Source organism: Coffea eugenioides, chromosome 2 (genome assembly GCF_003713205.1).
Source record: "Coffea eugenioides isolate CCC68of chromosome 2, Ceug_1.0, whole genome shotgun sequence".
NCBI lineage: Eukaryota > Viridiplantae > Streptophyta > Magnoliopsida > Gentianales > Rubiaceae > Coffea > Coffea eugenioides.
Genome location: NC_040036.1, coordinates 72,689,629 through 72,757,465, shown reverse-complemented (window position 1 = coordinate 72,757,465; position 67,837 = coordinate 72,689,629). Strand labels below are relative to the sequence as shown.

The window sequence follows — 67,837 nt, the reverse complement described above, 5'->3', positions numbered from 1 at the left end:
TCCAAAGCTGTGTATGGAATTGTTGCACTAATTATTGTTCCTAGAAAAACCCTGGATCCTGAAATTGAAGCTGATTTGAGCAGAACTGGCTTTAAAAAAAAAAAATCTTGATCAATCTAACCAGGATAATGTATTTGCCCTCCTGAAAACCAATTGTTAAAGGCGGATAGCCCATTCATCGCGAAATATCAATTCCAGGGCGCATAATATAAGGGCCTTGTCCTATGAAAATGACTCCATTGCTCTTGGAGGAAGAGGACAGGCACAAGGCAAATATAGGTGAAGTATGGCCAAATCCAGCTACTCCTTGAACATTTTCCGGCAATGGTCTTTAAAGTAAAGATGAAGGTGCACAGGCTATTTACCCAAAAAAAGAATGTGCACAGGCAAAAAGCAAATAAGGAACTCTCACGCATGGACCTGATTTTGGACCTTGAGATCTGTAAATGGAAAGAACATCTTGTGCAAGCTCTCCAATGGCGTTTCGACGAGTCAGTGGGTTGTTGGTTAAGAGAAAGCATGCACTGTTATGACACCTAGGCCTAGAAGAATTGGAGGGACATTTGTGGCAGTAGTGAACTCCGGCCCTTGAACATTGAGTGGAGTGGCAAGAGGGAGCTATATAGGTTGATGATGAGTAGTTTTGCTCACAATTCACCCATAAAAATCTTGAATTGAGATCAAGAAGAAATGGAATAGATATCTGAGGAGCCCTCTTGACTATGTGGGCAACATGAAGGAAACTAGTAGAATCTTTGCACATTGGCAAAACGAGTGCGCTAGTCTTGAAAAGGGTTCGAGTTGCTTGAGTTTTGGACATGAATATTAGAGAAGTGAACCAAGAAGGAGTTGAGAGATTTAAAGTCGTAATTGAAGCTAGTAGAGGAATGAGAAATTGAAACTTATATCCAATAGGTGTTAGAATCATTATACAATAGCTAGTGAAAGCTGTATATTTTAGAGTACAAGCACTTAGATCAACGATGATAATAATGACTTTTTCAAGAAGAATACGTGAGTTGGGATCACTAACAATAATCACTTTTTTTAATGCTGATGTTTGATTTCGACTTGGTATCTACTTTTTACCTCGTTCCTCAATTTCATCAAAAAGAAAGGAAAAAAATGCAGTACATGCATGCAATATTTGTAGAGTGTCTGTGGCAATTTTTCAAGTGCTGGAGGTTTTTCATTTATTCTGGCTACTGCTCATGTGATCAAAGGCAATAGGCATTTAAGGGAGTTGCCATTTTTCATGTGAAGGTTTCAGAATGCTGTTTGCAGATGCACCTAAGCCAGTCCCATGTTTTGGACTTTAGACCATGTCTTGAAGCTTCTAATTTAGCAAATAATGGTAGCGGATAATGGTGTTGACCATCATTCCCTTAAATTGAAGCCTAATTTTGTCTGTAGAATTTTTTTTTTATTTAAATTGCAATTTACACATCAAAGATCAAGAATCAATTTGTGAAGGGAAAAAAAAGGACCGACAATCATCTATTAGACAAAAATTTTAAAATGGCCCCTTTTTTTTTAATAATTGCTATGACATTAAAAATTTGCTACAGGCTTTGTTGGCTTTGTTGGGCCAAATAATTTTCTACCCCTAACAGTTTTATGAACCTTGATTGGACTAATGGAAACAATTCCGATCCCAACGCATGCGAGGCACAATGGTTTGCAAAGGTGGTGACCCAAGCCAGAATGTGAGAGTGGGACACGGCCTGAACAGTTGTCAGGAAAATCGTTCAGGCCAATTTTGTGCAAAATACACAAAAAGTAACTTTATATGCACACGGTGTAACTCACTTTCAACAATGTGTAATTATAGAACAAAATTTTGTGAGCTCCATACATGATGTGAAAAACGATGTACAAGATACAATTTAAACCTTACTTTTTTTTTTTGGTTAAATCGTGGCCATGGACCTCAGGAACAACTGCTTCCAGCAACCAACCGTTCCTGCCTCTCCTCCGTGAGATTGATACTAATACTATATGCAAGGTGTAAAGTCAAGGCAAATGGATGAAAATCGAAATTGAACCCAATGAATCCCACCCAACAGTTTGGGCTGGAATAGAAGGAGACAGAGCCAACATTTATGACTTTGACTTGAAGGACTTTGGGCTTTATTTTACGTGAGTTTGGGTGAAACTCGCTAATCTCCTCCGTATTGTCGAAACTCAAATTTTAATGTCATAGCAATTTTTTGTTTGTAAAATATCGAAAATATTCAAATCAAATGAGATATCATCGCCAAATTGACTTAAGAGGTGTAGTCTTGTTATTTTTGCTCTAGCAATCCCTATTTTTCCTCCCCATTGTACTAACAAAAGCAAGTGGGAGTGGATTAATCTTCTTCCTTCAAATCCACCCCTTTACTCATGAAAGGTAATTTTTCTGCATGTGGCGCCTTGAAAAATTTTGAGTCAAATTTTCGTCCTCAAGTAAGAGCCGAACTCTGCGGACGCTCCCCGAATAGGATCCAAATTAGCCTTTTACTGGAGGTGGAGATATCGAGTGCTAAAAGCCAAAAACAAAAAGTAAGGGATTTGCCCGTATAGGTAGATCCAATAAGTTTTGAATTTGAACAGCCAATGTATTTAAAAAAAAAAAATTTTGTTCCGTCAAATCTTGGTATAGGCAGCTAGAGTTGAAAGCCTGGAACCATAATGAAGACAATGTGATGAACAGATTCATTGTAGCTGAGGGAATAGATATTTTTAACTCATGAAGGCGGTTTCATAGAAGCCTCATTGATATTACAGAGAAATCCTTCTGTCTGAAGTAACAGAAGCAATGATACATTTCCATCATAAAACCAAAAAACAGAATAGAAAAGCTGGCACATGGAGCTGTGAGGAATTAATCTTGTCTCCCAAGTGATTCTCTCCACCGCCTTTCATGGGGTCTGTGTCCCTTTTTACCTTGAGCATTTAGAAAATAGCAATCCAACAGGAGCATACAAACAAGATTTGAATTCTGCCCTAATGAAGAATTATGAGGATGAAATTTTTCTTCAATAAATATCCTCTAAGAAGTAACAGTCAAAAATCTTGAAAGGCTGATAAGAACGGACAATGTGCAGTAAAAAGAACCCCCCTCATACCCCACACAACCGGAAAGAATTGAGTAAAGGGCAGACCTGGGGCTAGACCGCTAGAGGTTAGAAATTAGAATGGCTCCCCTACCTTTTCCCGTTTCTAGCTTTTGAATTTAGCTCTTTGAAAAAAAATCTGTCATCCCTCTAGGCTTCAGTACTCAAATCCTTCCACAATTTTTCACAAAAGAATGAAAGAATGCTACAATAATGTTTATCTTGATTACGTACTGATCTAATTGTATTCTGAGCATGTCACTGAAACCTACCATTCACAGTAGACGAAGTATAGACAGACAACTCAAGCGAAAAGGCAGAACAACAACAGAGAAGAAAGAAATGATAAACTAACCACTTCTGAGTAGCATTGGATTGTTGCAACTTGCGACTCTCAACTTACAAACCAAAACATAGCACAAACTCATATCCTATGCTAAGTAGTAAACCAGAACAAAACAGAAGCAATTCCAATTTACATGATACTACAACTGTCAGTATTTTCATCACTGAAGATGTGAGTATAATGATCTGTGGCCTGAGGCGCCATCATCGGCGGTCCATAGTGCATGGGGGCCGGGGGGCGGGCATACATCATAGGGTGGTACATGCCATGACCACCATTAGCTTGCTGTTGATTCATCATCATTTGAGCCATGTATTGCTGGTTCATATAAGGGTTCCCCTGTCCCATACCTTGATAATACCCACCGTTCATCCCTGCACCGGCCGGTAGTCCCTGCACCGCCGGCATATTTCCGGCAGGACCCATTGGATAGCCGCCCATTTGGGGCATTTGACCCATAGTCCTGGGAACTGGTCCTCTGTGGTTCATATCCATGTCATGAAATCCCTGGGGTAAATTGTTCATCATCATGCCCCCACTCATCTTCCCTACCCCATTCTTACCCCAGCTCTCATTAATCTTTCCTCCACCATTGCTATTATTCTGACCTTTACCATTTACCGCACCGTTCTTACCCTCCCCTGGCATGCCTCCACCATTTTTACCGCCATTTTTACCACCTTGACCGCCCTGATTTTGATTGCCTCCCTTACCATTCTTACCTCCATTGCCATTCTTACCGTCATTATTACCTCCCATACCTTTAATTTGCATAGATATATCAGCCCCACCACCTTTCTTGGCGTTCCCACCATTGAAAACACCTTTCAAAAAACCATTCATTATACCATTAGACCCCTTGTTAGGTCCATGACCACCGCCTCCACCAGGTCCACCACCGCCACCGCCACCCATAATAGGTATAGTTTTTGCAGATGGATGCTTATGATGAGCACCATCAAAACCATCATCAAATTCATCATCTAACTCATCATCATAATCATCATCAAACTCGTCAAAATCATCATCGTCGAATTCATCATCTTCATCAGGCAATCTAAACTTGACAGATTTCTGATCCTTGGGAGGAAATTTCAGATGATCCTTTGGCCCTTTAAGATTCTGCAGCTGATGAGCTTGTTGGCCACCCTTCTGCTGATCCTTTCCACCCTTTTGAGATTTGTTATCTTTCCCACCTTTAAAGTTATCAATTTGCATATTCTTGAACTGGTTGATCAAGTTGAATGCACCACCCCCGCCTTTCTGTGCTCCCCACAATTCTGCGTGCTTTCCAGCCTTGTCAAGCTTCTTTATCAGTGTAGCTGGATCAACATTTCCCGTCACAGTAACTTTTTGTTGGTCTACATCTATTTTAACAGTATAAACTCCTGCAAAATCATATTTACCAAAGGGTCAGCAGTGAGTCCACAGGGGTCATACGCACTTGAACAGAGTTGCCCAAGATTTACCTATTCTGAGCAACTATTTAAAGATTCTAGTGCCAATTACTAACTAAAGAGTGACTTACCATCAATTTTCAGCAATTTCCTTTTGACCTTGTCCTTGCAACCATCACAATCGATGTTCACTCTGAGAACACAACTCTGCACGAAATTTGTGGAAAGGAAATTGAAGATGAGAAAGAAGTGCAAAATCTTTGTACATTCCGAGAGAAAATATCCTCATCAGGTCTCAAACTACAGATTTATTGGCTCTTTTTTTCTAAAAATTATCACTTCGAGGGAAAAAATAGTCTTGATTAGCTTTTACAACTCCAGAATCCTTCCAAGTTGAAATCTTTGCAGTAAATTTCTCATTTTTCCCGTCAAACACTCAAAAAAGTTGAAAGAAACAACAAATATTGCTCCAGATAACTTCATGTAACAAGAATAGCCAATTACCATATCTTAAAATGGAAGAGTAGTACTACAAACTTAATCATGCACAATAAAGCAAAAACAAGAACCTAAATCTAATATAAGAGAAAGCCCATGGGAAGAAGTAACACAATACCTGAGTCCTCAAGAAGTCCTGTTTACTCATTCTGCTATTTTGTTACAGAACGAGATGCAAGGAGCCCTTAAATATAGACTAATTGCTGACACGAAAATGAGAACTTCCAACCAGAAAACAAGTCCTTTTGGACAAAAGAAGCTAAATGCGATGAACCACTCTTGGGGAAACTTCGCAGGGAACAAGAAAATGCAATGCTCAAATTCAGGAAAGGAAAAGAGAGAAAGAAGGGTCCGTTGGGAGCAAATAATTTTTGCAAGAATAAAACTATTTAAGCTCTTTTCTGTATTTCTGGCTTTGCTACCTAGTTATATGGGGTTTCGTGCTGTTTTATACTTCTCCGTCCCATTTGATAGTCCCATTTCTTTTTTCACGCAGTTTAAGAAAAAGTAGTTAACTTTGTTGGAAAAGTAAATTTAGATTGTTATTTTTCTAAAATACCCTCACATTAAATAGAGTACAACTTTATGGGAACTTGAATTGATGGTAAAAAAAGAATCAATTTTCATTAAATGAGGTAGGTTTATAGTAACAACAACTTATATTGAATAAGGGCATTTTAGAAAAATTAAAATATAACTACATTTTTCAATTGAAAAGTGGACTATAATTTGGGACAGACAAAAAAGGAAAATGGAACTATCAAAGTGGGACGGAGGGAGTAATATGGAATTAGCATAGGAAAGCAAAGTGAAGCGAGTGTAGTCACAGTGCAAACCATGAGCTGTCTCAAACAATAAAGGGAGCACAATATGGCGGATTCGATATCAATAGCAGCTCCAGAAGAGAGCTTTCTTATGGTACAACCGGTACCAGTACTGCTTGTGGGAACCCAAAACCAGATTTGACCATGTGACAGCTTGAATCATTTGAATCATTTGCCAGTAGATTTTAAAGTTATTGTTTACCAGGAAAGTTCTGCCATCTATAATATGGTCGGAGGACAAGCTAAAAAGCACCACACTAAGCAATTTCTTACTTAGGTTTGTTTTAATTTGTTGGAGGGTTTGATGTTGATGCTATAGTTAAAATGTTCTTTCACAAAAGCAAAAAAAAAAAAAAAGAAGAAAGATGCTATAGTTAAAATGTTAATGTCACAAAAATTTTTGAGTAAATTATAAATTTGGGCATCGCAAGATTGCACCTAGACTTGAAGGTTTAATCTTGTCATTTCGACAAATTTTTTGTTAATCCTCTAATCTTTTTCCATATTGTTCCTATTCTTAATGATGAGGTTCAGATTTGAACTTTGAACCTCCGACTATTATTTGAAAAACAAAATTTGCTTACCAAATAATAGATGATATTGGCACTTTTGGTTTTGTAAATGTCATATGTTTTTCCGTTTATAGATTGTTTAAAAGACAAAATTGCCCGTATTTTCCACTCAAGTTATGGCCTAAAGGAAGATGGAATGGTTATGATTGTAATGAAAATGAAGGGTATTCTTGTCTTTTACATATGATTAAGAAAGTACAAAGAAATGCAATTAACAGACAGGGGAATGACAAATATCAATCCCCCACCAAAAATATAATCTTCTTCCAATGGAAATCCTTTTTTCTTCTTTTTTTCAGAATAGTAAATTTTGTTTGAGTTGCATGACTTGCCCGCCATGTCCTAAAGGGTTTGCAGATGATGACTTGAATTGTACTAAAAGCCATATTGATGTTTACTGGATTTATCTTGCGTGCACATTTTGTGCATTATTCTGACTTTTTTTTTTTTTTTGGTAAGAATTACATTATTGGGATAAGTTATGTGGTATATGCAAAAAGATAGTGAAATACATTTTTGTTTTTTGTTTTTTGTTTTATCAAATAAGAAAATGCGGACATTAACAGAAACCGAATTGAACTGAATAAGTTTATGCTCGTTTCATTGGGTCTTTACCGTCTAGGATTTCATTCTATTTGAGAAATTTTGGTTTATTAATCAGTATTCCTATAAGGTTTAAGTATTACAATGGTTCATTGTTTTTTTTCATTAATTACCAAATTATTGATGCTATTCTACTGCAAAAGTGAAACTCTACTTAGGCGTCTATCGTTACTATAATAATGTGAAATGAATGCCCAGATAATGTGTTTGGATAATAGATTATTCGGAATAAGCTTTTGAAAAAAATACTGTAGCACATTTTTTATATGATGTACGTACGATAAAAAAAATGGTTAAAAATGAATTAATGGTGTAAACAAATAAATTTTGATAATAATGCACTGTGGCTCATGGTTGCCAAACAGATAATAAGTAAATTGATTCATAAATGAAGTAAATGAAACAAAAAATTGCTTATTTGGTTGGATATGAATTTTTTTTTTTTAAGTTCAGCATTTGCTCTATTAAATATTTCTCAAGCATACAAAGATAGCTCAAATAATTGTCAATTTTCTTGATTCATAATTTTCTTCAGTAAAAGTCAATAAATATTTTTTAAAAATTCATGTTCCTTAAATGTTTGTTTGGATTGCTTCATATTTCCCCAATTTTATTTGCTTACATCATCTTTACAATTTTCAATACACCTTTTTATCTTCCCAATATCTTTTTATCTCACATACATCACATCACAAAAAGTGCTACAGTAAAAATATCCCAAATAATCCCAAATAACTTACAATCCAAACAGGTATTCAAATAATTGTCAATTTTCTTGATTCATAATTTTCTTCTTTTAAGAAAATAAATATTTAAGTAATTCGTGTTCCTTAATACTACTATGAAACATTAATAAGTATGTTTGACTCAAAAAATATCTCATGAAAGAATTAGAACACAAGGCCCTGCTCTCTGCATAAACAAAACAGTCAACAAGAATTAAAGGTCGACAGCATATGATATTGTCAGTAGGAAAGCTGGTCTACGTCGATTTGCTAAACACTGCAAGAGATTTACCCCCATTTTGAGGTACTTAGTTTAACATTAATTTAGTTTAACATTAATTTTTCAGGTTCTATAGTTTAATGTAACCTAAACGTGCAAGAATCTTGCCAGCTCCAAACCCCAGGAAAAATTTAACCCTTCAAACATTTTTTTTTTTTTTTTAACTACCACCATTTTGCAGATTTTTGTAATTGAATTAGTAGTCACAGTAATCAATATACCGAGTAAAAAAAGTTGGGACACAGAGAATTGCCTCTTCCCAAACATCATCGTTCTTGGGGTAGTCTTTGACATTTTGGAAGCGTTTAAAATTAAAATTTTCAATCTCAATTGTTTATAATCAACCAATTAAGAAAATGATTAACTTTTTATACATTGGCAGTATAATAGTGTACTGATTTTTTTACACCAGTAACTTTAAATGTATGTCACAACTGTGTGATTTGGATTTCGAATTTAAATTCATGTTACGTGGTATGATCTAAACTTACTAGTGTAAAAAAAAAATTTATACACTAACAGTGCATAAAATAATTTAGTATTAAGAAAATATATGTCAAACTTCTCACATCTCATACGAAGTTGGTCAACTCGATTTTCTTGTAAAATGTGATTATGCAAATATTTAAACTCAAACCGTCCCATAAACATATTTAGATTGGTATAAACACACAAATCAAGATGCATTTGCAAGACAAGAGATTGATGAAAGCAATGACTTGCAAGCATAAATAAGGTTGTCATTGCTTGTTAAAACAGCCCCTTCTCGCCTTAACCAAAATGTCATCTGTTAATCAATTGTTTAAAGTTAAAGAATTGACACCAATGGATCCATTTGCATTTGTATCATACCTTGATCCAATAAGCTCATCTTTGCATTTCCAAAACTTCACCATTTGAAGAACTAGTCTCTCAAATTGCACGGGACAAGGTGAATATTCTTTACTTGGTCCAAGTCCCAATCACAAGTATGTCAATTAGGGCATCAAGAAAAATAGTTTTTAAATTGAAAGATTGATGAAAATTTGTAAATAATTAATTGCAAACTTGAATCTAATCTTGAATCAACACTTTTTAAAGTGTTAGGCTACAAATAGGTGGTGGTGTAGGTCCAAAACTCTTCAATAAAATATCTTCTCAACAGGAAGGTTCCACTTTTGATGCTTTAATTACATCATGTGCATGTATAATTTCTATGCTTTAAAATTCGCTTGGACTTCTTGCTTAATTTTGTGATAGATTTGAAAGTTAACCTAATTTTGTATGCTGGATTCATGATATCTCTATTAATTAATAATGAAAACAGTGAGGGTAAGGAACAAATGAGTTTTCCGACCCCTCATGCATTCTTTTTTATTATTTTTTTTTTTTGGATTTTTGTAAGCTAATTCCAATTTGCTGAACAATTTAACGGATGACATCGCTCATTGTTACCTTAAATGGAATAGACAGCCCATAGCCACACCAGTAGAGCTGTAAGGTAAGGTTCAGTGTACCCATCGGTCCAATCAAAGATTTTTAGTGCCATTGTACAATTTTACCCTTCTCTTTATGCCAAGAGCTTAATGACATCAATCTACCTTTTTTTTTTTGGAATCTTGAATCTGATAACCGAGAAAATTCTAAAAGCCTTTCCCTAACCATTAGGTGATATCAATCTACATTCTTAGTACAAATGTACAATAAAATTAACTTCTTTTAGCATCTCTTACTTTCTTTTTAACTTAAAATAGCGAACTGGGATGTGATTTATTTACAATTTTACACCTGCTTCATTTTGGGGGAGCAATGAATGCTTGGTGCAAATTGTGAGTCAAAAAAATAGGAAAAAAGGGGAACTTAAGAACTTGTTAGAATTATAAAAAATCTGCAATCAAGTTGTGCATTATATAAATTTTCTTTAAAATTATATTTGTCCCTAATTAAGTGTAGTAGAGGAGCAAATAATCGAAGATAAAATGGTGTAACAATACCTAAGAAAACTTATACTTACTTCTCAAGTTTTAGAACAATGAATGACTGTTGTACTTTTACAAAATAAACTAGTTTTTCAACTCTCAAAAAGAGTTTCTATCATTATGTTTTTCCCTTTTTGAGTTTTGAAAAACCCTTTTAACATTAACTCCATATGACTTTTTTCTGTCTTCAAAGAATTTCATTACTAAGAAAGATATTTATTTTTAGTGTGGCGTGAGATATCTTTTAAAGTAAATTTTATAAATATTGATAGTGTATATATTATCACTATTAAATTTATAATATATAAATTAAATTTTACATAATCTTCGTTCATTCCAACGCAGCTGATAGTTAGTGTAGGCCAACATCATTGGTGCTTCTTGAATGCATAGGTAGGTATTGGGGCAAATGCTACGACGGTACATACACGTGAATGCGCCTTTTGGCGTTAAAAGAAGCTTCCAAAATAAGGCCAAGCTTGGTTTGGTTATTATTACGTTACGACTTAATGTAGTGGAGAGTACGCGTGAACATTAGGTAACATTTAAGTGACTGAAAATGAATTCGCATTCGGGATTTCGTCTAATAGTTGGGTTCCACGAATTAAACGTTTTGAATCGATTTAAGTGTTCAGTATATATGAGTTTGTTTAAACCACATAGTGTTAAACAAATTAAACAATTTCACGTCTGTCAATCAAAATACTCTAAAATAATTAATAAGATTTTGAACCACTCGAAGCACGGCTTACTAGTTTTGAAATCAAAACCAAGGTGCTTTAATGTGGTATCAGAACTAATAAAATTTTATCGGGTTAATTGATGATAGGGTCATTTTATCAAATTGTTTTGATTATAGATTGGTTTTGGATTAATATAATAGATTTTAGGGCACTAATTAGTCTGCTTTGCTTAACCAAAACGTAGGAGCGTTCGTTAAACAGACCGTTAAATTAGAGTTAAGCAAAACGTTGCAGTGCTTGCTAAACAGATCGTGAAATTAGAGTCTTATGAGATGATACTCTTGCTACTAATCTAGTTAATCCAATTGTATAGGAGAGTATATGAAAATTTTATTATTTGAAATAATTACTATAATACTTTTTGTGATGTGATGTATCTGAGATAAAAAGGTGGGTTGAGAAACGTATTTATGACGCAAGCGAAATATAAATTATTATTTGAGATAATGTGCTATCCAAACACTCCCAAATAAAGGACCAAAATTTCTTAAGCTAGTTTCACGGGAATTATTGGGAATGGCTTCAAAATGGTTATCAGTGGCAATCATTTACCGACTTTATTTATCTTTTTTGAGTACATAATTAACCTTGAGACATACGCAAATTCTAAAGAACGTAACGTTGTTAATTTTCATATCTGATTACATCTATTTCATGTTTGATGTATGTTTTGTCATCAATGCAAATTTGTTGAAATAAAATCATGTTGTCAAGCTAAGATCAATCAAGGCTTCTTATGATAGCACCCTGCAATTTGTTAATATCAAATAATGTAAACCTGTTCAAAATTGTAATGCTAAGGAGCCCATCCTTAGACAAGGATGCGATAGCTAACCTTCCATGTCTGTGATATGTTTTCTTAGATGAGTTTTTTTGTTTGGTTTTAAGAGATTTAGGGCTGTGGAAAAACTAAGAGATTCATTTTTTTTACCCTCTTTTGTTGTGACAAAATCACTGGTTTAAACAAAATATTTTGTTTTTGTTTTCTTCAGAGCAGGGCATCCCTTATCTTTCTTTCTTTGGTGATCTGCCTCCGTATAGCTTAAACAAATGGCACCAAGTATTTCAAAACTTTTTTTTTTTTGGTTGAATTTTAAAGCACAACGAAAGCTCTTTTCTATTTTCTGTTGGGCTTTTCCGAGTTATCATGTCAAAAGTATTTTGTTCCATTCGAGAACCAGGCTGATCATCTGGAAAGCAACAGAGGGACTTTTATGAAACGATCCCTTTCTTTTATTAATTCCTTTCCTTTTTTTATTTAATAAAATAACGATCTGATATATATGAAATAAAAAGATGATTGAAAAATATATTCATGGAAAACGTTGAAATTCTTTTGGTGGAAAATGGCTTTCCAAACAAGATCGATTAAGAAACTTACCTCCCAAAAAAATGATTAGTTAGGAATATCCTATCTCTTTAACCTTTTTTGTTTTCTTTCTATGGGCAGGTGAATTACTTGTGCATGATGTAATTTTTTTCTATCATGTAACTACATGTTCCATATTCAAGATTCTGGGATGAAAATCCTAAGCATTAATCTACTCAAAGAAAAAAAAAATCCTAAGCACTAATCCAAAAAGTGAACAAATTAACAAATGAATGGAAAAAATGAACAAATTAATCATGTTCACCGGTCAAGATTTGGTGAAAAACAAAGTGATTTTGGAACTTGCTCAATAATGTCATTCCCAAAAAGCATTTTAATAATGATTCTTGATGGGGCTTGAACATACTAGTGGGGGATGTGTTCTATATTTTAAAAGAAAAAAAAAATTATGTCCCCATTCAGATCTCTTTTACAGATAAAGGGGTGTTTTCAAAGGGCAAAAGGAAATTGGACACGATTTTCTTCACGGGTTAGGCTTTTAAGACCAAATAATGATTTGGTTGCAAAAGAGGGGTCCGATCTTAGAGGCAAAGAAAAAATGAAAATCATTGTTCAACAACTTTTTTTTATTTTAACTTCTTGTGCCTTGGCTGTTAGTGCTTGTCTGCATCAACAGGGAATGTAACAAATCCTGCAATTACCTTTTGTTCCCTATTTTATACAAGCACATAGATATTTGCTGATTATTATATTTCCTTTCCTCAAAATTCTGAAAAACAAGAGATAGTATAAGATTTATATACACAAAAAAAAAATAAAATCGAATTCCCTATCATTCCTATATAAAAAGTACAATGAGTCTTGGCAATAAAGAGTGTAAGTGTAAGCATATTTTGATCTTAATTTTTGTTATGCTTAAATTACCCTCATATCTTTTAATTAGAGCTATTGCATATGACACTAATAAGAAAAATGAAAAGTTTCAATAAATTACATCTCAACAATGTCGGTAATTAAAATTAAAAACTATCAACTTACAACTATATTCACCAATTATTTTCTTCATCTCCAATTATTGTCTGTGTCAAAATTATCTCCAATTATTATATTCTTATGCGTGATGAATAAAGTTAACTATATTTTATCTACATATTGGTTTAGAAGAAAATCACAATTAATAAAAAGAGAAAAGATCATAAATAGTTAATGAGAAAACAAAAGGTTAAATTGATAATTAAATTCACTATATTATGTCATATTGACTAAGAAAATTTCAAAAAAATTGTAGATAGTTATAAAAAATATAACAGGAAAGGTTTAAAACTACAAAAATTGATAAATATTTATTATATCCAAATCCTAATGTTTTTATATGTATTTTGATGAGATTTTGTTGTATACATTGGATTGACAAAACATATAAAATTTCCTCTTCTTACTGTCACAATCCAAGTAAAATATGCAATAACTTAGTTTAAATATGATAATCTTTGATCTTCAAAATTCAATAAACTTTTAATTAATTTGTCTATAATAAATGTTTTCTACAATTAGCAATTGTTTAATTTTGTTTATCATATGGTTTCTTAGTTAATATTATAGCAACAACTTAGTTTAAATATGATAATATTCCATCTTCAGAGTTTTTATAACTATAGAATGCACAATAAACTTTTAATTGCTTTGTACACAATAAACATTTTGTAGAATTACCAATTGCTTAATTTTGTTCATTATATAGTTTCTAAGTTTATATTATGCCAATAATAAAAGTTTTGCACAAAATTTAACATATTAAAGGTTTTATATTTTAAAAAATATATTCACGTGCAAAGCACATGAGTTATTACTAGTGAAAATAAAGATGTAGTAATCAACCGTAATTTTACATTTTGTCCATTCTTTAAACATCCCACCAATTACCCCCCACACTTCACAATGAATTGATAGCAGTGATAAAATTTAAGGGGTAAAAATAACGTTAGGGGGTAAATTGACAGCAGTGATATAATTTAAGGAGATAAAGTTATAATAACTCTAAAACGGACTTTTTATTTTCTTTTTTTCAAATGTGGGCACTTTACATTTTTAAAGATTTAACCGACCATACTACTAAAAAAGCCTTAATTCCAATATATAATTGTTCTATGGGTGCTGTTTTTTTTAGTTATTTTAGTGTGAAATGAAAAACGACAGTTCACAGCTACATATGATGAATTGATTTGTAGTGTGATGAAAGAAAGATTTGTCCCCTGCCGACTTGAACTTGTACAGTTCAAATTGAATATGTGTGATGATTTCCACATATGGGTTGTGTTGAATGTTGGATGGGAAATTTTAAATTGCTGATCTAGTTGATATGAATCATATGTTATATCATAAGTACTATTTAAGAACCTAATTTACGAGATGAAGGGCTTATTCTTCTCACGTAAAGCTTTTTGAAGGATAAATTAAGTTGAATTGAAGCCAAAAAATAATAATAACAAAGCACTTCGAATCAACTGACTATTTTTTGTTTAGCTTAGATTTACAAATCCTCTAATAATTTTGCATAAGGTGCTGGACATACAAAAACATGTACAAGGTGAAAAGATGATAAGGACTAAATACAATTGTACGTTGTGTGACTTTGTCCCGTCGTTATACATGTTTAGATTTTTGGTGTATAAATACATCATAATGTTATATTGAATGTTTGTCAAATATTTTATTCATGTACACAACTTTTACTCCGAATACAGTAATGTAATATAATTATATATCAAGTAATATAAAAGGTACGATAATAGGATCACTCGCAGAAAGATTTCATTCCTTGGGAAAGAATTTGCTAATAACACCCTAAAAAGCTTAGGAAACTTTAACTTAGCTCCTATTTGGATGTGAATTAACAAGTTGACCGGTATACCCGTGCATATTTAGGTATAGTTGCATGTGAGAATTGAGATAGAGTTGACCAAAATGATTCCATGTTCCCAAGTTTCATTTCTGTCTCTAAGATGTTTATCAATCGAACTAAGTTTAAAGAGTTGGCTGCAATGAGATATATCGGTTTGGATTAGAGTTTGTGGGAATTTTTTTGTTGAAAGAATTACTATAATAATGCGATGTATATAAAAAAATAATTGAATTCAAAGAATTACCCTCACCGTCCATAGTCAAATTTGAAGAATCCACATATATAAAATGTGGTTTTATATTTGTCAAATTTTGATGCGTTAAAGTCTAAATCGACCATCTTACTTGAGAAAACCCTAACACCAATATGGCTCTAAAGTTCAGACCGACATGGACTAGCACAATTCAACTTGAACAAGAAATCAAACTTAAAACATGGACGGCGTTGAAAAGTTCGGTGGGAAAGCTCCACTTGCTACCCACTTGATTTGATATTGACTTATAATATAAGGGCTTACTCTTCTCACGTAAAATCTTTCAAAATGACAAAGTTGAGTCAAAGGTAAAAAAAAAAAAACCCTCACGCGAATTTAGTGACTAGTTTTTGCTTCAGTGTAGAGCTATATAAGTATTGATGATAAAAATTTTATGTTGGTCGACATGTCTAGTAGGCTCTATTTGACCATTTTTTCAAAAAATAAGTTTTTTAAATACAACGTTACAATAATATACAATAATCTAAAAAAATCTCATTCATACAATATATCAAATATTTCAAAAAACTTTTATTGTAAAATTTTTTTCATATACACTGCTAAAGTAAGATTTTTCAAAAGTATCCTCGAAAATAGCTAATCCAAACAGAGTCTAGTTCGAAACCAATGAGAAAATTTCACGTGCATTTATAAGAGTTTCACTTGACTCCATATGCACGTACGAGTAGACTCAACTTAATATATAAATTAACAAATAGAGTCTTTATACGTTAACATGAAACTTTTTGGCTCACAAGTATGCTTAGTAGTCAGTCCAAACCGTCATAAAACTTCTGACATGAGGCAATTTGCTGCATTCTTTTCTAATTTTTGCATATGGTCCACGAAACTTTCATCCCTTGTGAAAGAATTTGATAGTAATTCCAATCTATGAAATTTTAGCAAGCTCTTAATTGGCTGTGAATTGTCCTAAAATTAAGGTTGAGCACTAATGTATCCCACGCACGTTAAATTGCACGTGACACATAGTTGACCACTGTGAATCTTGTCCCGAAGGATCGTACTTTCATTTCCATCTGTAATATGTTTATCAAATCGAACTTAATTTCATAGATGAACTTGAACTCTCGTGACCCGTCCGGAGTCGCTGCATGGAGTCGTGATCCTAAGGATTCGAGTAGGGACATATTCTGGATTACCAAAAAAAAAAAAATCGAACTTAATTTAAAGAGTCAGCTGCAACACAATGAGAGAGATTATTGGCTAAATTTTCAAAACATAAAAAGTTTCCATTTGATGATATACAGTTATAAAGAATCCCAAGCTCAATCCCACTTGGTTCAGTGTTGATGCATATGTATAGTCTTTGTTATGAAACTGGTAATCCTCTGAAGTAAAGGGGATTAGGTCATGATCAATCCAAAGCACCACTGGACAAGAAGCAAATCTCCTGAAATCTTGCATGAATGAAACTAATACTACAGCAAATTGTAGTGCATTTGTAGACAGAATTTGGCACCCAATAAGGGGTTTGAGTTTGACCCTTCTCGTGATAGGATTTAAAGAATTCATGTGGATGATATGTGCCCATTGATTAAAGACTGCTGAGATGAAGAACCAATGAAAAATCAAGAACATTAATAAATGATCAAATTGTCCATTTTTACTACTGAAATCGTGAATGGAGTGTGGACTACTCTACAGTACTGCGTACTGAGACAATTCAGTTCTGTTGTTGTGTAGCAGCAAATTTATTCAAGTTTTCAACCACCACTGTGCCCAACCTGACAGATCCCATATCTTTTGTTTGGTAAAAAAACATCTTGTCTGGTTAGGCTGGCTAGTCAACTCCACTCCACATCCACATTTCTGAAGATAATATTTGAAGAATCATCTTTACAGTTTTCAAAATCCAATCAATGACAGAAGCCCTTCAATTCCTTCCCATCAGAACAACAGCTTCTTCTCTGCTAACACGTAACTCAGATTGCCAGATCCTGGATTTCTTTCTTTTCATGACTCTTTTTCTTCAAGAATATATATATATATATATATATATATAGTTTTGCTGCTTCCAGAGCAGTGAGCAGAATAAATACCGACGATGATAAGAGCTTTAGACCAATTTGCTTGCGTAGGTGAAGGTCCATACTGTACAGTATATTACTATATATGCAACAAAAATTCTTCAAACAAAGATGTTAATTAAGAGGATTATTGCATGGGGAAACGAGATTAAGGACTCTTACCCTTCAACTGGGAAATTTTTAATGTAAAGATTAATTCTCAAGTTCTAGTTGAGCTAAATTCTCAGGTTTTAGTTGAGTTAATTGGCGTGTTTAACATTCTAACCACTAATGAGTTAATTACCGCCTCTTGGGAAATTAGAAAGATAAACCGTATTATAGAGGCCTTATCGTACGATGGAGGGAAAATGAAGCTAACAACTTTGAATTAATTCTTGCTTTCATAACAAATTTTAGATCCACACATATATTTAGTGGGGTTTTGGGGAGTTGGGAGACAAGAAATGGAAGCAAAGGATTAACAAAATCAAATCTTTTGAATATGTAACAAACTAATCTTAATACATAATTTACCACTTACCAAGTCGATTAGAAAAGTTACCGGTTGAATGAGAATTAAATTATTGGATTATCAAGTTGCTGGCACAAGATTCAAAAGGAGATTCTTGAATTCGACAAGGAATTAGAAACCTCTTATCAAATGACACACTAGGCTTTAACCGTTCAAGAATGAGCAATCAAACAAAATAAATCTTTCAAAGTTGCAATATCGACAAGATTACTCTGATGTTTAACTCTCACAAAAGTCGCACGTTCTTTTACCAAACTTTATTTTTAATTTTTATTTTTGGAATTAAAGATAACACTTTTCCTTTGGTGCGATCCAAGACGACAAGCATTATTCATTTCCAATTCTAATCATTACCCAATTAACTACGGTAGCTATAGTGAACAAAATATACTACTGTTTCTGTTTATCCTTTTTTGATCATTAAACCCACCCTGCATTATGGAGGATAACAAAGAAGACAGCGACATACTCAAACCTAATGAAGGGCCACAAATCGTCAACCAACTTTAGTACTTGACCAATTCAACTGGATTACGCCCTCAATCAATCCTCTCCATAACTTGATCTTATCTGGTTTTGAGAGCTGGTTCTTCCCATTTAACAGCTCCAGAAACCACAGTTTTGATATGATGCTTATAGCTAGGACATAATCTAATACTGATTGGAGCTCATTTACCGGGTAGCTGAGATGATGTTGATCGTTTTAGAATCAGAATCATACACTACACTGATTCAATCTCTTGTAATTGTAACAGGGAAGAAAGTGACTTGCTCAAAGTTAATGAATGGTGGTTGTAATGACTCAAAAAGTCACGCCGCAGCTTGACAAACTCGGTTGGGGTTAGGTCCATCACAACTTCATCAATAACATGACCTCTCTCGTGTTTCATCTTGTGCACATCAGAGCTCATTTGTGGTTTGACACGCAAGTCTTGAGTCCCATTTTGTGTTCTTGAGCTCCTTAGTCCTCGCACAGTTTATGAATTGTGTTGATTAGAGCTCGTTTGTCATCCAAAACATTGTGTGGTGGTTTAAATGACTCATCAATCACATTCATTGAACATTAGTGACATCCAATGCTTTGTTTGGATATTAAATTTTGTCAAAAACTATTTCGCTTGTATCATAAATACATTTCCTAATTCATCTTTTTATATTTTTAATCATCTTTTTATCTCACGTGAATCACATCACAAATAAAGTTACAGTAATTATTTCAAATAATACTCTATCCAAATAATATTGTGTGGTGGTTTTAATAACTAATCAATCACATTCATTGAACGGTAGTAACATACAAGGTACTACTACGACTTTGGATAATTGTTTTCAGGTATTCTTAGTAAAGATTTACTGTACCAATTTTTTTTTAAATATAAATCTATACATAAAGTGGAAAAATAGTTGACAAAAACATGGTGCTCTTTGGATATACATCAAGTTGAGTCGAGCTAACTCAACTCAATATTACTAGACTCGAAACGGACTCGAATTCAAATTTACTCGAACTCAGAGTTTTCTAAGAACATACTCTTCAAATGCACGTCAAGTTGACTTAATAGCACCAGATTCGAACTCGAGTGTGAATTTAGTTGGACTCGAACTCGAACTTACTTGAGTTCACATAAAAATGAAATATTTCTTAAACTAGACAAAATATGCAGTTTACTCTAATAAATATAAAACATAATTAAATAAATGTATGTTATAAGGCTCAAAAAGCCTTCCAATCAAATTATTTTTAAATTCAAACTCAACTTGAGGACTTGCATGAACTCGACTCGAATTCAGTGTCGATCAAATTGCGCTGCTCATGTGTGTTGGTGAGCTCACTCCGTTCGTTTGCAGCCCTAACCTTGCCTAGTTGTGTAACTACTGGACAAGCGCCAGAGGCGTCAGGAGACAGCTTTATTTATGGCTGCAGTGTTGTGATGCATACAAGTGATTTGTTATTTTTTTTCCTCGGTATCCTCCCCACGAAGGCGGCCCCTGTCGGACCCGGGGCCGAGCAACGCCAAAATTAGGTTTTAATAATGGCATGGTCCACCACCAGTTCAATGGAGCAGGTTCATTAAGAAGAATAATGAAGCCCCATGACAATTGACAAGTTTGTCATAGTCCAAACCCATTCGACCCGATCTGAGTGTTGGGGACCCAGTTTTCAGATTACCAGAAAGTACATCAGGAATGGAATGGGACCCCCAAGCCAATTACCCTCCATCTACCATTAAATCATCAAAACTAGTAGTTGTAAATTTTTAAGTCACAAACAATTACCTACTTGAAAATTCAATTTTTTACTAAAACATATGGTAATTATTATGTCCAGATGAGATGACATTAGTAAATTAACAAAAATATCCTTTGACTTCAAAATATACTTTTGATAGATGTGTATTGAAATTTTCAAAAGTTGCTTTTTCAAATGACAATATTGGAAAGCATGTGCTAAATTTGAAATAATGACTCTTATTTTAAGACATTAATAAAGTGAAAAATGATAATAATAATGGGACGGAGGAAATACAAACTACTGTAATAAAAGATGGGATATGAATTTCAAAGATCATGAAACCTCTTCATGTACTTTTCTAATGGTCTCTGTGAGGCATAAAAAGCCTTACTACTCCACAAGCCTATAAATTAGTTAGTTATTAGTTTGAATTGCTATTTTGAGGAATTTTTTTAATAAAAAAATATATGATAAAAATTTAATGTATATAAGATAAAAAGATGATTGAAATTATGCTCACAAAAAATGTAAAAATTTTTCTACAAAAAACCACAATCCAAACAACGAAAATAGGGAAAACATGATTTTATAACAATCCAAACATGATGAAAACCAACTCCTACACAGTTGTCTTAGATGTTACAGCATAAAGAAGACGGATTGAAAGTAAAAACAAAATTGTACAACATTATGCTGTTGTGAGGGTGCATTATATGTTTGTGTGCGCGTGCTTGTTTGTGCTGTCGTGATGAACTGATGAGTTAACAAAAAGAAAAAGGAGATTCAGTTCTTGGCAAACTGCAGTCATGCAGGGAGCTGCAAGCAAAACTTATAAACCAAGCCCAAACAGAAATAGGCAGAATGTCAATTCTTTTACTTTGATTTTCTTTCTATCTGTCATTTCTTTGGTCAGCAAAGCTAAAAAAAGACTACATAGACAAGGACCAAGGCACTGCAGCACTTAGGGAAGAAGAATCAAACTTTTGCCCATGCCAAGAACAAACAAAGGTAACAAGATCCAGATACTCAACCTGGGGATTATAACCGATTCCTTTCACTTTATCTCTACTCAAAAACAAATTATGTTCCCTTCACACGTGACAAGTTCCTTTTCTTTTTTCCACAGTATTCCAGGCTTTTGTCACCTCAGACTCAAGACTAAAAAAAATGTTTCAGTCAACCTTTAAACTTTACTTCTTCAGCAAATATTCCCAGCCAAGTATTCTTCTTTCATATACATACCCATTGACTGCTTACTGATCCAGGAAGCAACGATTTGCACTCTTGCTCGGTTAAACATGTTAACATGACAAAAAGGAAACCAAACAAAAGTTTTCTGAACAAATGAGAATATAGAGAAAGCTATATATAAATCAAGAAATAAAACCAAAGAGAATCAATTATTCCTCTTTATTCAATATACAAGCGCTAAAAACCAGAATGCCCCGAATGTCATGTGTATTTGGTACTCTGCCAACCCACTCGTACAGAAGCTTAAGTCACCTGTGAAATATTCTTGTGATTTTGTACAGTTACAAGTTCCCTTGTGAAAACCAGCTCATGAAACAGCTACCAAAGGAAGCAGAAAGCAAGTCAATTAAAAGGTTATTTTGAAGGTAAACAATGCAAGAAAAAGTAACAGATATCGATAGGTTACGCAAACATCTGGTTATTACCTTCATCAACCTTAATCTCCAGAAGTTCCTCGATGGGCTGGCGGCATATAGGACACTTGTTTGTTTGCAGCCTCAATTCTTTGGCACACTCACTGCACATACACTGAAAATGCAAGACGTGTTAAAGAAGTTGAAATGCAAGAGAAATATTAAACAAGACACATAGACTAGAAAGGAACATGATGGATCAAGAGGAGACAAGCGTGATAGTCTTCCGTGATTAGACTATGTATTAACTTCTTTAGTTGCATTCACATAAATTTCCATCTTTGTTCCTTTTCTTTCAAAGCACTGGAGATTAGATGGGCTGGTATTGGAAACATGCTTCCTACTAAGAGTTTTTTGCCTCTGCACAAAAATCTCAATAAGCAAGCTTTGCAGATTAATTAGATCATAAAATTAAACCAATTAAGTGTTTGATTTTTGTGTGCCCAAAAGACCACCTGCCAGCCTCATTTATGAGCCAACCCTAACCCAATCTCATGAGAAGCAAAGCCCCGCAGGCCCCAAGAAACTTTTCAGCATTCTTAGCACAGAAACTACTTAAATGAAGTAGCCTAAAACTACAATGCTTCTTTCTACTTAGCAGAAAAACTTAGATGTAACTTGAACCTCTGAACAAGAAAAGGGTATAAGCAAAATGCTTACCATATGCCTACATGGTAAAACTGCAGTGTCCTTTGGATCAGTCATGCAAATGACACATTCTTTTCCCAAGTCCTTGTCATTTATAGCTTGTTCATCTGAGTTACTGATGCCAAAGATCTCCCGCAGCTCATACCTAATTTCCTCTATCCACAGAATCTGCTTGATTACTTTAACCTGGAAATGGTCATCATTGTTCTTCTCTATAACCGCCTGAGTAATTTGCGCATGAGGAGATGTATTCACTGCTTCCTCATTGAGCTGATCTTCCATCAATGTCGACGACAAACATGATTGTGCTGATATCACAAGAGGGAAAACATCTCCTGCAGATGGCTTTGATAAGTCATCTATATCAAAGAACCCAAGATCAATTCCACTTCCTGAAGGCTGGCAGAATTTCTGACCCAATCCTTTCTGGAAAGGAATTTTCATTGGCACGTACATCTCAGGATGGACAGGATTGAATGTACATTTGGTTCCTTCCTTTGCAAAATAGTAAATGGTGATACTGTAACCAAAGAACAAGAAACAATGCCTTTAAGAAGGAACTCAGACAAATAATAAAACAAGTGAAAATTTATTCATAAGAGAAAATTGAAGTTCAGAATCCAAAATCGTGAGAGAAAAACAATCAACAGTTAACAATATGCAGATAACTCCAAAGATTTCACAAGTTTGTTGTCAACACTCAATAGATGACTGAAGCTCAGACTTCAGGAGAAAGATATGAAGACCACTTCCCCCAAAATTTCAGACACAAATAACTCAACAAATGGTAAATAAAGAATTCTTAAGAAACCACAGAGACATTTGATTTTTGAAAGGACAGAAATGAACCAGAGACACCCTGCCATCTCTCAGTATTGTAATAGATAAGCCAAGAAGATTTGGAGATTCCTATAGTTCCAAATATTAGAAGGAAAGTATTAGAAAGGTTGCGTGGTGCGCCAAAAACCCATTTCACTTGCTAGCTAGTGTAACCCAAGTAAAACAGGAAAACAGTCTTCCCTCATCAGAGAGTAAAATACAAATTTCTGAAACTAACTTTCAGAATTTCGCAATGATTTCCTAGACTACTGTTATTGTACTCACTCAATAATCTCAAAGGTGCTAATTTCCTGAAACCATAGGTATCTATACCTAAGTCTCCACAAAGGAAATGAAAACATGCACAGCACATTGAAGTTCAAATTCCAGGAAATCCAGCATTGTGCTTGTGCAAGCGGATGGAACCAAATAAATCATCATATATCAAATCTCAATTAAGCCAATGTGATAATAATGGCTCAGTAGAATTTCCATGACAGAACAGTGGAAGTTTGATTGCATCAACTTAAACTGTATTCTTGAAAGCAAAAGGATCAGGAGACATGGTAAAAATGCTCAATAGGCAACCTATTCGAATCTGACCACCAGTGCACAAAATGATTCAGCTAGCTAAGATTCTACCAAATTTATACCTGGCAAATTTGGATATGCCCTCCAACTTCTTGTCAGAAGAACATTAAAAGAAAGTGTGGAATTATTCAAAAAGTCGAAGACAATTCTATGTTCCCAATAATAAAGTCGGACAGGGGATGTATACCATCTATCAGTATAAAAAAGAGCACCAATATAGGGCTACTTAAGTCTCAACAGCTACACATGGACAATCATCCCATGCATTAGGCACAAAGCTGAAATTTAAGTGGATTCAGTAGAACTCTTTGTTATATTAGGCCGTTGAACTTTTGTGCAGGAGACTATTCCAGGATCAGCACACTTTCAAGTTGCTTATAGACAAGTAGCTATATATATCTACACGTATAGATTAATATTAATATTGCAACAGTGAAGGTTCCAAATTTTGTTCCTATACTACTAGTGCACTGCATTTATGCAATGTAAATTAATTGGTGATAAAGTTTTCTACAATTTGCCTATCAAGATACAACTCGAAAAGAATCTTTTATATCAGCCAAATTTTGGCTGAAGCTTATGTAACCACGTAAGCCAAATCTAAACCATGGCATTATAAATTTGAGTGAATCAAGTTCCTTACAAAAGTTTCTATCGAAGACCACATAAGATGCACCTTCCATCAAGGACAAGCTATCTCACCACTTGTCATCAAGAAAATAAATATCAAAGATAATGAGCAGTAAAATCATTACAAGGCAACAAACAGGAAGGGTAAAGAAGTCATCATATAATACACCCTCTATCTCATTTTACATGTGATGGACAACTGCACACAGTTACAGTCTGACCCATATCCACAGACAATTAATTCCCCTTAAGTGCCATCAAACACTAAAATAGTTCGGTACAGTTTATTCATGTACTACTTCTGGATACCACAGCAAATAGTGTAAAAGGGATAAAATGGCAAAGTAGTTGTGTTTCTTTGACTTTTCAAACCAAGACAAACACTTTAGGGCATATGGAAATAGTAACCATGATAAATAGCGAAAACTGACAAAATCACTCCAAAAATAGTTCCATATCCACAGACAATTAATTCCCCTTAAGTGCCATCAAACACTAAAATAGTTCGGTAGAGTTTATTCATGCACTACTTCTGGATACCACAGCAAATAGTGTAAAAGGGATAAGATGGCAAAGTAGTTGTGTTTCTTTGACTTTTCAAACCAAGACAAACACTTTAGGGCATATGGAAATAGTAACCATGATAAATAGCGAAAACTGATAAAATCACTCCAAAAATACATTCTTTGAGTGCTGAGATAGCTCTTTTCTCAAGAAAAGATGGAGAAAAGAAGGAAATTTTAAAAATGAATTTATCAGTTTGTCAAAAAATTTGTATTGAAGGGAGTAATCTTGAAAACTATTTCTTCTCTTACAAGGTCTCTTATTTATAACAATATTTCAAGTAAAATATCTAAGTAGATCCTAAATGTAAACTAAGTTAATTAAACCATATGCCATAGAATAAGAGATTAAATCAACTAGCCAGCCAAGCAAAATTCAGGAACATTGGTGTGAATGACCCAGATATCTTTATCATACACACACGGTATAATTATTAAGCAATCTAATACAAAATATAAGTACAGTCATGAGATCCTATCCATCTACCTCACCAGTCTATGGTCAGTCTAAAATGAGCCTGACTCAAGATTGAGACCAAATACAGCTTTCAGACCAAGAAGACCAAATACAGCTTTCAGACTCAACTAGCTAGCCAAGCAAAATTCAGGAACATTGGCATGAATGAACCAGATGTCTTTATCATACACACAGTATCATTATTAAGCAATCTAATGCAAAATATAAGTACAGTCATGAGATCCTATCCATCTACCTCACCAATCTATGGTCAGTTGAAAATGAGTCTGACTCAAGATTGAGACTAAATATAGCTTTCAGACTAAAAGGAACTTGATAAATATGCTCAATCCTGCTATTAAACAACCTGAATCATTAACATTAAACTTCTTAAAAGGATTAACACAATTAACTGATTGTTTGTTAGGGAAGCTTGAATAAGAACACGAATTTCTGCAAGAAGAGATGCTTTGGGCAGGTCAAGTTGCAGCTCATATTAAGTGAGATCTATCTCTTTACTTCTAATAAAAAAACACCACATACATCTTTTCTAGCTATAATTACAGTGTGAAGTGATAAAAAGGGATATATTAATGCTTTTGATCATTGCAGAGTTCAAGAGTTACACCAGTTTGCCCAAAATAGTTTCCTTAGTGAAGAGCTAGAATCTATCATCCACTACCACCTATTATTTATATAGACTTATAATTCTTATCGAATGAATTTACTTTGCAGAAAAAAAGATGTTCAAATCAATGTATCTGCTATTCATGTAGGTTCAATCTATCTGCTATTCATGTAGGAAAGTACACCATCGTAACAAGAAAAAGAAAATGATTCACTAGCAAGTTAGGATTTTTTTAAGCATAAACCAGCTGAAGTCATTTAATACTCAATTGTGAAATAGTATGCTTCCATTTATATCATATAGATACAGGTGCTGAAGTTCTACATGGTTCAAGTGGTCAACACCAAATTAAATTGTCCTCTTCTAGATAGTAAACTCATTGGAAACTCACATGCGATAGAGTCAATGTAGAGCATCTTAATGGATGGAACTGAACTTGATGTTCAAGTTCCCTTGCTGAGAGAATATATATACAGCAAGATCTCCAGGATTCAAATGCCAAACACTATTTTCTACTCTGTTTAACTGCACAATCCATTCAAGCTAAAAAACATATACACTAGGGTAATTGCAAGCTTAGATGATCAAACAGAAGGACTGGAACTAGACACATCATACCCTGAATGGACTATTACAAGCAATATTGGCAAATAAATAAATCAAATGTTGAAAACGCCACTTCACAATGAAAAGTTCAACAATAACAGTATTTCGATTTCATTAAGTGGCTACAGCAAATAACAACGAAGCATTTGTAGAAATATCCTACACTAGTCTACATTATAAAACGATCTCCTGGTTCCTCTTTCAGACATATAAATCCAAAAATTCAGCATGTCACCCTTCTTAGCATAATCAAAATTAAGGATATATCCTTCACAAACTGAACATAGCGTAATATCTCAAGAAGAAAAACAACAAACCAGAATATCACATTCGACATTTTTCAGATTCAACCAAATTTTTTTCCAAACAATTCGATCCTTGCTAGCATTAAACATTATTCAACAATATGTAATGTAATTGACACGTATTTGATTCAACCAAGCCAAGTTTCTAGTCTTCAAGTTCATGACCCAAACTTATAGGCATTAGTGCTGGTCTCACCTCCCTCTTTCATTTTCTTAGAAAGAGTGGGGAGGTATAGTTTGTTTTGTAATTACTTACTGGGGCAAATGATGCAGACTCTGGAATATGTAAGCACATTTTACTACTTTTCTAATTTCACGATGAGCTTCAAGTAGTCTTCTAGTCTTCCCAAAATCAACTTTTTTGCACAAAATGCATAATACCTACAGCTCTATAATTTTAGAGATACAACTTAAATCATGCCCTTACTTGCGGCATAAACAAATTCATAACTTGAACATTCCCTCTGTAAACATACTATAAACTCTAACCAGGATATTGCTCAGTATTACGGTAGTTTTTTTTATCAGTGTATGGTAATTTATAGCCCTGCAGCACTTCTATAGATGTCTGTCTGCCAAAGGATAATAACCGCATTTTTATCAACAAATCATTGTTGAGCAGCAATAGACCACAAGGAATCCTGGCTCTTGCTAAACATTCTAACACCTTACACAGCCAAAGGACCAACCAAATTCTTGAAAGACCTATCAGGAGTTTCAAATTCTATTTATATGTAGTCTCGTTCTTGCAAAATCAAACTCTTAACAATCAACAACCTCATACTAATATTGAGAACCTCTAACATCAATCTTCTGCTACCACCGCCCATATAATGAGGTCATCCGACACTTTTCTTAATTAAAACAATTCAAACAGATCATGTCCACCTGCTAAAAGACAGCAATCATTTTTTACAACCACAAGTAGCTACATGGAAAAGAACTGATTAACACTCTTATAATTCATCAAGAAAGCCTGTAGCTTTTAATAACTAATTCTACTCAACCAACAACATCCTCCATTCATTGATCTGGATTCTGATCTATCAATTATTATTTCATTGTCTAAATAGCAATGCAGTAGCTTATCAACTACCACACCAATAAATTCGGCTATTTTCATCCAATTGGCATTCATTTCCCCTAGTTAAAGATCAGAATCAATTCCAAAATCCCAAATCATATCAACACAAATCCAAAGTGAATATTGAATAACTCTCAAAAAGAAGATTGCAAATTTCAATACCTTCCATCAACCATGGCATCAAAAGTGAAGGAAACCAAGTGGCAATCTCTGTTCCCCTCATCCACTTCAAGCTTTATAGTATCCTTATGAACGTTCACATCATTCTTGATCTTCTTAGCACTCTGGTGATCCACGTACGGCACCGGAGCAGGCGGCGGAGGCTGCAGGTGCGGCGAGGGTGCCAGCAGCATCGCGGCCTGCGGCGGCCGGAACCACCCACTACCATGGCCTCCTACATAGTAAGGATTATGGTAATTAGACTGAGCCCCCATCATATTAACGGGGGGTCTCGAGTAATTGGAATAGTTGTAACTATAGTTGGTGTAATAGGGAGCAGAGGTGGAGGGGTGATAAGGTGGTGGAGGCGGCGGCGGAGGAGGCGCGGGCACCGGCGGATGGAGGGCGGGATATGGGGCATTGGCAGCAAAAGCATAGGTTGATGGTGGGGAGGAGGAAGAAAGCGGTTGTTGTTGGGTTGGTTGGGGTTGCGGTGGTGCCGGCGGTGGTGGCGGGTGCTGAAAGCGGTGGTGGTGGTGGTGGTGGGGATGATTTTGCTGCCTTTTACTCCAAATTTGGCCCATTTTTTTTAATCTTTCTATTTCTTTTACAACCGCTTATCAGAAAAATTTGAAGAAATTATAGAAGAAATCTTGGGGGACAATTGGATGCTTTGCTGCTGCTGGGGATGAAGAAAAGAATTAAGAAGTAGCGGGTTTTGAACGGTAGTAATTATGGTATTTTTTTTTTCTTAAATCTTAGAAAAGAAAAAGAAAGATCAAAGTGGGGAGTGGGGCCTACACGCTGTTGGCTAATTTTAAGTCAATGGGACATAATGAGCTCTATAATTTTATATTTAGAAACTTTCCTCGACTAATTAATTTTTTGTTTACTAGGTCAAGAATTAAGGCTGTAGGATTGGGATCAAAGAAAAATCAAATTGAGGAAGCAAATGTTTGGAAATCAAATTAGGAAAGGAATCTAGGGATTTGGTGTGATTTTGGGGTGGGTTAATTCCAATACAAATCACTAAATTCAGCTCAAGTTAAATGCAAGTTAATAAATGCAACTTTATTCTTTAAAACTAGCTTCGGAATAATTTCCAGTTCTAACTAGACTTGTACATAATTTTTCAAATCTTTGTATCTATTAAATTATAGATATGTTATTTATAGTGCAGGTTTAACTTGCAATTAATATAGATTTTTATGATGTAAATCAAATTATGGTGGACAATCTCCAGTAATTTGTTAGTAAAATTTGCATTTTATCAAAACAAAAGAAAAAAGACAATGAAGTGGTTAGTTGCATAAATTGCTTAGTGGTTTGGTTAGTTTTTTTTTTTTTTGAGTTTGAATATATTAAGAGATGCCATTTACCCACTATCGCCGACAAAATAATTGTGGCTTTAGTTTATTAGTTATTACCTGTGCGTAGTGGTGTACTTCTCTACTAAGAGAACTTGCAATATTAATTTGACATGCATTTAAACCAGTTATGTGGTTAAAATATATATTACTTCATCGTATTTCAAATTCAACTATACTTTTATTCTGCCATGTTATCGATCAATATCTCACGGCTGCTTTTCATCAATTTGTCTTTATGTTTTTGATAAGATTCTACCATGCATCAAATTTTAATAAAATCTAAACACTCCATTTTTTACAAGTATACAGGTCTTTACCGTGTATAGGGGATATTAGGTGTCGATCCCACAGAAAAGATTATCAATTACCAGTGGTTTTCAAATTTCTTTATTATTTAGGCTATTACAAGTGCAAAAAATTAAATCTACACTACGAACATGAAATAAAAGTAATAAAAATAATAATAGAAAACTCCTAGAGGTATGAAATTTCTAACTAGTCTTGCAAGTGAAATTAACGGTTAGTTGAATGTTATTATTTTGATTAATTATGAAGTAATTTCCTAATGTATGTAAAATTTATTCTCTTAGTGAATCAACTATACTTATAACTAATTCATACATATTCTCGTAACTATGAAATTAACTACAAGTTCATTTTTTCTATGAAATTACATGAAACAAGCCACTAAATCCACAAAGGTGCATCTCTATTCTTGTAGGTGCACTCCCTAAGTTTAGCGCTTCCTTGAACTAATATTAAATTCCAATTCTGATTGCAAACTTAACACCTTAAAATTATCACAATTAATAGCCAGTTAATCATGATTATATAAGCAAAAGTGATTAATAACTTGTTCAAAATAATATCATATCAAATAACCAAATAAATATCACTAACAAGATATCGAAAGTTCATCCATAAACTCTAGGCATAAACTTTAACAAAACATGATAAAATTCAAACTTGTATTATAATTAAGCTTGAAATTAAATACAAAAGAGGAAGTGGTAGGAGAGAAGTCACCCTTGTCATTTGAGTTTTAACTCTCCATCTTTGCACCTCAATTTTTCATCTAAATCTAGCTACAAGTTCAAGAAAGATAAACTATACTAACTATACTATACTAATGAACTAAACTAATGAACTATAAAAACTAATGAAAACTACATTTTGGTAGTGTTTTTAGCCTTCCAAATTTTGAAACAAGCTTAACAAAGGCCCTATTTATAGAGGAATTAAAGTTCTAAGTAACTTGTTTCTAGTTGGCAAATTTGTCTCTTGAAATCACCAAAAAGTGTTTCTCCAAGTTTTCACACTTTTCTTTACAACTACAGCTGAAATTTTGAGGTGAAGCATGGTTGGAAAATTTGTGTGAATGCAGAACAAGTTGAATTGCAAGTTACTGCTTCATTTGAAGAATATGCGGGCTACAAAACGTAGGCATGAGGTCGCGTATTACCCCATGTTTTGCGTTTTTCTCATTTCTGATTAGTCTTCAAATTTGCTTTATTTTTGCATCAACTTCAACTGCTATATGATAGAGGCTAAACTAGCCCTTGTGTAAAACACTAAAGCTGTAACTCTTTGAGTTAGCTTTCTAATACTTCAAGAATCATCTAATTTGGAGCTCTATAGACTGATAAATGATCAAAATACCCCTCAACTAGTCAAAACTCTATTTCAGCTTTTGATAACAAAAAATGGTCGAATGTATTTTGACTTTTTGACTAGAAAATATCATGAATTGGATTTCTATATCTCATAAGAAATGTATAGCTATGTATTAGGTTCAAAATAACTCAAGAATCACCTTAATCCGATACTTGTAATTCAAGATATAATCGAAATATCAATAGGTATCAAAACTGCCAAACTCCCTTTCTTTTATACTTGATTGCATTTCATCTCTTAAACATTTACACTTCATATTCTCTTTAAATCCTTTCAAATTATCAACAATTATCCAACTATCTTTTTAATTCATTCTATTTGATAATTGAATCATTGAAACCTACAAAAACATGAAGTTTTCACCGCTTTAACCCATAGAAATGCAATTTGTTATACTTAGACCATAAAATGCATACTTTCACTAGAAACCTGATCAATTATCTACAAAAATAAAATACACCAAAACTAGATAATAAAACACACTTAAACCACTCAAAATACATATTTATCAGTTATCTTGATTGAAAGTTGATTATGCAAGACAAAGTTCCTTTTATCATTAATCCTATGTTTTATTTAATTTTCCAGTAGAAGAGAGGTAAGATTTAAGAAGCGAGAAGGAAGTGGCAGAAGAGGGAAAGCAGGGGAGGGGAAGAAGGGGAATTTGAACCCAACACCTCTAATTTTTGAGATCTTAACCTAACATTTTTTATTTTATAACATTGCAAATGCAAAATGTTATTTGTACCTCATTTTCATCATTTTAAGTTAATTTAGATGAACCATTGTTTATGGAGAAAGAAAAAAAGTGAATGAAATTTGAATATAACAAAAGAAAAAGATAACATTTCATTGGGTTGGCTAGCTAAAGAAAAAAAGAAAAAAGCCCCCGCGCACACACGTACTCATAAAGATATAGATATCAATATTGGTACTTCAATTTTTGTAAAACTCCATTTTCTTTTAGTTAGTATTTATTTTGAAGGAAAAGTGTTGGAAAGTAAAGGAATCAGTTAGTTACTTTTTTTTCATGCATGTTTTGTTGGCAAGAAAAAAGAAATTAAAAAAAAATTTCTTGCATTTTCTTGCACTTTCTTACATTTTTTATCATACAAAATTTGTAGGATTTTGAATGAAAAATGGTAGTTAGATACAAAATTTCAAATAATTATCACTAACTATCACTAACTTTCCATTTTCTCTCCAAATTTTTTCCATGGTAAGCAAATGTGTTTGGAAAAATTATTTTTGTTTTCTTTTACCTCACTCTCCTACATTTTACTTTACCACACAACTTCCCTAAATAGTAGACTGCCACTAACAAAAGTCAAAGTGTTAATGTTACCAAGCTATTTCTAATGTCAAACAAATAGAAACTCTTTTGCTACTGAGAACTGGAACAACTATTTTTCCTTCCAAAGGGGGAAAAAAAGGAAGGTAACCAGGCAATGAACTTGGTATCAACTGATTTTTTTTTTGGGTACAAGTTTAATAGTATTAATCAACAAATCTGATGATTATGAATGACACATATATAACCATAATTTGATGGTTAATAGATTTTTGATAAAGTAACATGGTGTAAAATTGCGTTTACGTTAACTAATTTAATAGCAAAAGCAAAAACTCACTTTTACAAAATTGGGAAGCAATATCACGAATACAATTATTGGTATACTTTACCTTTTAGTGGCCATGAGTATTAAATAATTAAACTAAAGAATACTAGTATTATGACACGTGATATGCACTGGTTTACATTTAAAATCAAAATAGTAATAATAATATCTCATATGTTGAAACATGTATATGGAAAAAAAAAAGGCAAAAAGGGTTCAAAAGAGTGTCATTTTAGTGTCTGTTTAAGAATTTTAACCTTACAACTTATTTTTCAGAAAAGCTCTTTGTTTATTGTGAGTCTCACTTTCTTTTTTTAGTTCTTTCCTGTTTGTAGCTAAAAATTCCTCATCAAGTTGTGGAAATTGTGTCTGGTTCCCTGAACGATGCAGCTGCAAAAAAGTATGATTTGGAAGCATGGTTTCCAGCTTTCAGTACCTGCAGGGAGCCTGTATCCTCCTAAAATTGCACTAATTATCAATCGAGAAGATTAGAAATTCGCTATGGGTAGAAACATGTTGCTTTCTGAAAAACTGTGAATACCACTACAAACAAAATGATTTTTCAGTTGTAAATTGTAATATTTTGCACTCTAAAATTACTGATTAGTGATTACCATTCTGCAGAAACTTGTAATAACAACAGTACCACTTGTCTTTGCAGGGAAATGAGCAAGGCAAGCAATTTGTGCATTTGGTGAACTCTAAACTCACAGCAACGCAGAGAACAATGTGCTGCATTCTGTTGATGTGGCATGTCCCACATCGATTCTTATGGAAGGAATTCCAATTCCTTCATTCCACATCGAAGAATTCCAAAGGAATTCTTTCTTTCGAGACCTATAAATATATGGGCTTGGTGGTGAAGATAGGTGCACCACTCAAGAGAGCATTAAATGGGTTATTAGTTTCTTGGGTCATCTAATCCATTTATAGTCAAATATTTTAGGCTATCTTGTTTTGAGTTTAGGAATATTTCTTAAACCTTTTGTAAGTGCCATTTTGGCCTAAGAACCACTTTACTTTCCTACGATTTTTGTATTTCTTTTTCATAGTAGAAATATTGCTCCTCCCTCGCCCGTGGACGTAGGTCAATATGACCGAACCACGTAAATTTTGATGTCTTTTATTTTGCTTTGTTATTTGTCTTTATTGGGTTGCCACAACCCTTTTATATGGTCGATTTTACCGCCTAATTATTATATGGCTGGTGTCTACCGCCTATTTTGTTCTAATTTTAGTTTGTTTATTTCTGAGCCAGTCCTAACAAACTGGTATCAGGGTTGGTTGATATATTTTATAAGACAGGTTCATCTCGTGGGGCCCGTTCATCCTGTGGGGTATGTTTATCCGTGGGGCCAGCTCACCTTGTGGGACCCGCTCACCTTGGGGGACCCGCTCACGAGACTTGCATATTTGTTTGACCAGTTTTTGAAACAAGTTTCAGGTTACAGATTTTGTGACAACAATGACGATAACAAGGACGGTTGTCAAAAAATTTGACAAGAATGTCAACTTCAGCATGTGGCAGCTCAAGATGGAGGCTATTCTTGTTCAAGATGGAGTTGATTTGGCTATTCAGGGAATTGAGAAAAAGCCAAAAGATGTAAAGGATGTGAATTTCGCCGATATGGATAAGAAGGCTAGATCAAGCATAATTTTGAATCTCTCCGATGAAGTTTTACGGGAGGTAGCAACGAAGACTTCGGCCAAAGTTATGTGGGATAAATTGAAGTCTTGTATATGAAGAAGTCAGTTGAGAATTGGCTATATCTGAAGTAGAGTTTGTATATGCTTTGGATGTCTGAAAATACATCTATACTCTCCCATCTTGATAAATTTGATTCCATTATTATGAATTTGGAGAATATAGATTCAAAAATTGATAATCAAGATCAGGCCTTATTACTTTTGTGTTCTCTTTCCCAGTCCTTTAAATATTTTCATTATACTCTGATTTATGAAAAGGAAATAATTTGGTATCGGAAAATTAAATCTGCATTAAAATCTAAAGAGCAGGTAGATGGGAATATTATTAGGAAAACTAGTGGGAGTCAAGTCGATAGCTTGTTTGTTCGGGGTAGATCTGAAAATTGAAACACAGAAAATAGAAGTAGATTCAAATCCAGACATAAAAATGTGGTGTGCAACTATTATAAAAAGAAAGGTCATGTTATCTTTAATTGCTTTAAATTGAAAAATAAAGAAAAGCAAAAGGAGAAAAAGAGTGAGACCACCGAGGCTAGTATTGCAGTTGATGAGAATGATAGAATCATTTTCTATGCAACGGAAAATAATTTTAGGTCTAACAATAAGTGGATTATAGATTCGGGTTATTCATATCATATGTGTCCCAATAGGGACTGATTTTCAACATATAAATCAACTGAAGGTGGAGTTGTCTTAATGGGTAACAACGCCGTTTGTAAAGTTGTTGGCAAAGGCACAATTCAAATTAAAATGTACAATGGTAATGTGAGGACACTCACAAATGTTAGACATGTTCCAGATTTGAAGAAAAATCTCATCTCTTTGGGCACTGTTGAGTCTATTGGGTGCAGGTATTCAGGTGGAGGTGAAGTTCTCAAAATCACTCGAGGTACTCTTGTTATTATGAAGGTACACAGATCTGGTATTTTGTATATTTTGTAGGGATCTACTGTTACAGGTGCTGCTGCTGTTTCAACATCAACTTTGTCCGATTCTGATTTCACCAAATTGTGGCACATGAGCGAGAAAGACTTATCTATTTTATGCAAACGAGGTATTCTTGGTAGTCAAAATATTGAAAAGATGGGATTCTGTGAACATTGCATTTTTGAAAAACAGAAGAGAGTTAGCTTCCAGTTGCCGGCAGTTCACAGGACAAAAGGAACTTTGGACTACATTCATTCAGACCTCTGGGGGCCTTCTCGTGCTCCTTCTAAAGGTAGTGCCAAGTACATGTTGACTTTCATTGATGATTATTCAAGGAAAGTTTGGGTATATTTTCTTAAGTATAAAAATGATGTTTTCCTAACTTTCAATCAATGAAAAGTTTTGATTGAGAAACAAACAGGAAAACATGTTAAGCGGTTGAGAACATATAATGTCATGAAATTTTGTGAAGGTGAATTTGATAGATTCTGCAAAAATGAAGGAATTGTTTGACATCGCACTGTCAGACTGACACCTCAACAAAATGGTGTAGCCGAACGTATGAATAAAATGCTTTTGGAGAGAGCGAGATGTATGATCTCCAATGCAGGATTGACAAACGACTTTTGGGCAGAGGCGATCAATATGGCTTGTTATATTGTCAACCGCTTTCCTTCTGCATCTCTTGATTTCAAAACTCCTGAGAAAATTTGGTCAGGTACTCCTACTGATTACTCCAATATAAAAGTTTTTGAGTGTCCAGCATACATGCACGTGAATGATGAAAAATTGGAGTTTAGGGCTAAAAAGTGCATTTTTCTTGGGTATGCTTTTGGGGTGAAAGGATACAGATTATGGTGTCCTGATCCCAAATCTCTAAAATTTGTGATCAGTAGAGATGTCACTTTTGATGAATTGTCTATGTTATCTTCCAAGAAAGAGTTTTCTAGTCCTTGTACTACTGATAGTACACAGAAACAGGTGGAGCTTGATATTGGAAGTTCTGATCCTTCTCAATTCAAATCTTCTATTCAACAAGTGCCAGTAGATACACCTGAATCTACTGTTGAAGATTGTTCAGAAGAAGAGGAGTATTTCATAGCCAGGGATAGAACAAGGAGAGACATTCGACCACCACAAAAATATGTAAATTAAGTTGCATATGCTTTGTCTGTTGCAGAAGAAACTGATGCAGTTGGTGAGCCTTCCACCTATTCAAAAGCAGTTTGTTGTGATGATTCTGCAAAGTGATTGATTGCTATGAATGAAGAAATTGAATCTCTTCATCAGAATGAAATTTGGGCTCTTGTAAAGCCGTCTTTAGATAAGAAAATTGTTGGATGCAAATTGGTTTTCAAGAAAAAGGAAGGTAGTCCAGGGGTTAAAAATGTAAGGTATAAAGCACGATTGGTTACAAAGAGCTATAGTCAGGTACAAGGTGTTTATTTTAATGATGTGTTTTCACCTGTTATTAAACATAGCTTTATTCGTGTTTTGCTTGTTTTAGTTACAATGTATGATTTGGAGTTAGAGCAGCTTGATGTTAAGACAACTTTCTTGCATGGTGAACTTGAAGAATAAATTTATATGAAACAACCCCAGAGTTTTGAGATTGAAGGTAAGGAAGACCGTGTTTACTTATTGAAGAAATCCTTGTATGGATTAAAACAATGTCCAAGGCAGTGGTATAAGAGATTTGATTCCTTTATGTTGGGTCATGGTTATTTGAGAAGCAAAGCATGTATGATAGTTGTGTTTACTTTCGGAAGTTAGATGATGAATCTTTTATCTATTTGTTACTGTATGTTGATGACATGCTCGTTGCTGCCAAGAATTTGTCAGAAATTCACACTTTGAAACTGCAGTTAAATAGTGAATTTGAAATGAAAGATTTGGGAGCAGGTAAGAAAATTCTTGGCATGGATATCAAGCGAGATCGAGGGGTAGGGAAGTTGTTCTTGACCCAGAAAAATTATCTTGAGAAAGTCTTGAAGCGTTTTGGCATGAAAGATGCTAAATCAGTATCTACTCCTCTTGCTAGCCATTTTCGGCTATCTGCTACTCAGTCACCACAATCAGATGAAGTGAAAGATTATATGACATGGGTTCCTTATTCCAGTGCAGTTGACAGTATTATGTATGTAATGGTTTGTACTCATCCAAATATCTCACATGCAGTCAGTGTTGTTAGCAGATATATGTCTTGCCCTGGTAAAGCACATTGACAGGTTGTGAATTGGATTCTCAAATACTTGCGAGGTACTTCAAATGCATGTTTGGAGTTTGGTAGAAATAATAACACTTTGATTGGTTTTGTAGATTCAAACTACGCTGGGGATCTTGACAGGAGAAGATCACTTTCAGGCTATGTATTTTGTATTGGCGATTGTGTTGTCAGTTGGCAAGCTACTTTATAACCTATCGTAACTTTGTCTACTACAGAAGCAGAATATATGGCTATGACCGAGGCAATCAAAGAAGTCTTGTGGTTGAAGAGTTTGTTTAGCGAGTTTAGTCTACATCAAGGTGTTACTAGTATTTACTGTGATAGTCAAAGTGTCATACACTTGACTAAAGATCAGATGTATCGTGAGAGGATGAAACACATTGGTATAAAATATCACTTTATCCTGGATATCATTGCTGAAAGGAAAGTCCTTGTTCGAAAGATCAATACCAAGGAAAATCCTGCTGACATGTTTACGAAACCTCTTTCAGTTTACAAGTTCAAGCAGTGCTTGGATTTGGTTGATGTTCGTTGTTGGTGATTTGGCCCATTGGGGCTTACGTGGAGAAGGTGGAACAGTTTTTTTATTATCGATATTGGGAACACGCCAAGGTGGAGATTTGTTGATGTGGCATGTCCCACATTGATTCTTATGGAAGGAATTCCAATTCCTTCATCCCATATCGAAGAATTCCAAAGGAATTCTTTTTTTCGAGACCTATAAATATATGGGCTTGGTGGTGAAGATAGGTGCACCACTCAAGAGAGCATTATATGGGCTATTAGTTTCTTGGGTCATCTAACCCATTTATAATCAAATATTTTAGGCTCTGTTGTTTTGAGTTTAGGAATATTTCTTAAACCTTTTGTAAGTGTTATTTTGGCCTAGGAACCACTTTCCTACGACTTTTGTATTTCTTTTTCATTGTAGAAATATTGCTCCTCTATCGCCCGTGGACGTAGGTCAATTTGACCGAACCACGTAAATTTTGGTGTCTTTTATTTTACTTTGTTATTTATCTTTATTGGGTTACCACAACTCTTTTATATGGTCGATTTTACCGCCTAATTATTATATGGTTAGTGTCTACCGCCTAACCATTATATGGACGGTTATACCGTCTATTTTGTTCCAAATTTAGTTTGTTTATTCTTGGGCCAGTTCTAACACATTCTTGAAATCCGAAATGCCATTGTAGTAAAGCAAAAAATTTTCATTTTCTCTAGAATATTATTACACCAAAACTAGATCACATATCATTTTTTCTGTACAAAATTCAATGAAATCAGCTCAAACAAGCATGATATCAAACTTGAGAATGTAAGATGCCGATTTTGATGTCAAACTAAGATTGCATCACAATATCTAACTAGATAGGAGTCACTGCCATATAATAATGTCAGGAACCCATGCAATTTAAGCCACAGAACAAGCAAGTAGCAGCAGCGGAGTGAAAGAAAAACCAAAATAATGCATGGTAGAACTGCATACATGGCTATAGACCTAAATCTAAAGCTAAAACTTGCAAGATAACTTGCTTCATAGTTTTGCGAGCCAACTACAAGAGGTTCGCTCTAAGAACCATTTACAAGCCTTTTGTCCAAGAATGAGTTTTAGTAAAACATGAAAAGGGAACCAGAAGCTCTCAACAAAAGAACATTGAATCGTAGACATTTTGCTTCAGGCGTTGTAAAGATACACACACACACACATATACTTCAGAAATTCAGCTGGTAATTAAGAATTCAGGAATTTATTTATTTTTAATATCCATTTCTGAACTATTTTACCAAATATTGTACATTAAATATTTTTCAAATTTACCAATTTTCATTTTACTGAAATTCGAAATCTGATTTAAATTAGATTAGTCGATTTTTTAGTTTTTTTTCCAAAGTTTGAACAAAAACATTGAAACTTCTATTTTTTAGATTTGATTTTATATGTCAATATTGCGTTGCCAGTATAGGAACACGTGAGTTGCACGTTATTGGTGTTTTTCTCTTGTAATGAATTAACAAATTGAAGAGCCACAAAATCTAAAAAGTTAAAAAAACATCACTCTATTAATTTAGCTCGGATGTGTTTGGTGATATTTCCTGTTATAGCTTTAGTATTTTTGCATCTTTTTGGAAATATAAACTGTTAGGCATCTATGTATCTTTTGACTTTTGATCCTAAAAGAGTTTTTGGAAATGATAAACAATGGACATGAAAAATATTCACTTGCAAGAATATGAAAGTTGTGCACTAGGGTTTCAATTTTTTGAACTTTTATATCATTGGATTTTGTTTACTCCATATTATTCTAAATTTCTTCTCCTCTAAATTTCATGTATTCTTTCATTGGTTTTGAATTATTCTGTTTATCGTTTGATCCCAGTAATTCATTCGTTAAGTTAGTTTCTCTAGGTAGTATAAACAAACTAAGTGATTGAATCTTTTAGATATCAAAGTCCAGCAAATTATTTTCTTGTAATCCATTTTGAAGGGATCCACATATACGTTGACCATGTGTACTTCACAAAATTGAATTCACAAATTTTATATGCCAATACGATCTCCCTTAATCAAGCTCTCTCAATTCAATCAAGTCCAATACAATCATGAACAATATAATCTTCCTTGCAAATTCTACTAACACCAAATTTGAATTCTCTATCTTCAGAGACCTTTAAATGCTGCAAATCTGCAATATTCCATGCACTAGGACAGATTCATTTCATTGCTCAACTTACTTTTGAATTGCTATAATAATTCACGTGCCTGGATAGATTATTTTTGTTACACAATTTAATGCCAATTCATTGACAATTCATCACTTTGTGATTTTAATAATTAATTGACAGGATTCTTTTTCGATCTTTGTCGCAACACCGTAATTAATTTGACAATTCTGGACCAATTTTATGGTCTAATCCTAGATACTCCAGGACCAATCTTGTAGTTTAACTCAATTAACTAAATACTTCTAGGAAAACCCTTGTGCCCCCAACTCTCTGACAATGAAAATGGGCAACCTTGTATTTTAACTCTTTAACAGCGAAAATGCCCAACACTAACCTCATAATCTGACTCTTGATACCAATTGTAGAACTTAAAAATTAACCGTAAAACTAGAGGGTAAATTTAACACTCAACATGGAAGGAAGCTAATTGACACAGATAAACATATGTGTGGGGGAAGTGAAATAAGATCAACAATGTGTCATTAATCATACATAATAACAAGACACTCAATCTTTCACTTTTCTCCATTGACAATGGATGGTTCTAAAATCACTTCATATTCACTGTTCTCAGCGGTGGTCGAAAGCACTCCGTTATGTTCCATCTCCAATCTACACGAAAGTGAATTGTCATGCTCTGCTGTTGCAGTGAACACCAACCTATTTAATCACCTATCTGGTGGAGAAGGGAAGTCAATGGCTTTTGCTACTTTTAGTACTTTTTTAAATCCATCTACTTCTAATGATAAAATAATTGATGTTGGGACACATAGGAGCCTCTCTTATTAATATGAAATTAAAAAAAATTTAGTCAGAGAAGACAAGAAAGTGGAAGCCAATCCTGGGCTAGATGATGATATATGTCTCGAAAATTCTTTGACGCATGGTAGTGTTAGTTGTGTTGGGAGCGAGCCAGAAATTAGGCAATCGAATGATGAGCATTTAGAATCATCTTTGGTGCTTGATTATGCAGTTGGTGGTTAAACACTGACCAGCAGTGCTAGTGCCTTGATACTAGACGTAGAACTCAAAACCTTTCACCAAGTTATAGAAGATAAATTTCATAAAATTAATGTATATAGGGAAAAAAAATTAATGTACACAGGGAGGCAATTTAAACACATACAAATATAGGTGGAAGAAGAGGTATAAATCAACAATACAATATCAATAACACCATAAGTACAAATCTTTCAAACTTTACTCTTCACCATTCTCAATTGTTGACTATAATAATGTAAGGACTCGCAAATTTTCTTATTTTAAACGCCTATTTCTAGCTCATTTAATTATTTATTTTTGCCATTTATCCCGAATATTTTATTTTGACTTTTATTACTTCAATTACATGGAATTATGGCTCAAGTGTATTTTTAAAATGACTTGATTTCAAAATTTATTTCCCGAGAGCTCGTTAAGTGAGAATAGTGAGTACGCGTTTGGAAACTGTAGCCGAACTGAGAGTACAATAACCTTAAAAAAATTGGAGACTTGTACATTAGTCTTAAAATAGGTATTTTAATGTTTAAGTGCTCAAGTATTAGTTAGTGATACTATCGTTATAAGAATTTCTTAGAGATTCCACTTTATCGCGCACAATCGGTAATACGCGTTTTTACGCGTGAGATTAATTGAGAGATTTTAAATCATTATTTTTAGACCATTAAGAGTGAATAATAATAGTATGAGTGAAAGTGTATTAGAGGTTTAGTGTACTAGTGAAATAAACCCAAGAGGAATCGAGCACGAAGCGCGCGTACATTAGTTGACTTTTGGAGCATTTTGGGCCACACATTCTTAAGCTCTCATGAGAGCATCACACTAGATTAAAACCCTCCACACCTTTACCTCAATTGACGTCTCATAGCTCCATTTCCAATGTGCAACTCCAAGGCAAAAACAACCAAGAGCTCTTCATTTTCCTTCATCAAATCTTCACTAATCCTCCACCAAATCACCTCAAATTTTACACGCAACTTGCTAATCACTTGGTGAACAACCTAAGCTAGGAAAGAGGCTTGATTCTCACAGTTTTTCTCAGCTTTTAGAGGCCAAAAATTTCTGCTTAAGTCATCATCAAAGGTAATTAACGATCAACTACCTAAATCTTGATTTATGGAAGTTCTAGTGCACATTTAAGCTCTTACATGCATGTGGGTAGCTTGTTTATGATGGAAAAATTGTTGAGTGGGCTCTATGAACTCCCACCTTGGATGGATGAACTGATTTGTGATGTTTTAATGGTATTAATGTTGGTTTATTGCTTAAACTAGTGGATTAATGTCGTATAGTTGGTAGAAACTCAAAGGGAAGTGAAGATGAAAAATTTCCGATTCTGCCCTTAAGTTGTCCGTGACCTTTAGGGTGATTTTTCATGGTTTTAATGGCTTATTTATGATGTATATATGTTTTTGGGATTGTGTAAAAAGTTTCATTGAAAAATAACATGATTTGGTTGGTCAAATGTGTTGATTTCCAAAGTTTAGTAAAACTGGAAAATTTTCCCGGATTGCCCAGGCAGTCATTTTGTATCGGCTATATCTCTTTACTCCGATGTCGAAATCGAGTGCCGTTTCTGGAACTGGAAACTAGACATTCCCAGTTTTCCATTGGTATAAAATTCACATTCTGGTTCCACATGGGTGAGCCAAACCATTCGTTTGAAATTTGCTGTCCTGTTTCATTGGTTTACCAGAGGGCAGAACATGAACTACAATTTGATGCTCCAATGTGAGCTAGTTGTGGATGGATTTTGAAAATAGTTTCTTCTGAAAAATTTTAGCTTTATGAAATTATTTTCCAACGCCACTAACCACGCTCAATTCTGAGTTGAATTGAATGAGTTACGGCCAAAGTTTGGGACTGACTTAGTGATGGAATTCTTCATTTTGGATTAATCCTTAACAAATCTTGGTTTGGGGACTTGTACTCGAAATTTTTGGTGTAAATCACCTATCAAATATGCCTTGAACCCTTACTAGATTTGATCATCATAAATGGGACATGTTTTAGGCATTTTCCTTGGTCAAAAGTTTAGAAAAGGAAATTTCCATGCACAAGGCAGCTTTGCCTTGAAATCTTGGGAAATTGAGTGATTTAGTTAAGTGACTTCCTGTACTTATTTCTCCATGAAATTTGGTAGATGAATAGACCTTATATGGTACTATAATCATACCAAATTTGGTACTATTCCGAAGCCGTTTCAATGCTCAACTGAACTTCCAAATTTCATGATTTAAGTTTTGAAAACCCTTGTTTAACAAGAAACTTTTGGCAACTTTGAGCTATCATATCTTGGTGCTCAAAACTCTGATTCTTGTTCCGTTTATTTTGTGTTAAACCTGGATTGCAACTCTGATAGAGTTCCAAATTTTAGAGGTTAGTTCAAATCAAGTGAATTTTGCCGAATTTTCAAAGTTGGCCAAAAATCAACTTAAACCTGTCTTGAGTGCCCAAAACAGTAAATTTGAGCCAATTTTTGAATACCTTCGGTTTGGAATCATGGAAAAGTGTCTTCTAAGAACTTTTAGTAATTTCAAAGAGGTTTCCAACAGTATCAAGTTTTCCATTTTTGGACTTTCTGGACTTCCGGACTGATTTTTCAAATTTCCACGCGTAAAACTGAAATTTTTCCGATTTGAACCTACTTGCTCTTTTAAGAGCTTAGGTAACGCTTTTGAGACTCTTGGGATATTCCAAATTTATTTTTATGGTGAAAAGGTTCTCACTTATAATTTGGAACTTTATTTTGAATGTTGGTTTCGATAAACCGAAACACTTGAAAATTTGGCCTTGAGCATTTTAACTAGAGAAATCCTTGAGGAATTTCACTAAATTTCCAATTTGAAAGTTAGAACTTTAACTTCCATATTTATTATAAAAAAAAGGGTGATTGTAAGAAGACTTTGGCTTCGTAAGTTTAGAAAACATGATTTTTCACTTATATTCTTACACTTGGGCTTTTATTGAAGATTTTCTAGTACGAACACATTTTTCTCCTTTCTCGATTTTCGTGCCAAATTTAAGCATTTTACTCTTCTTTTGGAATTGATAGTCCTTGCCACGATTTAACTCGAAAATGGGACTTTAAATTCCTTTTAGTTATTATTCCAATGATTAAGTGAAAACTTCCTATTTCGATTTGTTTGAGCTTGAGGCTCTTGAGTGTGTGTATCTAAGAGGTTTTCTTTTATTCACCTTGATCGAACATCTAGGTAATTCGTGATTGTGATTAATCTCAGGTGATCTAGAGGACACCGAGAAGCTCTTTTAATTTCCTGCTGTTGCTCTTGCTTTGCTCCGGATTACGGTGAGGGATTCCAAACTGTTTTGCACAAAAAAAAAATTGCTTCTCGAACTTTTATAACCACTGTTTGTATAATTGCATATATATATATATATATACGTGATGTGACTTGATAAGTTCTTCTTACATGCCTAAGTGGTCAAATACTTGATGAATCTTGTTCACTTGAATGATAAATAATTATTCCTAGGCGAGTGTGTACTTTATCGCACTCGACCTAACTGTTGCTGTATCACTTAACTGTTCAATATTTCATTGTTTATGTGTTACTTGTGTATGCTGTAGGCCATGTGTACTTTATCACATCGGCAGAACAAGGACTTCCCCCCTTCGTTATCACCTATTCGAGCCAGAAGCGGACTCGGTCGGATAGGTTGATAACCCTGGGCACTGTATTTTGGTATACTTGAGTATTACCGCTGGAGGGATAAGGTGATGGCCAGTCAACCAAAGGAACTACCGATGGGAGTTATAAGGACGGGAAGTGGACCGAGTACTGTATCCTTTTGTGTTTGCTTTACTATTGCTACTGTTATTGCTCTCCTAGTTGACATTTGTCGGGTAAGACTCCTCATGAACATTAAGCTCTGAGACGAAGCAATCCTTGTAATGTTCTTCTAGTCGGACGAGCCGCTATTTGTTTGACTATAAAAATTCATGAAAATACATTTACATGGTCATTCATTCCAAATATACATTAGTAATTTTAAATGATTTATGAGCTGTACTCATAGTAAAGTTGCTAGCAAAAGTCCTATTTGTCCATGTGATTTTAAAATAGCAATTACGCACTGATTTATAAATACTTGATTTTCCCTTTTGAAACCTCATTGAGCTTTAGCTCACCCCAAAAATATTTTAGTTTTAGGCAGGGCTCGAGAATGATAGTTACTCAAGCACAAGGCTTTCGAGTACCGTGGATTATCCTTTATCTGGGTTGTGATTGATTTTCTCTGTGGAATGTAATGGTTATTTTGAAAGATTTTTGAACTTTATGGTATGATGTACTTGTGGTTGAAGTGAATGTAAACCTCATGATATTTTGGGGATTATACTTTTGTAAGAACGATTTGAATTGCAAACATAAGGATTGTACTTAAGTTATTATTATTATGAAAATTTAGATGAAGTATTGGACTTGTACTTTGGTATGTTGGATTGGTGGATATAATATACTCCATTTGAACTTTTAAGAATGATCGATTATATTTATGCTTGAGTTTTGTAGTGAGTCCTGGCGAGAGTTAGGCAGGCGTTCTGTTGATACCCTTGGGTTCGCCCTTGGGAGAAGTGGGGGCGTCACAAATAAGATTTCCTATTTATAGACTAGATGATTTGGAAAACAAATTTTGACAAGCACAATAACTTACTTAACACAATATATTTTTTTTAAATTTGATTTAATAAGCTAACATAAAGGCCATATATGTGTCAAGTTGAGTTGAGTTTGACTTTGTCAAGAAAAATTTACTAGATCCAATAGTGTGGAGTTTGGACTATGGTTACATGCTTATATTTAGTTGCATGTCTCAAATTCAATGACTTTATAGCCATGCTTATTTAGATATTAGACTTATTTGTTTAATTTCTAAATGGTAATAAATCACGTACTTTATGATAATATATCACGTGCTTTGCACGTAATGCAAGGTGGACCAACTTTTTTAAAAAATGAAAATGCCCGCGTAGTGTTATGAAACAACTAAAAGTATGGATATTCATTTATATTTTCAAGAGGATTAATTCATAATTCATTGATTCCAAGGGGAGTAATTCATAATTCATTACTACATTATGTAAAGGAATTACATTGCATGAACGGTTTCAATCCATAAGAGTTATTCATATATTGGATGAACCGTTTCATATGGCTATTCATGTTCTTGTAGTAATGAGTGTTTAATAGAATTGATGTACCTTTAATTTTGTAGTACCTATATATAGAGGTACCTTGACACCTCTTGAGTGTACTTTTTTTGATTAGTTGAAATAATAAGAAAAATCATTTTCCATATCTCTACCATTTCAATTCCTATTATAGTAGTTCATTTTATTAGTTTTACAATACGTTATCAGCACGAGTCTCTACTTTTGAATAAAAAGGTGAAAATGAAGTCTTTACCTTGAATAAGTGAAACATGAGATTCTGCTGAAATTCTGTCAGTGTTTTTTTTCAGCAACTTCAGTCTACTTATTGAGGTAAAATTTCTAACTCATAAACTTATTTTAATTCCTTATGGCCAACCTTACAAAACAAAAGTTCGTATCTCTTGATATTTCTGAAAAAAATTATTTATCATGGGTATTGGATGTTGAAATTCATCTTGAGGCAATGGGTCTTGGTAATACTATTGTTCGAAAAAATTAATCTTCAAATCAAGACCGTGCCAAAGTTATGATTTTCCTTCGTCATCATTTAGATGAAGGATTAAAAATATAGTATCTTACTGTCAAAAATCATTTTGCCCTTTGGAGAGATTTGAAAGAAAGATTCGACCACCTGAAGTTGGTCGTTTTTCCAAAAGCCCGATATGATTGGTTTCACTTACGGTTACAAGATTTTAAATCTGTCAACGCATATAATTCAATCATATTCAGAATTACTTCTCAATTATTATTATGTGGTGAAAAAGTCACTGATGAAGATATGTTAGAGAAATTATTTTCTACTTTTCATGTCTCTAACATGCTTCTGCAGCAGCACTATCGAGAGAAGGGATTTAAAAAGCATTCTGAACTTATTGTATGTATTCTCTTGACTGACTGAACAAAATAATGAATTATTGTTGAAAAATCATGAGTTCCGACCAACTGGTGCAAGTCCATTCCTTGAAGCGAATGCAATTTAATTTCAAAATTCTGGTCGAGGTTGTGGACAGGGCCGTACAGGTGGCCGCAGAGGAGGCCGTGGACGTGGACGCGATCGTAGTAGATTTGTGCATTGTGAAAATTATAACCATGGCAAATAACAAAATATTCCTCAAAAGAGGAATAATAACTACGATTAGAAAAATGGAGAAAAGAAAGTTTATGAAGAAAAATGCTACCGGTGTGATATGGAAGGTCATTAGTCCCGTACTTGTCGTACGGCAGAGTATCTTGTTGACCTCCATCAAGTATCATTAAAAAAGAAAGACAAAGGTGTTAAGACAAATTTAATTGATCAAAAGAATGATTATGATGATACTGATATGACACACCTTGATGTAACTGATTTTTTGAACATCCTGAAGATGTCAACAAATATCCCATGATTGTTTAGATATTTTTATGATACTTTATATCTTTTATGTAATTTTCTTTCTATTCAATATTTATTTTCGCATCTTTATTAATATTTATTTTTGTTTGAAAATTTTTTCCTGAAAAATAAATGGATGTCAAATATTTGAGATTAAATAATGGTGATGATGAAATTTGTCTTATTGATACTGCTACTACGCACACTATATTGAAAAATAAAAAATCTTTTTCTTATTTGAAAATGGGAAAAATAAATGTTAATACCATCAGTGGTAGTGTAAAATTAATTGACAGCTCCGGAAGAGTCACCTTATTTCTTTCTGAAGGTACTAAAATTATCGTAAATAATGCACTACTTTCTTGTAAGTTTCGGTGAAATTTATTGAGTTTTAAAGATATCCGTGAAAATGGATATCATATTGAGACAATGACTGAGACAAATGAAGAATTTTTATTAATCACAAATATCATTTCTGGGCAGAAATGTGTAATAGAAAAATTACCCTCTTTTTCTTCTGGCCTATATTATGCACAAATTAGTGCAGTTGAAATTTATCACCTAATAGAGCAGAAGTCTACTCATCCCAATGATTTTACGGTTTGACATGATCGTCTCGGATATCCTGGATCTATAATGATGAGTCGAATAATCGAGAATTCACATGGTTACTCATTGAAAAATCAAAAGATATTAAAAGCAAATGAATTCTTCTGTGTTTCTTGTTCGCAAGGAAAATTAATTACGAAACCATCACCAATTAAAATTGAGATTGAATCCCCTACATTTCTAGAACGAATTCATGGTGATATATGTGGACCATTTCGATAATTTATGGTGCTAATTGATGCATCAACTAAATGGTCACATGTATGTTTATTATCTACTTGTAACTTGGCGTTTGCGAGATTACTTGCTCAAATAATTAAGTTTTCAATAAAGAAAATTCGTCTAGATAATGCTGGTAAATATTCGTCACATGCTTTTGATGATTATTGTATGTCCATTAGAATAACTATTGAACATCCTGTAGCTTATGTTTACACACAAAATGGTCTAACCGAATCATTTATTAAACGGTTACAATTAATCGCTAGACCATTGTTGATGAGGTCTAAACTTCCTTCATCTGCTTGGGGACATGCTGCATTACATGCAGCAACACTTCTGAGAATTAAGCCGACAAGTTATCATACTTATTCTCCTCAACAATTAACTTTTGGTCATGAGTCTAATATTTCTCATTTACGAATATTTGATTGTGCGGTTTATATTCCAATTGCACCGTCCTAACATCGTAAATTGATCCCTCAAAGAAGATTGGGGATATATGTCGGGTATAAATCGCCTTCAATTATTATGTATACAGAACCATTGACATGTGATTTATTTACTGCGAAATTTGTATCTTGTCATTTTGATAAATCACATTTTTTGACATTAGGGGAAGAAAAAATTAACCGAAAAAGGAAATCACTTGAAAAATATAATTGAATTTCCTTGATTCTCGTACTAAAGAATTTGAACTAGAAGTTCAAAGGATTATACATTTGTAAAAAATTACAAATCAATTACTAGATACATTTAATGACTCCAGAAGAGTTATTAGATCACATATTCCTGCTGAAAATGCTCTGATTAAAATTAATGTCCCCGAATGACAAATTACAAGTGTTAATGAGTCTAAAGCGCACTTGAAGCGTGGGAGATCTCTTGGTTCCAAAGATAAAATTTCTCAAAAAAAAGAGGAGTGGATGAATCAACAATTAATGACAAAATTCAACATCCTGAAGAGGTCGCTCCTAAAGAGCCAATTCTTGAAGAGAATGAAATTATAGAAAATTCAATAAATTTTGTCACTTCAGAAAAAAGTTGGAACTGAAGAGAAATAATTATTGATAATATTTTTGCATATAATCTAGTACTTGATATTATGGCACAAGACGAGGATCATGAGTCTGGATCGGTTGATGAATGTCGACATAGAAATGATTGGTCAAAATGGAAAGATGCGATCCAATCTGAATTGGATTCAATGGTTAAAAGAAAAGTTTTTGGACCTGTAATCTAAACACTTGAAGATGTAAAGCCAGTAGAATATAAATGGATATTTGTGAGGAAAAGAAATGAGAAAAATGAAATTGTGAGGTATAAAACAAGACTTGTGATCCAAGAATTTTCATAAAGGCCTGAATTTGATTATGATAAAACGTATTCACCTGTAGTGGATGCTATCATATTTAGATATCTTGTAAGTTTTGCAGTACATGAAAAACTAGGTAGACATCTAATGGACGTCGTTACAGCATATTTATATGAAAATTCTGAAAATGATATTTATATGAGAATTCCCGAAGGATTTAACATGCGTGAAGCATGCAAATCAAATCTTAAAGATATTTATTCTATTAAATTACAAAGATCTTTGTATGAGTTCAAATAATTTGGACGTATGTGGTATAACCGTCTCAATAAATGTTTAACTAAAGAAGGCTATACCAATGATCCAATATGTCTATATATTTTTATCAAGAAAAATGGATCAAATTTTGTGATAATTGCTGTATATGTTGATGATCTAAATCTGATTGGAACTCCTGAAGAGATTCAAAATAGTGTTGAATATTTGAAAAAGAAATTTGAGATAAAAAATTTTGGTAAGACAAAATTCTGTCTTGATTTACAAATTGAGCATTTGAAAGATGAAATTTTTGTCCACCAAACTGCTTATACCCGAAAGGTATTAAAGCAATTTTATATGGATAAAACACATATATTAAATACTCCAATGGTCGTCAGATCACTAGATCTTAATAAGAATTCTTTTAGACCACGAGAGGAAGATGAAGAGACACTTGATTCTGAAGTACCATATCTCAGTGCAATTGGTGCACTAATGTATCTTGCTAATTGTACAAGATCTGATATATCATTTGCAGTGAATTTATTAGCAAGATTTAGTTCCTTACCGACAAAACGACATTGGAATGGTATTAAACATATTTTTCACTATCTCTAAGAAAGAATTGATCTTTGTTTATTTTATTCAAATAAATCCAAACCTGAATTACTTGGTTATGGTGATGCTGGATATTTATCTAATCCGCATAAAGCAGGATCTCAGACTGGTTATCTATTTACATATAGAGGTACAACCATTTCTTAACGATCTACAAAGCAATCATTAGTCGCCACTTCTTTTTTTTTTTAGGAGAACATTAAAACTACTCCACTTGCAATTGCCAAAATCAATTGAGTTAATTAATGAACTCTTGTACATTATCTCAATTCAATGGAATGAAGGCATCAATGAACTTTTTCTTTCAATATAAATTAAAATCTGAACAAATCACCCCTTAGGAGAACATTAAAACTACTCCACTTGCAATTGCCAAAATCAATTGAGTTAAGATACCCAAGTTGCTAATCTTGCAAGAGGAAGATGGAGATGATTTTGGAGATGAATTGCTCCCACCAACATCAGCCACAGGGGTATCTGCAGAAGGGGCAATATGAGGAGCAGGTGCGGGTGCTACAGTTGGTGGAATGTCAGTGCCAAAAATCGCTTCTGGAAGAAGAACATTTTTTATCTCATAAACAGCGATAGGGTCAGTTGCAACAACACTGCTACTGACTTTTGTTTTAGTCCATCTTGAATCAATAGATATATCTCCAGACACATCTGTGAAATTCAAAGTGTATTGTCCACCGGCATAAGTTATCACTGGGCTCATTTGGCTAAGGTTCTTGAAGTCTGATAGGGAGTAGTAATGCGATAAGGCATGGAAAAGGAGGACTGATTTAATCTGATCATCGGTGAGATTAGATAGAGATGGGTTCTTGAGCTTGGAGAAGGCATCATCTGTTGGGGCAAAAATTGTAATGCCTTCTTCAGTATTGTTGGCTTGGTTTTGGAAAGTTTCTAAGACTTTGGTCTTCTCAAGGTAGTTAAGGAAGGTGTGGAATGGACCAGCATAAGAAAGTAAGTGTGTGAGGTTCACGTGTTCTAGGGCTGGAGCTGGTGCTGGACTTGAGATTGGAGGAGATCCAACAGATTGTGAATTGACTGATGTAGAGCACCAAACCACCAACATTGAAATAATCATAAAAACAATTTACTTTCCATTTTCCCCTTTCCTGGCCCAGAGCAATTCAGACACAAAAGCTGAAGTTGGGATGATGGAGAAGGCTCTGGGTTTGGAAGTGCTAGGGACAAAGTATATAAAAGAACTAGGGACAAAAAATTTTGGTCTTGGGTAGTAGCTGGTCATTTAGTCGCCACTTCATCGAATCATGCTGAAATAATAGCAATTCATGAGGTTAGTCGAGAATGTGTTTGGTTGAAATCAATGACCCACTACATCCGGAAGAGTTGTGGGTTATCCTTTAAAAAAGAAAATCCTCCAACTGTATTATATGAAGATAATGTAGCTTGTATAGCTCAATTGAAAGGAGAATATATTAAAGGAGATAGGACGAAACATATTTCACCAAAATTTTTTTTTTCTCATGATTTGCAAAAGAATGGTGAAATTGATGTGCAACAAATCCGTTCAGATAATAATTTGACAGATTTATTTACCAAGGCATTGCCGACTGAATTATATGAAAATCCTTCGAAAAAGAAAATCCTCCAACTGTATTATATGAAGATAATACAGCTTGTATAGCTCAATTGAAAGGAGAATATATTAAAGGAAATAGGACGAAACATATTTCACCAAAATTCTTTTTTACTCATGATTTGCAAAAGAATTGTGAAATTGATGTGCAACAAATCCGTTCAGATAATAATTTGGCAAATTTATTTACCAAGGCATTGCCGACTGCAATATTTGAGAAATTGGTGAAAAATATTGGAATGCATCGGCTAAAAGATTTCAAATGATATTTGCATCAGGGGGAGAAATCAATACACAAGAATAGTGTACTCTTTTTCCTTCACTACGATTTTTGTCCCGTTGGATTTTTTCCTAGTAAGGTTTTAACAAGGCATATTCTTTGTGTGATGGACATTCAAGGGCGAGTGTTATGAAACAACTAAAAGTGTGGATGTCCATTTGTATTTTCAAGAAAATTAATTCATAATTCATTGATTCCAAGAGGAGTAATTCATAATTTATTGCTACATTATGTAAAGGAATGACACTGCATGAACGGTTTCAATCCATAAGAGCTATTCATATATTAGATGAACCGTTTCATATGACTATTCATGTTCTTGTAGTAGTGAGTGTTTAATAGAATTGATATACTTTTAATTTTATAGTACCTATATATAGAGGTATCTTGGCACCTCTTAAGTGTACTTTTTTGATTAGTTGGAATAATAAGAAAATCATTCTCCATTTATCTACTTCTTTCTCTACTATTTCAATTCGTATTATAGTAGTTCATTTTATTAGTTTTACAACACGTAGGCCAATTTTTTTCAAAATGAAACCTAACACCACTGTGTTTGTAATTTTTTTTAAACAAAATCTGACACGGCAATGTATTGACAAAATAAGAATAATTGCCAAAATCAGTTACATTGATGCCACAATTAATATCCAATACCTCATAAACCATTTGACTTTCTATTGACCTTACATAGAAGATGGTTTACTTTACAACAGCTACAACAAGAAGTTATATTAGATCAGAACAGAATTTTTCCATGAACAATTTATACTTCAGAAGAGAAGAGCAGTCATATTGATAAGTGACTAATTTACGTTATATTTAAATGATATTTTATGTTATTTTTAGTCACTTTGGTTATATTATTGGAAGAAAATGAATCATTTTGGCTATAATTGGGGAAAAATGTTCTTAAGTAATTAAATGAGGTTTTTATCACTTTTTACTTGCATTTTGTGCATTTTGACAGTTTTAATACATTTTAATATTTCGGCTATAACTTAAGTTACAGTGATCGGATTGAAATGATTCTTGAACCAATTTGAAAATAAGAGATAGATCTACAATTTTGGTGAAGACATTGAAATCCAGTTTGAAGGTTTTCCAAGTCAAAAAGTCAAATCACAGTAGCCAATTTCTATTGGTCGAAGCTGAAACAGGGCATTGAGCAGTCAAGTGTATTTCGGTTATTTATCAGCCTACACAAATCCAAATGAGGTGATTCTTCATGCATTGGAAAGCTAACTCAAAGAGCTATAAGTTTTATGTTTTGGTCAAGAGTTAAATTAGTTTCTATCATCAAGAAAAGTTTAGTTGAAGTTGAGGCAAAATCGGAGCAGAGCTGGAAATTGAACAGAAATTGCACAAAAAGATCACTGTAGCAATCCGACCGGAACTTGGCCGAATTTCTGGCAGGATTGTGGTCAGAAAAGGCTGCACTCTATGCAGACAACTTGTTTTCACCTCCAAAAAGTCATGGCTAATGCTAGACGTGTGACAACCACTACCAGCTGTAAGGGAAAAGTGTAAAGTCTCATTTCTTGACCACCTTTATCTTTATATGGCCAAAACAATTGCAAGATTGGAGGGAGATATGGGAGAAGCTTGGAATCTGCAGAAATGTAGCTCTTCCATTTTCTTAGTGTTAGATTAGTTTAGTATAGAGTAGTATAACTCATCCACTCTTGTATATTGACTAGATTAGGATGACAATGGAGATGAAGAAGGAGGAGTTGAAACTCATGTGACAAAGGGTTCTCTCTTCTCCAATTCTTTATCTTTTGTATTGGATTCTTAAGTATGGTTAATATGCAAGTTTTGGATTTTATATGTCTTTAAAGTTTATGCCTTCGGTTTGGTTGAATTTTCTATAATAGTTAGTGTTCATTATTTGGTTATTTGAATCTATTATTTGAGTAAGTTATTTAGCACTTTAGCTCTTTAAATCATGATTAATTTGGTACCATTGATTGTGATTATCTAAGGTGTTGCTTCTACAATGAAAATTGAGATTTAACACTGACCACCTTTATCTTTATATAGCCAAAACAATTGCAAGATTGGAGGGAGATACGGGAGAAGCTTGGAGTCTGCAGAAATGTAGCTCTTCCATTTTCTTAGTGTTAGGTTAGTTTAGTATAGAGTAGTATAACTCATCCACTCTTGTATATTGGCTAGATTATGATGAAGATAGAGATGAAGAAGGAGGAGTTGAAGCTCAAGTGACATGGGTTATCTCTTCTCAAACTCTTAATCTTTTGTATTGGATTCTTAAGTATGGTTAATATGCAAGTTCTGGATTTTGTGTTTATTATGTATCTTTAAAGTTTATGCCTTGGGTTTGGTTGAACTTTCTATGATTATTAGTGTTTGTTATTTGGTTATTTGATGCTATTAATTGAGTAAGTTATTTAGCACTTTAGCTCTTTAAATCATGATTAATTTGGTACCATTGATTGTGATTATCTAAGGTGTTGTTTCTGCAATAAAAATTGAGATTTAACACTGGTTCAAGAAGTGCTAAACATAGGGAGTACACTCACGAGAGTAGAGGTGCACCTATGTGATTTTAGTGATTTATTTCATGTAATTTCACAGAAGAAATGAATTTGTAGCTAATCTCATAACCATGAGAATAAGTATGGATTAGTTATGAGTATAATTGACTCATTACGAAAGTAGGATTCAAATGCATAAGGAAATTACACCATAATTAACCTAGATAGTAGTACTCAATGATCTAAATATAGCACTTGCATGAGTAATTAGGGATACTATAACCTAAGGAGCTTTCATTTGTTATTTTCTTGTATAAGTTCAGTAGGTTTTACTTGTTATAATTCATTGATAGTCTAAATAATAGAGAAGTTTTTGTAGTGCCGGTAATTGTTCAATCTTTCTCGTGGAATCGACCCGATATATACTCTAAACTACTAGTTGACCTATATACTCGCAGTGAAATGGTTGTATTTCAGATTTTTTAATTTGTACGTATATTAAAACCCCGTCACATATAAACAAAAATAATAATCGATATGGTAATTGACATCTCTTTACTATTTTTTCCTAAACTAGAAGTTTTTGTTTTAGTATTCTCTTTGCCTTCTAATTTACTTGCATGTTGTTTTCCTAAGATTTCTACCAAGACACACAATGAACTATCTTTCGTAAGAATTCTATATCTATGTTTTATGTGTCTGATTCAAGAAGAAGATCGATAGAAATATAACATTTTAAACATTTAAGATTTCTTTTTGCTAATTTCAGGAACTTATATTTTTTAAATTTGATTTAATATGCAAACATAAAGGCCTATGTATGTGTTAAGTTGAATTAAGTTTGATTTTGTCGAGTTAAATGTATTGGATCCGATGGTGTGAAGTTTGGGTTATGGTCACATGCTTATATTTAGTTGCATGTCTCAAATTTAATGACTTTATTTCCATGCTTATTTAGATATTAGACTTGCGTGTTTAATTTCTAAATGGTAATATATCACATACTTTATGATGATATATCAAATGTTTTGTACGTGATACAAGGCAGGCTAACTTTTTTTTTTTTAAAAATGAAAAATGCCTACGTAGGCCAATATTTTTAAATGAAACCTGACACTGCCGTGTTTGCACTTTATTTTTTTAAAACAAAATCAGACACAACGGTGTATTTGCAAATTAAGAATAATTAACAAAATTAGTTAGATTAAGGGCACAATAAATATAAAAAACTTCATAAAAAATTTGACTTTCTATTGACCTTACATCAAAGATGGTTTCCTTTACAACAGATGCAACAATTAGTCATATTAAATCAGAACAGAATTTTTCTATAAATAGTTTATACTTCAGAAGAGAAGAGCAATCCTGTAAACAATTTATACTTTAGAAGAGAAGAGCAATCCTATAAACAGTTTATACTTACTAGCTATCAAATAACAATTGATACTCAATAAATTAGGTTAGCCACTCAATTGATACTCAATTTGTATGGCATATTAAACGTTATTAGCATTTTTTACTAAATCATTAATATACGACTAAGGAACTTGCATATTTCACTAATAGGTCCAGCAAAAGTAGAAAACGGAAAAGGTTAAGTAAAAGATATACTTGGATAGCCATTTATAAAAGCATATTTTGGAATTTATGAAAAAGAATAAGGTCAATCTTTAGTGACATCGAGAAAGCAGAGTAGTCTTAGCTATTGGAGCAAAGAAATCTGTTTCGCAATATTGGACATAGGATGAAAAGAAATCAAATGGCTCCTTAATTTGTATCTTATTATCTTCGAACTTTATTGCTAGATTACTTAAAATAGAGGATGAGAAGGAGAATGGTTCTTAATTGGAAAGATACGATAATCTCCATTACCTTAAATACAGCATTTAGATGATTTCTTTGGTAATTTAATGCAATCATCAAATGCTAAATTAAGTTTTTGAACGAGCTACTAGACTCTCTTGCTAAAAATAAGAGCCTCAACAAATATAATTGGTATGGTAATCGACATCTCTCTTCTATTTTTTCCTAAACTAAAAGTTTTAGTCTTCTCATTGCGATCTAATTTACTTGTATATCGTTTTTCTAAGATTTCTTCCATGGCTCACAATGCACTATCTTTTGCAAGAATTCTATATTAGTGTTTTATATGTTTGATTCAAGGAGAAGACTGATACAAATACAACATTTTAAACATTTAAGATTTCGTTTTACTAATTTCAAGAACTTATATTTTTTTAATTTTATTTTAATATGCCAACATAAAGGCCTATATATGTGTTAAGTTGAATTAAGTTTGGCTTTGCTGAGTTAAATTTATTAGACTCAATATTGTGGAGTTTGGGCAATGGTCACATGGTTATATTTAGTTGCATGTCTCAAATTTAATGACTTTATAGCCGTGCTTATTTAGACATTGCACTTGTATGTTTAATTTCTAAATGGTAATATATCACATATTTTAGGATAACACATTACGTGCTTTGCATGTGATGCAAGGTGGGCTAACTTTTTTTTAAATGAAAAATGCCCGCGCCGGAAAATTTTTTTAAATGAAACCTGACTCCACTGTATCTGTTATATATATATATATATTTTTTAAACAAAATGTGACACGGCAGTGTTTTCACAAAATAAGAATAATTGCCAAAATCAGTTAGATTGATGCCACAATCAATATCCAAGACCTCATAAACCATTTGACTTTCTGTTGACCTTGCATCAAAGATGGCTTGCTTTACAGCAGATGCAACAACTAGTCATGTCAGATCAGAATAGAATTTTCTTGTAAACAATTCATGCTTCAAAAGAGAAGAGCAATTCTGTAAACTGTTTATACGTCAGAAGAGAAGAGTAATCTTGTAAATAGTTTATACTTATTAACCATCAAATAACAATTGATACTAAATAAATTAGGTTAAGCACTCAATTGATACTCAATTTGCATTGCGCATTAAACGGTAAGGACATTTTTTACCAAACCATTAATACACAACTAAGGAACTTGCATATTTCACTAATAGGTCCAATAAAAGCAGAAAACGAAAATGGTTGAGAAAACGATACACTTGGATAGCAATTTATAAAAACATATTTTGGAACTTATGCACAAGAATAAGATCTAGCTTTAGAGACATCGAGGAAGCAGAGTAGTCTTAACTATTGCAACAAAGAAGAAAGTTTTGCAATATTGGATATAGGATGAAAAGAAATCAACATAGATGACTCCTTAATTTGTAACTTAATATCTTTGAACTTTATTGCTAGATTGCTTTAAATAGAGGATTTGAAGGAGCATGATTCTCAATTTGAAAGATACGTTCGGCAATCTATATTACCTTAAATGCAGCATTTAGATGATTGCTTTGGTAATTTAATACAATCATCAAATGCTAATTAAGTTTTTGAACGAGCTACTAGATTCTCTTGGTACAAATAAAAAAAGAACAAATAAAAAACTCAAGAAACATATTAATTGGTATGGTAATCGACATCTCTTTTTTTTATTTTTTCCTAAACTAAAAGTTTTATTCGTCTCTTTGCCTTCCAATTTACTTGTATAACAATTTTCAAAGATTTCTACCACGACACACAATGAACTATCTTTTGTAAGAATTCTATATCAGTATTTTATATGTTTGATTCAAGGAGAAAATTGCTATAAATACAACATTTTAAATATTTAAGATTTCCTTTTTACTAATTTCAGGAACTTATATTTTGTAAATTAGTTTGAATTTGCTAACATAAAAGCCTATATATGTGTTTAGTTGAATTAAGTTTGGCTTTGTTGAGTTAAATTTATTAGGCCAGATAGTGTGAAGTTTGGGTTATGGTCACATGCTTATATTCAGTTTCATGTCTCAAATTTAATAACTTTATGGCCATGCTTATTTAAATATTAGACTTGTATGTTTGATTTCTGAATGGTAATATTTCACGTGCAAAGCACGTGATGCAATCTTTATTTCTAAGGGCGTCGGAAGGAGCGGCAAGCCCTTGCACTTCAAGGGATCGACCTTCCACCGTGATCCCCGGTTTCATTTGCCAGGGATGCGACTTCACCACCGGAAACGGCACCAGAGGCGAGTTGATCTACGGATCCAAGTTCGAGGACGCGAACTTCATCAAGAAGCACACTGGCCCAGGGGTTTTATCCATGGCTAACGCCGGACCCAGCACCAATGGCTCTCAGTTCTTCATCTGCACCGAGAAGACTGCATGGCTCGACGGCAGGCACGTCGTGTTCGGCCGTGTCACTGAGGGTATGGATGTGGTGAAGGCGGTGGAGAAGGTTGGGTCTTCGTTTGGAAAGACCTCAACGACCCTATTATCCATCTATCATTAATGCAGTTATATCCTATTACTGCTGTGTTTCACTGTTTTTTCTTAATGCGCTTAATTATGGAAAAATTAGTATGTTCAGGGTTTCCTAAATTTGAGATGAATTGCTTATGGTTTCCTAATTTGATCGCTTGTCTTCTTTAAAAAAAAAAAAAAAAGAGTTCGCTAGGATTTCATTATACTTAAGGAGTCCTTCGTGTACTTTTATGATTATTAATAAATTGGGGTTGGCATCCCACTCTCGTGTACGAGGTTTGCCATAAAAAAAAATAAATATAAAGTTTTTGGTTACTTTCTATTGGAATATATAAATGTATATGGATGTTACTAGGTAAAAAAAAATTTAAAAAAAGTGACATTTAGATATTATTTACTAGCTTTATGGCCCGTGCAATGCACGGGAATCACAAATTTGCAAGGATAATTCAAAACTTACAATAAACAATTTATGATTATTGTAATGTGAAATCATCTAAAATGCTTACATTGTATTAATGGGGTGCAATATGAGATTTTAATATAAAGCTGCAAATATTAATTTTCTCCAAACTTGTAATTTTTTAAAAATATGCATATATTTTTCACACGAAGTAGTCTTAATAAGTTGTATTTGTGGAGACTACGAAAACTATATTGAATTTTGTAATTTTGGAAATGTAAATGTAGAATAATGATTTTTTGCACGATTACTTGTAGATGGTAATGTTGTAGGTTCATAAAATATTAAGACATATATGAAACTAAATCCTGTAGTGATAATTAATTATTTCTTTAATATATAAATCATGTAGTGATTATTAATTATTTGTTAATACGAAATTATTATATCTTTGGCAAAACTCTTTGTAGTGATAAATTTAAGTTAAATATAAGAGCATTGTATATTTAGGAAAAAATTTCTAGTAAAATATTTGGTTACATAAAAGTCATAAGATTTGTTGTACTATTTATATAAGAATAATATCTAAGATTTAGTTTCACATTAAATGTAGAAGAATAAAAAGTTACATTTTGGTTTATAAAGAATAATATGAAGTAGCTGATTTTTTATAAACTAATCTTTTATACATTGATAGTGTATACACCATTATTATTGAGACAACTCACCTAAATTGAAGTTTAAACTTCAAATTTGATTCACATGTCATGCATTCAACTATAATTGTGTATATACTATTAATTTATATTAGATTAACTATTTTTTATATGTTTAAAGTGATAAAATTGCTCATTAAATTCAGAAGTAGGTATGTTTTAACGTTTCGATGAGATGAAAATTTGTTGACTACTTTAAAAATAATAACTCCTTGAAGTCAAATTAGCCTAAAATATGGAATAATTAACTAGAAAAATACCATTTTTGTGATGCTAGAATTTAGAAATTGTTTGAAAATGAGAAGAAATTATATTTTTCTAAAATAAATAATTTAAATCTTAAATTGCGTTGATACATAAACATTATCACCAAAATGAATGTATTTAGGAAATGAACACTATTAAAGAGAATCTTAATAACATGGTTGACGACAAACATATAACCATTTCTTAGCGGGAAGGGATGGGTTGAGTGGAAGAGATTTTAAGTAAGGTTGCGTATCAATTTTTAATACAAAAATATTTTGCATATAACAATTTTTTTTGACAAAATTGAGAGAGGGTTCCACATATTTTATTCTCCATATTTGCATCCGTGCAATCTTCGTTCCAGTTGGCCAACTAAATTTATTTGCATTCTTTTTATGGTTAAGGATGAAGCTTTCTTAGTTTCTTTGGTAAACAAAACTTAATGTTTTTTTTTTAAAGTTTAAGCGATGTGTTTTATTTTGGATAAGTTTACTTGAATTTTTTTTAAAGTTTAAAGTCTTAAAAAATAGGCTAATTTCTCTAAATATTGATGAAAAAAAGAGAGAGAAGTATGGCTCTGATAGTCGGCCTTTCTTCTTTAATGAAACCAGACATCGCCAAAAGAGCACTGAGAAAGTTATTCAGTTTGCAGGGGTTATGCTAAAGAATGCTTTGATGCTGCAAAAATTGGTCATTGAAGCTTCAAAAGAGCACCCAGTCGGAGTCGCCATCCTCAGGAAGCTCTCCAAGTTGCCCAAAAATTGTTAACCTTCCCTAGATCTTCTCGGGATGGCATTGTTGTGCTATGAGTCACTATTTGGTCATTTCTTCAAAAATCATATAGGATTTTACTACTATAGTAGATTCCTTGTACTTGTTTTCTTTTAATGTAATTAAATATTTGAGAACCTTTAAAATTGAAGGAGTTGTACTTTGCAAAACTAATGTGACCGCAACAATTTAAGCCAAAAGGGGAAGGATACAAGGAAGCCACATGGGATTTGTAATTACTAATCTAACTTAACACCAATGAAAGGCCACATGTTTAAATGGTGTAAAATGGTTAAACTACCAAGTACCAACTAAATATCATTCAATAGGTTATTTTCTTTTCCACTAACCTAAATGAAGAACATGAAACGTAACAAATCATTGTATATTAGAAAATTAATTTTCACTCTTAATAAAATTGCCACGTTGCTTGAGTGCATTTAATTTAGATTTGAGAATGTGCGAATCAATAATACTTAAATGAAGGTGATGCACTACTCATCCATATAAAAATAAGTATTTGACATTTAGTATAATAATACTACATAATTAAGTTTGTATAAAGCATAATTATTACTAAGGATGGAGTGACAAAGTTCACACTTATCCATTTTCATTCAATCCACAACTTGTAAAAATTTTAACACTAAAGCTAGAAGTTATTACTACCAATGGTACAAGTTTTGTATATTCGACATGGAAATTTAGAATGTGGGGTGTAAATTTAGCTCTTACCTTTCTATTCACATACGTGCAATATTCGTTCTCATTGGCCGACTGATTTTATTTATACTCTTTTTTCAACTAAGGATAAAGGTCTTCTTAAGTGTTTTTCTTTTCAATCAAGTATGATGTTTTCTTGTACCTAGCAGTTGGGGATGGGAAGGTGTGGAGAGGGGTGAAATGGTAAAAAAAAATAAGGATGATGTTTTCTTTCTTTATTTTTATTTTTATTACTATTTTCATCAGCTTAACTTCTTGAATTTGCTAATCAAGTTAAATTTGCAAATGATCCAATAAAATGGTAATTAGTTGAATCAGATTATGACAATTAACTTTGAAACTAGGATTCACTCAAATTCTATCATACTTTGAATGTTTTTGTCCAAAATCTTACATAGCAGCCAAATATATCATTGTTTCCTTCCCCTTCCTTTCTTGGCTGGCTCGTGGACCTGAAGCTGACATATCAGAAGTTAGTGGGAAAGAACATATGGATGATGATGATGTTTTCTAACATTCGAATGTAAGTAAGAATTTGTATTCCCCTATCAATAAATTACCAAGCTTATATGTGTGTAAGATAATAATATAATTCCCCTACATTTGAACCATTGTTTGTTCTCAAGCAATTAGAAATACAATCCAACAATGATTCAAAATTTTGAAAATAAACATATGTACAATTTAACTTCATTTCCTCAAAACAAGATAAATAACTATTATACAATCACTTAATTAAGCTCAAGTACTCATAATATCAAGTAAAGGAGAGCCAATTATATCGTAATTATAACTAATTTAATTCCATTTCTCATCCTTACCCAATTTCACAAGCAAGTAATTCCCATGGTCAATAAAAATGCTAGTTAAGCCCATGATCATCTTTTTTCTCAAGTTCAACGAGGGATTTTATTCATATAACATAGTTAAATATTATTCAAGTTGTGAAAGTGTCTTTTGACGCGAAATCGACATTTTTAGATAAAAATCGTTGGTTATTCAACATTTCACATTTTCAAGTTGCTTTGCATACTCTTAATTCTAGTATTGTTTTACGTGAAAGTCAACATTTGTAGATGAAGACTTCCGATTATTAAGTACAAGAACTATTGGAGTAGAACAACTTTTATTCTTTTTTTTATTATTTTATTATTTTATTATTTTATTATTATTTTTTTAAATAAAGATAATAATTATTCCCTCAAAAGAATAATTCTGAGAAGAGTATTACAATTATTGACCTTATTTATCACTTAACTATATAAAATCGAGTAAAGAGAAGAAATTTCATCAATTTTGCAAAATTTAGGCATAACTTTCTCTACTTTACACGATCTGCTTTCCTAGAAATGCACAAATTATAATCACATAATAGTCATTTTCAAATTTAATGAGAAAAGAAGTTGTCAAGCCACATATATTCATCTCAAAAGTAGAAGGAATTTGAGTTACTAATGATATGGAACTTGTTACCCCTTGGATAAAATTGAAAAAATTTGAAACCTTTGCAATTTTGGAGAAGATTTTGAAAAAATTTTGGCAGAGTATCCCCTTAAAAATGGACAAATCTCCTTGCCAACAAACCTAAGTTTGAAAAATTTCTAAGCACAATAACATTTTCCAGCATAAGTCCAATATTTTCAACCAACAAGTCAATCACATATAATGCATATACTCTCAATTCTCCCGTCTCACCCACACTTAATATAAACATTGTCCTCAATGTGTAAAGGAGGAAACTAAGATAAAGAAAGGAATACTTCCCTATTGATGCGATTGAAGTGCGCAAATATGAACTTCCAGAATCCATCATGAAATTTATAATCCATTTGCCGCAATTCTACAAAAAGGAAGCTTCATGAGTTCCATTTGTAACCATTAGTAATAGAAACCTAAGAATGAGTAACAAACTACTACGGTTCAAGAGAAGCAAATGCAAGAACAAAGGTATTAATAAACATAAAACGACGATTCGTAACATTATGCCTTTGTCTTGGTGATGTATTCGTATAAAATTGATAAGAAATTCTTCAAGGTATAATAAAACACTTCACTTCACACATTTTTCACTCCTAAAATTCCATACAAATTGCTAAATTCTTCATACGTTCAAAATTCATCATCCAATCATGCTCGATATGAAGATTAAGCAATAAACTTCCATTTAAATGCATCATTTTGTTAAACTAGATAAACTAGCCATTCTCTAAAGCTTACAAATTCAAATTTGCTAAAATGTCACCATATAATGAATGTATACATGCAAGCATCATGGACAAGTCACATTTTAGCAATTTGAACCATCCAATTCTGCTTAACAATATTCTAAGACTAATTATTACATTGATCATATAATAGGAATATGCGTAAATTGAAACATTGCATAGATCATTACATTCCCATATTTGATCATATAAACATGCTTAAAAATGCTAAATAAGCATTTATAAACTTATTTTGGACATTTCTCTATGCTAAATAAGGATTGAGTAGGAGGGGCGGGAAAATGGGGAGAGAAGAGGGGAAAAGATGAGAAGAGAAAGAGGAAGGGGAATGAGGAAGTGGAGAAAGGAGTGGGAAAGTAGGGAGGTGGGGAAAGAAGAGAAGAGGGTGGTGGTAGATGGTGTTGGCTAGTGGCGGGCGGTGATAGCGAGTATACAGGGAGGATGGGAGGGATGGAGGATGATAATTTTTAAAAATTTTAAAAGTGCTTCAAAAGTTTTGAAATTTGTAAAAACAAGAAAAGGGAAAAAATGAAAAATAAAAACATTTTAAAAAATAATAGTACATTATTTGTAGGTCAAATACAGGTTATGGGTGCAATTTCGTCTCAGTTTAAAAGTACAAGAAAGTTATTTGGATAATTCTGAGACCATAGAGTGGCTTATTGACTATTGGTGAAACCACACTGTATTATACTCAAAGAAATAAATTCTCGAGAGAGGTCCCTAAATAGAAAGGCTAGATTTGTTTGATCTCTTTACCATAAAAGAGTTAAATTAGGTTTTGGCTGGAAGAGGAAAGGAGAAAATAAGTTTTATAGAGAACAGTAACTGCTATGATTTTTTGAGGGATATCCTGTCGAGTAATTTCGGCATGGCCAGGCTTGTTAGAGATAAGCCGACCAAAGAGCAGGTTGTAAAATGTGAAGAAGCAGATTAATGACCAAAGATTTTAAGGCATTCAAAAAAATTGTTAGATTTAAAATGGTGATTTTGATGGCAACCAATTTGGCTATTTTCACAGAATATGCTTCTGTTGGAGAGCGTTTTCAATGAATCTGCAATCCCAGGGAGCTTCAGCTGAGGATGAGGTTCGATTTTTCTCCCGCAACGTCTATCTGGAGTCAGCTACTATATTCTATGAAAGTATGTCGTCGTGACTAATAGCTAGAAAATACAATATTGTTAAACAAAAGCCCAACTCCACCTCTACATATGTGATTTTGGGTAATTCAAATCCTCTTTGCTACGTTCATAGCTAAAGTCTGGAGTGGAAACACCTTCTTACATCACTGCTGAGGTTTTATTCAAGCAAGAATATATATGATAGAAAGATAGAAGATATGTGGTCATGTGGATGACATTATATGTCATGTTGGTTGCCTCGTATCCATTTAAGGATCCTGATAAACCAAAACTCTTTTAGAAGACAATCAATAGAATATTAAATATTCAATTCAGAATTTTGGGTAATTGGCACATAAAACGCATGGAGGATTTTTTGTTGGTTAAAGGGGGACTCCAAACCTTCTAAGGAGAAAGAGAAAAAGGGAAGGGTTTGAGAGTCGAATTAGGAATCTTATAATAACCTAGTTAATGTCCCAACCAATTAAGGGGTTGGATCTTCACGGAAGGTATTTAACACATATACAAATATGTGAGAGAAGATAAATCTATTATTAATCGTAGAAATAAAGTATATATTCAATTCTTTTGTTGAGACTGACATAAAAATTAGGTAGAACTATCATTACAATAACTCATTTCAACTTCTCATGATCTTTTTCTCTCACAACAAAAAACTATCAACTAGTTACTCCAAACTCTAAACAACAAAATTACTAGAACTTACTAAATCAAAAACTTCCAAATTAAAAATAGGAAACATCAACAATCACAAAGATTTGTTTAACTATGCCAACAATAATGTGCAATATCTGAGGACTCTCCCATGTGATATTGTACGCGATTAAATTTCAAGTCTGCAAAACGACAAGAAAAAAGAAATACATGACAAATATGTAATATATAAATTTAGGAAAATATGTGGGTACAATCTCTAGAATTTTCTCGAACTTATAGAGAGCTTCCTTCGATTTTTCTCCTCGAACGCCAATTCAAGGGCTTCGCAGCTTGTTCTTGGATCAACCACCGATTACTTCAAATCTTGATATGGAAGATTTGAAGAACTTGAAAATATTTGAAGGCTCAAGCCTTGATATATGGAAGACTTGAAGAGCTTGAAGACCCAGACCTTCGTAGCTTGGAGTTTCACCACTTGAGTGTATGAGATGCCTCCTGGTGTGTCTGTGTGTCGACTTGGTAGAGAGACCCTATTTATAACTGTGGTATGAGGTAGAGGTTGAAAACATGTATACCACTTTACTTGTCTTGCAAGACGTGCAGTCATATTAGGACTGTGCCATCTTAAATATTATCTCTTTATTTTGTATTTATTAATAAAGAGATAATACCAATAAGTAGTCCCTTGATTGGCCAAACTTGTAGAGACCTATGACATGGCGCCGTTTGATTGGACAAACTATTACAGTATATAAGAAATATACTTAGATTAAACAACTCTAAATATTATCCCTTTAATAAGAAATAAATATTTAGATATTTATTCAATAGACATGTGACATAATATGATTTGGTTGGCGGAGACATCCCAGTAATTTCAATTGATTGGAACACTTCAACTTAACACGTGGCAAAGTATAATTGGCCATTTAATAACCAATTTTTTCAAGTGTA

At 33.3% G+C, this 67,837-nt stretch overlaps 4 protein-coding genes across 4 annotated transcripts; 1 reads left to right on the top strand and 3 right to left on the bottom strand.

Annotated features, from left to right (window-relative positions):
• Window positions 1-3,428: 3,428 nt before the first annotated feature.
• LOC113761205 (heavy metal-associated isoprenylated plant protein 33-like) lies at window positions 3,429-5,789 on the bottom strand. Its single transcript, XM_027304076.1, has 3 exons — window positions 5,458-5,789; window positions 4,973-5,048; window positions 3,429-4,832 (listed from the first exon to the last, which is right to left on the bottom strand). The coding sequence occupies exons 1-3, from the start codon at window positions 5,485-5,487 to the stop codon at window positions 3,574-3,576; spliced, it is 1,365 nt and encodes a 454-aa protein (XP_027159877.1). The 5' UTR covers window positions 5,488-5,789; the 3' UTR covers window positions 3,429-3,573.
• Window positions 5,790-21,356: 15,567 nt separating this feature from the next.
• LOC113761796 (probable E3 ubiquitin-protein ligase LUL4) lies at window positions 21,357-29,188 on the bottom strand. The gene is made up of 4 exons (XM_027304934.1): window positions 28,479-29,188; window positions 22,646-23,153; window positions 21,998-22,100; window positions 21,357-21,890 (listed from the first exon to the last, which is right to left on the bottom strand). The coding sequence occupies exons 1-4, from the start codon at window positions 29,057-29,059 to the stop codon at window positions 21,880-21,882; spliced, it is 1,203 nt and encodes a 400-aa protein (XP_027160735.1). The 5' UTR covers window positions 29,060-29,188; the 3' UTR covers window positions 21,357-21,879.
• Window positions 29,189-51,623: 22,435 nt separating this feature from the next.
• Window positions 51,624-52,501, bottom strand: LOC113763015 (fasciclin-like arabinogalactan protein 7). Its single transcript, XM_027306693.1, has one exon. It carries the CDS (start codon window positions 52,380-52,382, stop codon window positions 51,633-51,635), a length of 750 nt encoding a protein of 249 aa, XP_027162494.1. The 5' UTR covers window positions 52,383-52,501; the 3' UTR covers window positions 51,624-51,632.
• A 7,130-nt stretch (window positions 52,502-59,631) lies between these two features.
• On the top strand, window positions 59,632-66,240 carry LOC113760212 (peptidyl-prolyl cis-trans isomerase-like). The gene is made up of 2 exons (XM_027302777.1): window positions 59,632-59,970; window positions 66,151-66,240. Exons 1-2 carry the CDS (start codon window positions 59,632-59,634, stop codon window positions 66,238-66,240), a joined length of 429 nt encoding a protein of 142 aa, XP_027158578.1.
• The last annotated feature ends 1,597 nt before the right edge of the window (window positions 66,241-67,837 follow it).

Excerpts from the sequence above, each read along its gene's own strand:
- LOC113761205 (XM_027304076.1), bottom strand. The coding sequence starts at position 5,487 with ATGAGTAAACAGGACTTCTTGAGGACTCAG. Across the intron at positions 5,049-5,457 it reads AGGACTTCTTGAGGACTCAG|AGTTGTGTTCTCAGAGTGAA; the intron begins GTATTGTGTTAC and ends AATTTCGTGCAG. Across the intron at positions 4,833-4,972 it reads GAAATTGCTGAAAATTGATG|GAGTTTATACTGTTAAAATA; the intron begins GTAAGTCACTCT and ends ATGATTTTGCAG.
- LOC113761796 (XM_027304934.1), bottom strand. The coding sequence starts at position 29,059 with ATGGGCCAAATTTGGAGTAAAAGGCAGCAAAATCATCCCCACCACCAC. Across the intron at positions 23,154-28,478 it reads GATGCCATGGTTGATGGAAG|TATCACCATTTACTATTTTG; the intron begins GTATTGAAATTT and ends CTTTGGTTACAG. Across the intron at positions 22,101-22,645 it reads TTTTACCATGTAGGCATATG|TGTATGTGCAGTGAGTGTGC; the intron begins GTAAGCATTTTG and ends TTGCATTTTCAG.
- LOC113763015 (XM_027306693.1), bottom strand. The coding sequence starts at position 52,382 with ATGATTATTTCAATGTTGGTGGTTTGGTGCTCTACATCAGTCAATTCA.
- LOC113760212 (XM_027302777.1), top strand. The coding sequence starts at position 59,632 with ATGCAATCTTTATTTCTAAGGGCGTCGGAAGGAGCGGCAAGCCCTTGC. Across the intron at positions 59,971-66,150 it reads TGGTGAAGGCGGTGGAGAAG|GGAGCTTCAGCTGAGGATGA; the intron begins GTTGGGTCTTCG and ends CTGCAATCCCAG.